The sequence below is a fragment of the Salvelinus namaycush genome, chromosome 37 (genome assembly GCF_016432855.1).
Source record: "Salvelinus namaycush isolate Seneca chromosome 37, SaNama_1.0, whole genome shotgun sequence".
NCBI classification, from domain to species: Eukaryota; Metazoa; Chordata; class Actinopteri; order Salmoniformes; family Salmonidae; genus Salvelinus; species Salvelinus namaycush.
The window spans coordinates 15,748,952-15,803,133 of NC_052343.1; the positions used below are offsets into that span (position 1 = coordinate 15,748,952).

Sequence of the window (54,182 nt, forward strand, 5' to 3'; positions counted from 1 at the left end):
TTAGCAGATGCTTTTATCCAAAGCAACTTCGTCATTCGTGCATACATTTTACGTATGTGTGGTCCCGGGAATCGAACCCACTACCATGGCGTTACAAGCGCCATACTCTACAGACTGAGCTACAATGGTAATGAAGGGCCAAGCTTAAGTTAATAGCTGAGAAAATCTTCAGGGGATGTAGTATTTAATTATGTATTTAGTTTCCTTAAAGGAAAAAGGTTTCCTTAACTATCTTTCGGTATATGTTTCATTAGTATTTTTTTTTACATTGTCAGCATTCCTTCAAAATACAGAAATACAGCAGGTAGGATGCATTTTGCATCACATGATGCTGCCTTTTCCATCATGTGATTCATAATGCATCATACCAGCTGTATTTCTGTATTGTGAAAGTTATACTGTATATCTTGAAAACCTTATTGCTGACATGCAACACCTTTTGATATCAACAATGGACTAATGAAAAAAATAACAAAAGATGGTTTTTGGGTGGAAATTTCAGGAGACAAGAATAGTGGGTAGGATTTAGAGTTTTTAGACCTGGTCCACACTCCAGTCCAGTTCGTGGCGGTAAAGCACATTAAAGTTAGTTGCCAACCGCCATATATAAACCGAAGAAGAAGAAGAGCCACATGTGATACCAACGTAGCCAATGAATGTAGGTAGTTAGCTACGTGTACATTTGTGTTTATATTCCTTGGACATGACAGCTAGCCATAGAAGCTAAGATCAGTGGGCAGGAAACAATTTTGTTGCATGAACCATCGACCTAGCTAACAAGGCAGGAGCCCACTAGATAGATTGATAGCTAGTTAGCAAAAACAGCTTGGGAATTGATCATAATAATAACAACGGCTAGCTATAGAGTTAGCTTGGTTGTCAATACTTCAGTGAACTGTAGTGGGATGTCAATTGCGCTACTAGTGCTCATTTGAACAAATGTCTAATGTGGTAATATTAGCTAGCTAGCTAACACGCATTGCCAATCTTATATTGCTATCAGAAATTTGATTTGTTATCGCTCGCAGGATTATTTTACACATTGTTTTGAAAATTAGGCTAGCTAACGTTGCTAGCTATCTGTCACCTACATTAAACTACGGTATCTATCAATAAGGAGAATAATTTGCAACCATGGAAAAAGTCACGAAAATACTGGTTCATCTGTCGAAGAATAATGTCGCACCGCAATGTGCCCGTTTTGCACAGGTCAGTTGTGCATGTGCTATATTTTAGCTTTGTTTTCACTTCAACAAGCCAAATGCCAGTGTCACGTGTAATTTTTGAAAACGAGTTGCGCGTGGGCGCTATGGCAGTGTTTGGTTTTACTGTAGTACCATTTTAAAGGGGTAGGTCACCCAAATTAAATGTAAGGTTAAAGAAAAAAATTATACTGTAGATATACACTACGTGACCAAAAGTATGTGGACAACTTCATGTCGAACATCTAATTCCAAAATTATGGGCATTAATATGGAGTTTGTCGCCCCCTTTGCTGCTATAACAGCCTCCATTCTAGGAAGGCTTTCCACTAGCTGTTGGAACATTGCTGCAGGGACTTGCTTCCATTCAGCCACGAGCATTAGTGAGGTCAGGCACTGATGTTGGGCGATAAGGCCTGGCTCGCAGTCGGCGTTCCAATTCATCCCAAAGGTGTTCGATGAGGTTTAAATCAGGGCTCTGCTGGCAAGTCAAGTTCTTCAACACCGATCTCAACAAACTATTTCTGTATGGACCTCCCTTTCTGCACAGGGCCATTGTCATGCTGAAACAGGAAAGGGCCTTCCCCAAACTGTTTCCACAGTTGAAAGCACAGAATTGCCTGGAATGTCATTGTACGCGGTAGCGGTAAGATTTCCATTCACTGGAACCAAGGGGCCTAGCCCCAACCATTTAAAAACAGCCCCAGACCATTATTCCTCCTCCACCAAACTTTACAGTTGGCACTATGCTTTGGGGCAGGTAGCGTTCATCTGGCATCCGCCAAACCCAGATTCGTCTGTCGAACTGCCAGATGGTGAAGCTTGATTCATCACTCCAGAGAATGTACTTCCATTGCTCCCGAGTCCAATGGCGGCAAGCTTTACACCACTCCAGCCGATGCTTGGTGATTTTAGGTGTATGTGCGGCTGCTCAGCCATGGAAGCCCACTTCATGAAGCTCCCGGCGAACAGTTATTCTGACATCTGGCAGTTTGGAACTCGGTAGTGTTGCAACGTAGGACAGACGATTTTTACGCACTCGGCGGTCCCGTTCTGTGAGCTTGTGTGGCCTACGACTTTGCGGCTGAGCCGTTGTTTTTCTTACTTCACAATAACAGCACTTATAGTTGCCTGGGGCAGCTCTAACAGGGCAGAAATTTGACGAACTGACTTGGAAAGATGGCATCCTATGATGGTGCTACGTTGAAAGTCACTGAACTCTTCAGTAAGGCCATTCTACTGACAATGTTTCTCTATGGAGATTGCATGACTGTGTGCTCTATTTTATACACCTGTCAGCAACAGGTTTGGCTGAAATAGTTGAATCCACTCATTTGAAGGGGTGTCCACATACCTTTGTATATATAGTGTATATTTCCTTAATTTATGGGCCAGAGATTGCCATCCATGATCAGGATTTATATATTGATAACAAAAAAAACAATGGCTGAATGGACCCATAGCAGGCCCAGTATTTTCCCTTCCAAAATACATTGAAATCAAGTAATTTAGCTAAATTGTTAGCCTTTATTCTTGTAGTTGCCAATACTTTAAAGGTTGTTATGAGGTGAATTGTGCAACAGTTAAAAAATAAAATAATTTACTACTTCATTTTCTGTTAGAGCATAACAGGTCATTTTACAGAGACTCTTGATGAGGTGGAGGTGAAGTGTTCTTTGGAGAACAATCGCTTTACACTGTGTGAGTGCGAGAAGGGGAGAGGAATTCCGCTGAAGGTAATGGCTCAATGAAACACATTCAATTTAATAAACTGATAGGTTTAATTGTTTCATCAGTTGTGGCCACGTTTCCATACCTCAGTTGTTTTGTGTATCCCATAGAAATTATTGTTGGTTGACTGAAAAAAGTATAATGAAAAATGTTTGGGTTTATTTGGTTGATATTTTTTTTTTCTCAGAGGGCAACCTTTTGCCCCTTCAAGTATCTGTCTGTCGCAGAGGCAGCTGCAATCCCATTGGATGTTCAGAGCCGCGGAGTGGACGTGGGGGTTGCTATTCTTCTGCAGTCAGCCAATCAGAAGGTGTTGTTAACTCGACGGGCGTCCAGTCTCCGCATTTTCCCCAATGTGTGGGTTCCACCAGGTATGGCATCATTCTGCGGAAGTAACCTTTCAAAATGAAATGGCATTCCATAGGAAGACACTTTGGGTAACCCAATTTACCTTTTTTTTCAGGTGGCCTTGTGGAACTGGATGAGAGGGTAACATTTCTAGTTGCAATAGCTATTAAACAGTGGAAGATAAATTAGATTAATCCTCATAAGTGTCTTTGCCTGTGGTTTCAACCCCCCTCATGGTCTCTGGGGTCAATTCCCTTTTAGCCCAATCAAGCTTGGTGTGTGTGTTTGCCTCATATCTCTCTTGTTTGTCAGCTCCTGGACGCGGGGCTGAGGGAGCTGAGGGAGGAGACAGGACTGAAGCTGGACCCTGGAGACGTCTCAGCTCAGCTGCTGGGGCTCTGGGAGGTGGGAAATCACTGCCACTACACATCACATTTCTAGGCCCAGGGAATAGTTTTTTAAATAATAATAATCATATGTAAATATATTAGAAAAACCTACTGGCCACAATTCCACAGACATTTGATCAATTCTGATTTGTCTGACAGTCCTGTTTGCTCATGTTGGCTCAAATGTTTGTTCTGTTTCTCTTCACAGTCAGTTTTCCCGCCCATGCTGAGCAGAGGGATGCCACAGAGGCACCATGTGGTCACCTACATGCTCTTAAACACCTCCCTCACACACCAGCAGCTCCAGGTGTCTGCCTGACTGTCCTGTCTGTCTGGTTTTATCATTAAAGGCACACAAAGCCAAATCAAAGAGAATGCCTCTGTCTCACTAAAGACTATCTTTATTCTAGGCCTCTCTGCGCCCCGAGCCCGCTGAGGTCAGTGGCTGTGTGTGGGTGGACGCCTCGCTGGTCAAGGCCATCGTGTCCGCCGTGGACGGAGAGGAGGGTTCTGTGACACCGCTGGAGGGCCTGGCTCCAACCATAAGGTACATCACATCCACAAAGTAATATACTCAAAACATAAACAGACATTAAAAAAAATATGATATACTGTACCATTGACAAGTATTTGGGGGAAAAAAGTTTTACTAGGCTAATTTCCTCTGACATTAATTATTTCATTGGTTTCCTCTTAACAATGTTGCCATTTTGTTTCTGTGGCGTTGGTTCTCCAGTGTATCGGAGGTCTCTCCGGAAGGTGTGCTCAGTGAGTCAGTTTTACCATTGTCTGTTTTGTGTAACCGGGCCCCGAATAGTGGAGAGGATGTGGAGCGGGTTAGCACTGGTACCAAATACGCCCTGGTACTCTGGCTTAAGAACCTCGAGGGACAGGGTACCCGGTGTTAACTGTCTTCACTAAACCTGGATGTCTAGCCCTGTGATGAAGTGACTTCCTGGAGGATGACATCACTTCAAGGAGTTTGCCTTAACCGGTGAAGGTCACCTAAAGTGAACTATCATCATTCAAAAAAATATTGTACGTATTAACCAATAATGAACTTTGGGTGAACTATCCCTTTAATATCAACAGCATTCACCTACAAGTCTTATATGGCTGTTTGAGGGCTTTGCATGAGCTATCAATTGTGTTGTGTGTAAGAACAGTTTTTATTGCAAGGGTGTTGTTAGTGATGAAATGTTATGAACAAAGTGGATTTATACTGCAGATGCTTTTATGATCATTATATTCCATTTGCGCCTTCAAGCCACAAGATGGCAATGCATAGCCTACACAGTGATTTCACATTTGGAAACAAGCGTGAAACAATCAGAATTCTGATTTAAGTTTACATAATTATCTTGACTTGTAAATAAGAATGTGTTCTTAACTGACTCGCCTGGTTAAATAAAAATGTATAAAAATATAGAATTTTTGTAGATGTAATTATTTTCCTCAACCAGCATATTTACTATTATTATTTTTTTAAATAGAAGAAGTTAGAAGAAGTTAGGAAGTTAGGTCTCAAGTTAGTTAGGTTATGTCTTCATTGCAAATATTGTGTTGTACTTTCAACTGAAGATAGTAAATATTGGATGTTTGCAGTGATTCAATAATTCACATTTTAAAGACTACATTTTTATATGCCATGAGTGGAAGGTGTGTGTCATATAACGAAACCTCTTTTCTCACCAACACCCAGATTAATATACTGTACATCATGGCAACCTCACCCATGGATTAGCTACTGGCAAATATCCTTACTTTGTTCTTTGGCTGCATTTAGACAGGCAGCCCAATTTTTATATTTTTTATATCTTTAGCAGAGCTGATCTGGTTGTTCAAAAGACCAATTAGTGGGAAAAAATAATCAAAATTGGGCTGTTTTTGTAAAGCAGCCTTTGTGTGTCAGCTGTTTATGTAGGATTTAACAGCTACTGTTACAGCGTTGCAGTCTCATGGTTGATCTGAAGCAATGCGTGACATTTGAACGCAAATTGGCCAATTTCAAAGAGAAATCCTGAATGTTAAATGGGGAGGGGTATGGGGGGGTAATAATGAAATGTAAAACAGTTTTAAAATTGTTTTCTACAGTAACTAATTAACTAAGTGACTACAATTTGTGCGTTGATTTAGGGACACAATTCACATCAACAAGTCAGAATCCACAGTAAAAAGATTGGAAGGGTTGGATTTCTCTAATTCATTATAAGTCATTACATTTTAATGTCACTAGGAATAACATTCAGGTGGAAAGAGTTGGAGAATAATCTTCATAAGATCCTGAACTATCCCATTTTCCCCGAACTGTCTTGGCTTTTACCATGCAGAGGTAATCGGACCTGCTGCTAGTATTAGGAGCACCACACCCTCTGTGCCGATATCAGTGGGCAAATATGTGGCAGGCCATTGAAGATATAATCAAGTCTTGATACCACATTTCCTTGCAAGCATATTGTCTGTATTGATGATGTCATGATACTACTGTATAGGTTATATTTTCTAGATTTGTCTTATCGTCATAGTGTGTCACTTGTCTGATTTGTTTTTAAGTTACATGAGAGTGACTCAGTGACTTATTCATTACCACTAAGGTATTTGTGTCTGCATACCTTCATATGTGGATTTTACCTTTTGCCATAGACAATTGACAGACAACTTTTGTCATATTGGCCCAAATGCAAAGACATTGACTTATCCTCTTGATGGTATTAAACTCAGCAAAAAAATAAACTTCCCTTTTTCAGGACCCTGTCTTTCAAAGATAATTTGTAAAAATCGGAAGGAATGAGCGTTACACCGAGGCCTGTACTCTGGAGCGGGATCGATTTGGAGGTGGAGGGTCTGTCATGGTCTGGGGCAGTGTGTCACAGCATCATCGGACTGAGCTTGTTGTCATTGCAGGCAATCTCAATGCTGTGCGTTACAGGAAAGACATCCTCCTCCCTCATGTGGTACCCTTCCTGCAGGTTCATCCTGACATCACCCTCCAGCACGACAGGAATGTCGGTGTTTTGCCATGGCCAGCGAAGAGCCCGGATCTCAATCCCATTGAGCATGTCTGGGACCTGTTGGATCGGAGGGTGAGGCTAGGGCCATTCCCCCCAGAAATGTCTGGGAACTTGCAGGTGCCTTGGTAGAAGAGTAGGGTAACATCTCACAGCAAGAACTGGAAAATCTGGTCAGTCCATGAGGATGAGATGCACTGCAGTACTTAATGCAGCTGGTGGCAACACCAGATACTGACTGTTACTTTTGATTTTGACCCCCCCCTTTGTTCAGGGACACATTATTCCATTTCTGTTAGTCACATGTCTGTGGAACTTGTTCAGTGTATGTCTCAGTTGTTGAATCTTGTTATGTTCATGCAAATATTTACACATGTTAAGTTTGCTGAAAATAAACGCAGTTGACAGTGAGAGGATGTTTCTTTTTTTGCTGAGTTTATTTGAATAGGTTGACTCTGTTGGCTAAAGGAGCCTTGCATGGGTGTATGGTTCTATTAGTATGTTCATCTACATGCTTGAATAATGTTTGGTTACACTGTTAGCAAATGACTTAAGATTGCATTCTGACTTCGCGCTTTTGGTTGATAGATTTTTAAGCCCAACCAAGCGATAAATCATATTGTCTCTGAAGTCATAATCCAACAATGACCTCAGTGTGTCAGAAACAATAAGAACTGATCTTATTTGTTTTGGTTGAAAGTTTCTCTCTGATTGATTATCTTCCTGCTGAACAGTATTAGTAACAGTAACCACTGTGATGTTTTCCTGGAAAAATACACAATGCAACTGTAGAAAGACATATCTAATACAGACTACAAAGGTATGGGATATAGAGAGGAATGGACATATACACCTCATGCATTTTGGATAAGAATGCGGTTTGTACTGCACACCTTGAAAAATGTAAGCTTTCAATTCTCAATGTCACTTGGTAGCTGGTTATCATGAATGTTATGTATCTGTTTCCAGGAAATCCATATGTCAAATATTTATGTTAAACCTAGCCCATTGGCCCAAATAGCAGAAAGAGGTGTTGCCTTTTTAATACACGCTGACTTGCATATAATGGACAAAGTTTGAGTAATTTGTAATTTAATACAGTACCTTATTCTTTATCACACCGCCACACCCAGCATAACTGTAACGCACGTTATCTAGATATTTATTTACTTGTTCCTTTCACACAAAGAATAAAAGAAAGAAAAGCCAGGGCAGGCTTAGATACAAACAGAGGCATGTCTGTTCTGCCCTAGCTTCAGTTCTCCTGATGAACAGAATCATCCAACTCTTTTACAAACCATGAATGCATCCAAATCACTTCTGCCCATAAAAATCTAACAAACTTGATTTATTATTTACAATATTTAATCTAAAAATGATTTAGATTTCTTTTTATGCAAAGTTTAAAGCGCCAATGCACGATCACTTCAAATGTTTACAGATAGTTGCATTTCACAGATTTGATTAATAATGGTGGATTTATTTAATCAGATTGTCAAATATACATAACATTGGTGTTTTACTCACTGGGTTGTGTTTGTGGAATAGTTAACTTTTTGGCATGCTAGCATCCTATCTCAAAACATGTCTTATCCAGCGGTAGGGAATTAGATTTGGATCTCTCAGCCCAAGTCAAAAGGTTTGATTTATAGTCTTTGAAAACAATGAACTTCTTGTTAACTGTACCTGATTGGGTATTGCACCCTTACTCATTCTTCTTACATGTTAATTGCAGGATACATATGTTGACCCCATTTACTGATCTAGGATCAGCTTTCTTTTTTACCAAGGTTTAGCTTGCCTTCAGTAAAGACTGAAAATACAACTCAAACTATTGCCACAATGAAGCCAAAATTGCCAGCCTGGCCTCAGAGCCATTCAAAACATACTTTACGTATTTCTGAGCACGTCAAGACATATGATACCTTTTAATGGTCGGGGAGGAGTAACATATACTAAATGGAGTGTCTCGGATTTACGTACAGAATAATAGAATGGAATGGTAACGACTACATGGAAACCAGGTGTTTGATGTGCTTGATACCATTACATCGACTCCATTCCAGCTATTATTATGAGCCATCCTCCCCTCAGCAGCCTCCACTGGTAAAAGCATTAGGAATAAAATAACATTAGGACATCTGCATTGCTTGCTGTTTGGAGTTTTAGGCTGGGTTTCTGTACAGCACTTTGTGACATCGGCTGAGGTAAAAAGGGCTTTATAAATAAATGTGATTTGATTTGAATAAATACAGGTTGAAATTACAATCAGTGAGCCAAAGCCACGGTCTTCATTCAGATACTTCAGAGATAATTGGACCATTTGTACAGAATTGTCATTGCTCCCATGCATATTACTTCATAAGGCCATTTCAGATGGTCTTCTTACCCAATTGACTGGAGCTTCTGGAGGAAAGAGAAGTAGGGAAGGGACAACAACAAAAAATATCGTAAAAACAGTAAATTACTTGAATTAAATATATACAGTATCTTCAACATTACATGATTGATGTGTTTTCTTAGAAAGTTAATTCAATGTGTTTAATGAATATGTAGGTTGCCACGTCTCTACACACCTATATCTACAATAATCAGTAGTCTACCTATTCAAACCTCTCATTGAACCCCATCCCCCTGATGTATGGAAGGAAAGAAAGCATTCAGGGGAGATTGTCTCCTGGAATTGAAAACATGAAACTACATTTCCCCTGTTGTCTACCTGACAGTACCACTGAAGTACATAAACATACAGAAAGTGTGTCACCTACCGTACCTGTGTGTCAGTACTCGTTCACCACATACATCCCTGTTTGATTTTTCGATGGGTCTCCCATTTCGTCCTGTATCAGAGAAAGTATCAGCTCATCAAAGGTGTATAACAGTCTGTGAAGATGATACTGCACACAATATCATTTATCAGGCAAAACTGAATTTTGCAGTCTGTTTTTGACCTGTTGTATAGAACTACAATGTTAGCTTATCTTGCAGACGTTCGTCTGTTTTAAAGCCTTAGTTAACTAAGCCTGAAAGACATCCACTCGGCTTAATTGCAACAATAAATCAAACCGGTGATTCATCAATTAAAAGGGCTTTGGGAGAAGGTTATGTAAAGAGAACAGAGTGGTTGTGGATTACAATGTGTCTGTCTGCTGCTCTGTTGCCATAGAGACAGGTGACAGAGGGGGCACTCTTCTCATTATATGATAGTCAGTCTCGGAGCAAATGTTGGCAGACTAGTATGGAACGACTATGCTCAATAAATTGATCAAGGAGAGTTGGAGGCTGTGAACAAATAGTAATCCAATGTCTTCCACTGTCCCCTTTCCAAAACAACATAACAAACATGTTCAAACCACTGCTAGCAGGAACACAGAATTTAAAAATATATCTACGTAAATGTAGCACAATTATATGAAGTGCATAAACACAAACACACAACAATATCCTTATACAGTAGATTGAATATAAGCAATATACAGTGTAATCTAACTCAAACTGTACATTTCCAAAACTAAAAAAATATCTATGACGCTACATATCAACACCAGAAAAAGCCTGAGTAGATTCCCTCCTCACTTCCCTTCCTCTCAGGTGTGTGTGTGCTTGAGGTGTGCACTGCAGTGTGACGAACATGCAAGTCTCATTAGTACAGTCAATGGTCTCTTTGTTTGGTGTTAAGGGAGAGATCTCTCTCTCTCTGACGTTGGTAGATCCCATGGCATTTGTATTTAGCATCCCTTTCATAGCTCAATCGAAAATATATATTTTTGATGTCCAGAATAAACACTGCATTTTTTCAGTCAAATCATGGTGTTGCCAGTCATTCAAAGTGACATTGATGAGTAACATGCCCCATACAGGAAGGTCCTTGGACGATAACTCTGGTATCATCCCTCATACGTACCCAAGGCAGAATTAAAGCTATAAACTCACAGCTCACAGATGATTGCTTTAAATTGGTTGTCTGGTCTACCAAGAACATCTGCTTATGTGGGGGTTTGATTTTGGAGATAAGCAACTTAGTGCATCAATGAATATAGGTGGCTTGGGGGGAGGAGTATGGCTTGGGACCCCTCTCTGGAAGCTGCAGGGGTAGTTCGGCTGAGAGGGTAGAGGGGAAGGCTAGTGTTTCCCACGCCTCAGGTTTCCCTGGTCAAAGCCGGAACGGCACAAAGAGACGTCTATCTAACACTGAGGCATAGCGGCCAGTCTTAGTAACCATAGCCAATCTGCTGAATGCAGAATCTGAGCCTGTGTGTGTGTGTCTATCTGGCCTCTCTGCTAAGACATAGGACTTACATTAGGCTTGCCGTTGGGCACGTTGAAGCGGCTGTGTGTGGAGTACATTTGGACGTCTGCCCCGTGGTTGATCTGGTTATATGGGCTGAAGCTTCCATATCTCTGCCTACAGCACAACCACACTAGCTGAAGGTCAAGAAAAGACAAGAATCATAGTAAAATGGCCTCCTTAGCATGACATACTGTAACTGTTAGAGCAGGGTTGTGGCTGTTTCTGAGAAAATGGAGGTCAACAATGCATTCAGAGAAACAGTGTGCATCTGTGTGTCTGTTTGTTTTTGTACTCACCAGAAGTATTAGGAGAATAAGGAGGATTAACAAGATCAGGGCAGCCAGTACCAATAGAGCGATCCCCCATCCTGGGACTTCCTCTCCGGCCCCAGCAACTACAGCTGCAGCATGCTCTGTGGTCTTATACCTGCTTGTTGCTCTCTCAGTAGGGGCAAAGGTTTTACGAAAGACAGTCGTGCTAATGGTCTGGGAAGGATTTTTAGGGGTAATAGGGTTAGCTGTGTTGCTAATTGTATTGTTATGGTCTCCAGGAATAGGGGTGGTTATGTTGCTAATTGTTATGTTATGGTCTCTAGGAGCAGGGGTGGTTATGTTGCTAATTGTAATGTTATGGTCTCCAGGAATACGGGTGGTTATGTTGCTAATTGTAGTGTTATGGTCTCCAGGACTAGGGGTGGTTATGTTGCTAATTGTAGTGTTATGGTCTCCAGGAATATGGGTGGTTATGTTGCTAATTGTAGTGTTGTGGTCTCCAGGAGAAGGGGTGGTTATGTTGCTAATTGTAGTGTTATGGTCTCCAGGAATATGGGTGGTTATGTTGCTAATTGTAGTGTTATGGTCTCCAGGAGCAGGGGTGGTTATGTTGCTAATTGTAATGTTATGGTCTCCAGGAATACGGGTGGTTATGTTGCTAATTGTAGTGTTATGGTCTCCAGGACTAGGGGTGGTTATGTTGCTAATTGTAGTGTTATGGTCTCCAGGAATATGGGTGGTTATGTTGCTAATTGTAGTGTTGTGGTCTCCAGGAGAAGGGGTGGTTATGTTGCTAATTGTAATGTTATGGTCTCCAGGAATACGGGTGGTTATGTTGCTAATTGTAGTGTTATGGTCTCCAGGAATATGGGTGGTTATGTTGCTAATTGTAGTGTTATGGTCTCCAGGACTAGGGGTGGTTATGTTGCTAATTGTAGTGTTGTGGTCTCCAGGAATATGGGTGGTTATGTTGCTAATTGTACTGTTATGGTCTTCAGGACTAGGGGTGGTTATGTTGCTAATTGTAGTGTTATGGTCTCCAGGAATATGGGTGGTTATGTTGCTAATTGTAGTGTTATGGTCTCCAGGAATACGGGTGGTTATGTTGCTAATTGTACTGTTATGGTCTCCAGGACTAGGGGTGGTTATGTTGCTAATTGTAGTGTTTTTGTCATGACTAGTGGTGGTGTTTGTGAGGGTACTAACTAAGGCAGCTGCGGTTGCTGTGGTACGTGCTACAAGAGGTAGTGTGGCTTTTATTGGAAGTTGACCTAAGGAATAAAGAACATATTTGTGATTCCTGCTTTATTTTACTTAATAACAGTTTCTTAAGCTATTTACAATACAGTTTTTTTAAACATACAAATGAATCAGGCTGCTACAAAGCAGAAGTAGAGAAGGTTGCCATCTTCTTTACCTTCAGTATAGGTGAGGTCCAGGTCAAGGGTTTTGGATTTATTTGATTGGATATGAGTGGAAAATAGACTTTTAACCAAAGTTGGAGTGATCATGAATGTAGTCCCAAACATTACTGTCGAGTTTGCAATGACGGATCCATTACTGCAAGAGTGAGACCAGTAGTCAAAAATAATTCTAACGTATAATTGTCAATGTCCTTAAGAATGCAATTTTTTTTCAATGGCAGAATTTTAAATTCAACATTAGAGCTCACCTGAAGATTATATCAAATACACCCATATATTTGTCAGACTCTGGCAAAGGGCTGTGGACGTCATCCACCTGAAAAAGAAAGGCACAGCAATCAGAGCAGCACTTTAATATTATCCTACAGGCCTACAAGGCATGTCTTCACACCTTTACTTGTTTGAATATTGAGTAACAGCTTGTAAGGGAGGTGTCTATAGTATCACTGTCTATGGTGTAGTGGAGTGGGTCAACTGGAGTGTGAGCTAGTAGTGATGGCTCATTTTGTTGTTGACTGTTAAAATAGTGCTCACTGCTAGGTGTTGGAGAGCTGATGATGTTGGTGACAAAGAAAATAGTGAATAGAACAGCCTTGGGAACATCTAACTCTGGCAATTTGACTGGTAAACTCATGGGTACACTCGCAATGGTTGCTTGGTATAAATGCAGTAAAGACGTCAATGGAACTTGACCAAAACAATGGAAATGCCATGGAGCATTTCCATTTTGTTGGCAAACATGAAGTATCTCCAGGACAAAGAGTTATTTTGTGGGTATAGACTGAGTGATGAGTTGAAGCTCTATGGACTGACTTGAGCAGTAAAAAAACACACTCTTACCATCTGCTCCACCTGTTTCCTCAGCTGTTTGTACTCCTTAGAGCTTTGATTATTGAGTGACTCAGTGTAAATCCGGTTGGTGATTCTGACGCATATGTAGTAGGCGGACAGCGTAGCTGGGGTGGTCTTGTCATTGCTGCTGGGTGTTGCCCTCCGTAAATGGGAAGCAGGCACAACATCATCAAAGAAAAGGAGTGCTGTAACGGTGAATGGAAAACAAGCCGAAATTCTGAAATTAGCAGAAATACTGTTACACAGCCATCTAATAAATTACTGCCATTACCCTTAGAGACTGACTGATTGAAGTGCAAATTACAGCCAATAAAGGATGCCTTGTACTGTGGAAATTATTATCTGTAAACAGACACTTTGAGTTGAAAGGGGGGGTCACCATCTGTGACCCCAATCACTGCAATAATGCATTATTTAGACTAATTTAATCCAAAACAAAACATTTGCAAATGTGTTTTCTCAGCGTGGGAAAGAAGTTGTTTTGTCTTATCCCAATATTTGATTGAGTGGGGTTGATTGTAAATCCATAATACTATTCTGCTACTGCATAACCCTGAAGACACTTTATACATTATGACAGATTATGACAAATTATGATAGATGTTTGGCTAAGATTTAAAAATATTCTCAATGTGGGTTTTAACTCCAGTATATTGATATCACTTGAGGCACCTGAGGAAGCAATTTAAAGTTTAAAAACAATAATAGGGCAAAATCTCTTCAAAAAGGCTCCTGAGCAGCCGGGGACAAGAGAATCATGAAAAAGTGGTATTCTGGTTGTGTGCTGATAAGGTTTTACTCTCCGTAAACCTCAAAGTATGATTTACTTAGATACAGGTAAGTGACAAAATAAAGGAAAAACCAACATAAAGTGTCTTAATAGGGTTTTGGGCCACCACGAGCCAGGACAGCTTCAATGCACCTTGGCATAGATTCTACTAGTGTCTGGAACTCTAATGGAGGGATGCGACACCATTCTCAGTTTACAATCATAGCCTGAATAAAAGCAGGCTTCAGGTAATGCATGAGATGCCATAATTTTTTCAGACCTGTTTAGCATATGTTTTCGGTCCTGTTGATTGTCACATTAACAATTAAACCCCAATCTGACTCCCACGTCTAAGAAGTGTAGGTTACAGTACAACAATGCTTCCCATGCAACAGTGGTTCCCAACCTTTTTGGGTTACTGTTTCACCAACAGAATTTTGCTCTGCCCGGAGTAGCCCTGAAGTACCCCCTCATGTGCATTTTACCAGTAGGCCTATGGTCTCATGAGTCTTCTCAAGTACCCTCTGTGGATAGGCCTAGTACCTCCAGGGGTCCTAGTACCCCTTGTTGGGAATCACTGCCCTACAACAGAAGTCTCTAAAGAAATGTAATGTGTAAATGTGTTATAGTCTACATATTTTAGTATAATCAATAAATGAAGATGCATGGAAGAGTAGATAGATAGATCGATAGATAGATAGACGTTTTCTGTCATACCTGAAACAGCCAAAGTAAGAATAATTCCAAATTTGATTGGTCTTTTCTCCATGATGTATCAAACTGGTAGACTAAAGTTTTTAAAATAAAAGCCAAATATACCCAGTGGACGTTGGGAATTAGCCGGTTGCTTACTTGATGAGAAACGATTTATGTCTGAAAGAAACGGTTATTTTATCATCCATATAAGTGTGCAGGTAGGACAGGTGTATGGCGCGGGGCGGACCCTAGAGTGCGCGCGCTGGAAGAGAACGCAAATATAGACATTCGTGGTGTTTGACGCCACCCCGCGGCCAGAAGGATTTGTTGTCAGACTAATCAGTTTCACCTTGATGCTGTAAACCTTTGAGAAAAGCAAGGCACAAAAAGGCACGAGGCAAAATCAAGAGCCTGACCCAGCCACTATTTAGTAAACTGAGGGAAACTACTCTCAAATTTATAAATGGAGCAATGGCAAGGACTGAAAGCCAATGAGGTCGACATGATGTGTGCAAAGACTAAAATAACAACAAAAACATAATCCACCCTTTGATTTATATTAACGATAGAATTCGTCTTGTGCTAAAAATTGTACTAAAATCATTTATATCTTTCCAGAATAAATGGGTGTGTATCATTCATAGAAATGGCTATTGAAAAAACGGCAATATATATATATATGTCCGTTTTGAAACTACAGTAACAGTGCAGTGACTGCAGTCGACTGTGGTATTTTGGACGCAGATATTGCAGAATACCTGCAGTGTACTGCAGTTACTGGAGTTATTTGCAGCATACTACCGTTATACTGCACTCTAACTGCAGTTATACTGTAGTCTGACTCCAATATTTTTTTGTAAGGAAGATTGTGCACATCATTCACAACTTCCCTTATCCGTATGTGGGACCTTGTCTTCTACTCGGAAACTGCGGTATGACTTTGCGGTATCTGAATTAAGGACATGCAGCGATTAGCCTACTTACTATTTTATTTTACCAGAAACACAAGCGAAATGCATTTGAAGCAACTACGCAAAGTAAACTAGCTAGTTAAGCTTTCCTACAAGTGCACGATTGTTACTTACCTGCAATAATGATACTTTTTCTCCCTGATAACAGTAATCAAAGACACATTGTGACACATCTCTCTTTCTCCCTATCCTCAATCCCACCCCATTCTACAAACTCTCTCTCTCTCTCTCTCTCGTTTGCGCGCAAACTCTCTCCTATAGACCGGACAGATATAAAGATCAAGGAACAATATGTGACGTAGTGGGAGACATGTAGGCTACAGTTTGGTGTACTGTAGATGTCAGGGTATCGCAAAATTGAGGACAGGGAGGTGAATTATAATACAAACACTGCCAAATGGATTAACCTTCTTTGTACTTCTTGGTACATTCACCACTCACGTTGTTCTGACACCCTATTTCACAACAACATTGATGTAAAAAGTGTAATGCAGCATTCAATCCTGAGGCTTTGAAAGTAAACCTGAATTGATAAACAGAAATATGGGGTAATATATCACATGTGTTTTCACTTGTGTGAAGGAATTTCCATTGATTTCGAAAAAAGATAAGTGTGTGTGTTTTTATGATACTCCAGACTGTAGAACAATGACATTGTTCATGCATCACTTTGAAGCACATTTTAAGCCATGTGATGACTTGGGTCAGTGCTGCTCTCTTCTGCAATGATGGAGGAGTGGTGTGAGTTGGTGACCTATTCCAGTACATAGATATTCCGCACTCTTTGGCAATCTCGGCAGTTTGGCACTTGATATGTGTGCTACAACTCCACCATTATTACTGAGTGACAACACCTCAGCCTAAAGATGTGTTCAAGTTGGATGCAGGTGACATTTCTCCTTGCACACTTGATTGTTGGTAAGATTATTGAAATGCACAACATCTACTATTTTTGTATATGACTGTACATTAAATATCAAGTTGCAGATGATTTAGTCCCTATAGTCAGACTTTTAACTATGTGTATGCTCTCCCACAGCAGGAGCAGTGGTATACCAGTACCCAGGGTCACTAACAGTGGCAGAGGGTACCAATGTGACATTTTACTGTGACATCAGTGAAATGGGAGGGGAATGCTCTTATATCGTATGGGTGCAAGTGGGACCTATGAGAAAGCTCATACTCTGGCCTCGAAAAACCTACAGTGTCCACACCAACACAGCCTGCCTTCTGAACATCATCAATGCCAACAGGACATGTGGGCATCTTCTACTGTGCCCTGCTTAACAGTGCCATGCTGAACATGGGCAATGGGAGTGTGCTGGAAGTCTCTGGTAAGATCAGATGCTTCTCCATGGTTTATATTAGCGTTCATATTTTCTAGTCCTGGGAGGTATACATTTGGTAGTTATGCCATGTCATGTAATGTCCTCTGTCTTTCAGACCCTATCACCTCTGACACTACTCTGGAGGTCCTGGTGCCCGTGGACTGGCAGGAGGCCTCCTTATCCTCAGTCCCACTCCTGTGCCTGGTGTCTGGACTGGATCTCAGTCAGGCCAGGGTGTACTGGGAGGTGGAGGGGAAGGTTCAGTCCTCAGAGCGTTTACCTGAGGTTCTGTCAGAGAAGCCAGCCAGTGTCAGAGTCCAGATCTCTGTACCTGGCCATACCTGCGCTGAAGGTGAAGAGATGACCTGTGTTATGGAGAGTACCAGTGGGGTGAAGATGAACAAGACAGTCAGCAGGATGGGTAAGAGAGATCGCCACAGGGCTCTGAGTTGCATTTGTTTAGAATGTCTCTCTGCACAAGTTTAAACGGATGTAGAACTCTTATGTGTCAAAACAAATTGTGCATTTTTAGGAATGGAGCGGTCCAGACAGGGAATGTTTCTGGCCATCTCTTTGGGCGGCATGTGTATCCTTCTTTCTATTGTGGTGATGATCATCACCTTGTATGTCTGCAGACTGAGACACGACCATCGTAAGTACTGTTTGTATTTGATTAGTTATTCATGATTGATAATTTTACTACATCTATAGCAGCAGTATATTATATAGGCTATCAATTGTATCTTTAACATATTGTATCATAATATTTCCAAAGGAAAGAAAAGATTTCAACCCTATAAGCACAACCAGGACGGAGCACAGGTAAAATAACTTTTTTATAAATGTTTGTGTATTATACTATTATAAGTATGATTTTTTTGAGATTATACTATTACTACGTTTTCTATTATTACTATTTGTAATGATGATGATGATAGTGTTTCCTTGTCATTCAGGGTCTGACTGAGGTGCAGTATGACAGTTTGAAGTTTGGAGCTGGTCGTGAGACCCTTCCTACAGCCGCAGCTAAAAAATAAGTAGGCTAAAGCTGCCCTTGTAAGACCTTACATGTGAATTGAATTTTCTACAAAAACATAAAAGAAGTGCTTATTCATTCAGGGTCATCGGTTTGTCAAAATGCTCCTGTGCTTTCTCGCGTATGTTTTCTGATCTACTTATTTGAGTCAATGATTTAAGGATTTTTGCTTTTAGAATAAGGAATTTATGCTGTCGGATTGTGTAGTCATTTTACAAGCTTTGTGATTAAAAACCATTCGTCTTGTTGAAATAATAGCCAAATGTAAATTACATTAAAGACAAATACAAGTTTCATTTATGGAGTGAACTAATTTCTCTAGTCATATGCTGATGAGATTTTTGTGATAATAGTCAGCTATACAAATGGGTCACAGGGAATCTTTTTCGTCTTCAACATAAATAGTACATCCTGTTTGTTTCACATAATGCTCAGCAAGTACAACAGCACAGCTCCATTTGATGGTAAGCATTTTTGTCCAAATGCTCTGCCTCCTAGTATTTCAAAATGTCTCACAAGTTCGGTGCGTTCTATAACTTAATTAAATGATGGAGCATCTTTCATCTCTGTGATGTTGCAACACAAACCCACAGATTTACATCATTTTAGCAGACGCTCTTACCCAAATATAAATGGTGTTTGACCTTAAGCTATTTGAAAGTGGTAATAATTAATGTATTATCTATACAGTATTCATATTCTGTGTTATTAGTTTATGGTTCCCATACACCATTGTAAGGAAGGAAGGAATGGTGATCTTTGGCTCCTGCCCCCTCCTGATAGGAATGAGGGTACTCCTTTTCTCCTGCTCGGTTTGATGATGTCATGGCTTGTGCATGTCTCTCTGGCATGGGCTCTTTGCGCAGCTGAGCTGTTTGTTGCAAAACAGACACAGGATTATTTCCATGTTTAAGAGCTCTGTCGGGTGGGTTAAAACATTGCTTTTAGGTGGATCATTCTTCCCTGTCTTCTCCTTCTATCAATGCTTACATTGTAGGTAGACCTGTTGGCGTTATTCTTTAGTGAGTGAAAGAAAGTAAAACAGAAGCATTTGAAATAGATTATACAGTAGTTTCATTCATATTTTATATTCTGCTTTATGGATAGATAGGTTGAGTTCAAAGTTATTGTTACACTACCACTCTTAAGAACCCATAGAGGTATGAATTATCCATTGCATGAGTTTCTTTCATTTTCCACGGATGTCAAAAGTACAAATTCTTCTTTAACTGCTAAAGTGAAAAATTCCAGCATTAATATTCCTCAAACACATATTAAAAAGCCATGTATTGGTTTAGAAGAAAAAACACACTATCCTTATTCAGAACATCTGCTAAATCTATTCTGACATATACACTGGAATCATTTTCCAGGTCAAAGTCCTGGAAGTCCTATTTGGAAAAGACAGTCTGGAGAGTTGACCACAGTTTGTTGGACCAATTTGACCACTGTTTATAGAATATTTACAACATTCGGATAAATATTGCACCACAAAAACATAGGGAAAGCACATACGTTGAATTCTATTTCTAATGGCAAATGTTGTTCAAAGTTCTATTGTAATAGACATAATATTGTTAATCATACATGATTTTGATATCAAAGGACTCTATCAATGGGCCGGGGTGGCTAGTTTCAAAAACGTCAAGACAGAACGTTCTTGAAGTACGGAGTCGAGACAAGAAATGTAAACGTTGTCATTGGCAACGAGAGGTATCACTTTCGAGTGAAAGGTCGTTCAATTATTTCAAGAAGGCTGCCCCCTCGCAGATTGCAACCTCTGAGCTGTACTGCTGGGAAGGCGATTGGGATTTGCCGTCTGTCGACACTGAGTGTTTAATTGTATTGGTAAAATATCAATTATGCTGTAATTCCAGCAATAACAACACTGCAAGATAGCACAGCTTGGCTGCCTTCATATTCAGTTGCAAGCTAATGTCAATGCTCATGACGTTGGCTTGGACATCACATATCTCACTGACATGGCTATCTATTAACGTTAACGTTAGTTGTCTAGCTATTTGTAATAAACATTTCACCGTAACTACCGGTAACGATTAGTATATTTGCATGATAGTTATCGTTATATGGGCCGTTACCATGTAATTGCATTGCAAGGTGAACATTGTTACATTAACATCTACGGCTGGCTATCTGGCTAACTTATACCCCTTTCAGACACTGTTAACCTTTCAGACAATTAAAAAATTGTCGCTATCGACCCGTTACTGTAGCGGCGTCCTTAGTAAGAAATGGTTATTAGCTAACAGCAGCATCTCAAAAGAATGTAGATAATTGAATGTATTTAGCTAACCTCAATCAATGCAAACAAGCAGGTGTAGTTAAACAGCTGTAAGTACAGTAACCCTTCCCTCTACCTGCCTTTGTGTGTGTCTCAGTGAAGGCTACTCAGAGGAGGAAGGGGAGAACCATCCTACTCAGTGAATTTCAGAAAAATACAAATAGTGAAACATTTAAAAAAGTTATCCTTTTTAGATGATAAAACTATACTAAATATATTCACGTCACCAAATAACTGATTAAAACAGTGTTTTGCAATTAAGTTCTACAGTAGCCTTAACAGTACCCTCTAGGGTAGCCCCATGGTGTAGCCGGAGGACACCTAGTTTCTGTCCTCCTCTGGGTACATGGACTTCAATTTAAGCCTTAGGCTCATGGTTCTCACCCACATTCATAGACTTACACAGTAATTATAATGACTTCCAGAGGACGTTCTCCAACCTATCAAATCTCTTGCAGCATGAACTGACATGTTGTCTATCCAATCAAAGGATCAGAGAATGAATCTAGTTTGTTTACCTTTCACTTACTTAGCTAGCTAGCTAATGCAGCTAATTTAGCATACTCAACAACCTGACTCAAACAGAGAGGAAAGCTATTTTTATGTTAGCTAGCTAGCTAAGGCTATCCTAGTCAAGGTAAGCTTTTGGTTTTATTAATTTATTGCCACCGAGCCCGTCGGTGTAACTGCTAAACTGCTTGCTGTTCACTGGACTGTGTGATTGTACACATGGATTGGATTGTGGGTTTACTAACGTGTTAGTTCTAGTAGCTATGTTGACTATGACGTTAACTGATATGGTGACAATGATGTAGGCTGTGTAGGGGTTAGCGTTAGCAATTATGGTATGACGGTTTGGCTTGTAGAGTTTTTTTTTGCCTGGTCACAGACCGATGTTGTGTTGTGCACTGAAGTCCACAAGTGAATGGAAAAGGAGAGAGGAGGAGACCGTGTAGATGCGAGAAGGATTTATTCAATGAGCAAAGTGATGATGCTGTATGGCGCTGCTATGAAAGTGAACCATGTCTGCGGGTGATCAGGGGTGTATTCATTCCACCGATTTCTGTTGCAAAACGTTTCTTAAACGGAACGAAACGGGGATGGACCTACCTGAATTTGTCAAATAGAAACTGTTTGGACTAATGATTAAACCCCAGATCAGCTAGATACAGCCAAGATTGTTCCAGGTGGTATTGAATGTGTCACTGTCTTTCACCTTGAGTACTCCAATTTGTCTCTCAGCCTGTACACCTACGTTATAAACGTTCATTTGTAGTCTAGGTTGTAGCAACGATGGGTATAGGGCACATCTTTGTATCATGTAGTAGCCTAAACCTATCAATGTTACATTGAGCTGTGTGAATGGAATAGTAATGACAGTCCTCTCTAATCCTAAACTGCACCGACCACTACTGGTGTGAGTGTTTTTGGTTTTACTATCCTTGTGGGGACCAGAAGTTGGGACATTTTGCCTGTCCCCACAAGGAAAAAGGCTATTTTAGTCTTAGGGGATAGGTTTAGGGTTATGGTTACAATTAGGGTTTGAGGTTAAGGGTAGGGTTAAGGGTTATGGAAAATAGGATTTTGAATGGGAATCAATTGTTTGTAATTATTAGGATCTGGACTTGAGAGTTTATAACCTGTAATCTAGGCTATCCCTAACTACCGGTGCCAAATGTTTGAACATATGATTGATTACCTGTCAATCATGAATTATGAACATTACAATCATAATTAGAAGTCGACCAATTATGATTTTTCAACGCCGATACCGATTATTGGAGGACCAAAAAAAGCCGATAGCGATTAATCGGCCGACGTTTATATAAATATTTGTAATAAATGATAATTACAACAATACTGAATGAACAATGAACACTTATTTTAACTTAATATAATACATAAATAAAATCAATTTAGTCTCAAATAAATAATGAAATGTTCAATTTGATTTAAATAATACAAAAACACAGTGTTGGAGAAGAAAGTAAAAGTGCAATATGTGCCATGTAAAAAAGCTAACGTTTAAGTTCCTTGCTCAGAACATGAGAACATATGAAAGCTGGTGGTTCCTTTTAACATGAGTCTTCAATATTCCCAGTTAAGAAGTTTTAGGTTGTAGTTATTATAGGAATTATAGGACTGTTTCTCTCTATACCATTTGTATTTCATATACCTTTGACTATTGGATGTTCTTATAGGCACTTTAGTATTGCCAGCCTAATCTCGGGAGTTGATAGGCTTGAAGTCATAAACAGCGCTGTGCTGCAAGCATTGCTAAGAGCTGCTGTTTGAATGAATGCTTACGAGCATGCTGCTGCCTACCACTGCTCAGTCAGACTGCTCTATCAAGTATCAAATCCTATACTTAATTATAACATAATAAACACACAGAAATACGAGCCTTTGGTCATTAATATGGTAAAATCCAGAAACTATAATTTCGAAAACAAAACGTTTATTCTTTCAGTGAAATACGGAACCGTTCCGTATTTATAAGTCTAAATATTACTATTACATTGCACAACCTTCAATGTTATGTCATAATTATGTAAAAATCTGGCAAATGAATTATGGTCTTTGTTAGTAATCAATGGCCTTTCAACAGTTTGCAATGAGCCAGCCGGCCGAAACTGCTGCATATACCCTGACTCTGCTTGCACTGAACGCAAGAGAAGTGACACAATTTCCCTAGTTAATATTGCCTGCTAACATGAATTTCTTTTAACTACATATGTAGGTTTAAAAAAATATACTTGTGTATTGATTTTATGAAAGGCATTGATGTTTATGGTTAGATACAATATTGCAACGATTGTGCTTTTTTCGCGAATGCGCTTTTGATAAGTCATCACCCATTTGGCGAAGTTGAAGTAGGCTGTGATTCGATGATAAATTAACAGGCACCGCATTGATTATCTGCAACGCAGAACAAGCTAGTTAACCTAGTAATATCATCAACCATGTGTAGTTAACTATTGATTATGTGAAGATTAATTGTTTTTTTATAAGATAAGTTTAATGCTAGCTAGCAATTTACCTTGGCTCCTTGCAGCCACAAGGCCCTTTTGATGCTGCACTCGTGTAACAGGTGGTCAGCCTGCCACGCAGTCTCCTCGTGGATTTCAATGTAATCGGCCATAATCGGCATCCAAAAGGCAGATTACCGATTATTATGAAAACTTGAAATCGGCACAAATTAATCGGCCAGACCTCTAATCATAATCCATAAATTCAACATAGGAATGCAGCATAGCTTAACACATGATTAACCACACAGACCATGCAGGTGTTCGGCTACCCTCCCAACGTTATAGCCCTGAAGTTGACAAATGAAGAGGAAGTAATGAAGGAATCTGTGCAGTGTGCAATCTTGGAAGACATCTGGTGCGAAGATAAGGCTATTCTTAAGGCTATTGTCTGGTGCCTTTTGTCTTACATGTACCACTCTATACACAGCTTTTATGGGATATGGCTTTATTAGCTAACTCCAAGTCTCTCGCTACACTGCATCAGAGGCAACTGTAACTGGCTTTAGCTCCCCCCTCAGTTTCTTACAGGAAATTCCAGGTATGCCCGTCATGGTACAGTTCTCATGGTACCCATGTATACAAAACCCAAAGATTGTGTTGTACGTATCTGACTGGAAGCAGTGTTTTTGATTTAGCTGAACATTCTTCCAATGTAAAACCTCTAATAATGTTCCATTTGGTTTGCTCTTAATACAAGGCCACCCAAAAAATCTATTGTATTACAGTAAACCACAACATTTCCATTGTGCATGTTCAGTTAAATGACTCATGTGTTCACAAGCCACATATGACAGCTTATAATACCTTGCAGGCTTGAGTAAACCAGCCTTGAGCATCATAAGCTACCTTTTCCTCCCTGGCAAATTTTCAGACATTAAACAATTTTTTAAAAACATGTATATTTTGGACCCACATCTTACTGGACGGAACAAGATGTTAAATGTGGGTCTGGAAAGTGACTTTCCTCCCCTGATACTTTTTTTGGTGGTTGGAAAATGCACATCTTGCTTGCTTTTAGTTTGTGTCTCAGTGTCGTCTCTAAAACCACAAATTGGCTATTGAACTGCAGCCATGTTAGTGACACATCATACTCTTGGACAAACTCTTGTTTGGAAATGAGCAATTTCATTCAGAGTTTTCCAGGATGCCCCCCGGGTTTTCACTGCAACTGGGTAGATTTGTGTCTGATGATGTGTCACATTCAGAGACCTCATTCTTTCCATTAGTGAACTGGCAAAATGTCACTGCATTTAGGCTAGAGGTCTGTACATTCCACCTATTAGGTAATTGCAAAAGTGAATTAGAGAACCCTCCAGATTAAAAAAAAAGAAATCTATATTTTTGAGTTACTTAAAAATTAAATCATTAGCATATCTACTTGATGGTTACTGCTGGATTAGCCTATGTTTATAGCATATGTTATTGCCAATGGCTAGTCTAATTATCATAGTAAGCATAGTTAATTGGAAAATCATGTAAGAGATTGATGTTTAGTTAGTAACAGACTGATGCTGAGACTCAGATTTTTTCACTTTAAAATGTAGGTCAAAGTTTAACAAACCATACAACTCTATACACAGGGACTACTTTTAACAATACAAAAACACATTAACTTGAAGAACAGTGCAGATGCAAAGTTTGGCATACATTTTAAAGTGAAAAATCTGAGTCACAGCATCACTCTTTTACTGTGGAATTGCCCTTAGCCTAACCCTAGTCTAGTGATACCCATCCACTGGTAGCCCTCTTATTTGTTAAACAAATTCAGTAGTAGCCTACCATGTCTTTCTACTACAGGCAAGTGGCATTCATACATACAGTGGGGAGAACAAGTATTTGATACACTGCCGATTTTGCAGGTTTTCTTACTTACAAACCATGTAGAGGTCTGTAATTTTTATCATAGGTACACTTCAACTGTGAGAGACGACTGTGAGAGACAAACTGAGAGACAGATATCCAGAAAATCACATTGTATGATTTTTAAGTAATTCATTTGCATTTTATTGCATGACATAAGTATTTGATACATCAGAAAAGCAGAACTTAATATTTGGTACAGAAACCTTTGTTTGCAATTACAGAGATCATACGTTTCCTGTAGTTCTTGACCAGGTTTGCACACACTGCAGCAGGGATTTTGGCCCACTCCTCCATACAGACCTTCTCCAGATCCTTCAGGTTTCGGGGCTGTCGCTGGGCAATACGGACTTTCAGCTCCCTCCAAAGATTTTCTATTGAGTTCAGGTCTGGAGACTGGCTAGGCCACTCCAGGACCTTGAGATGCTTCTTACGGAGCCACTCCTTAGTTGCCCTGGCTGTGTGTTTCTGGTCATTGTCATGCTGGAAGACCCAGCCACGACCCATCTTCAATGCTCTTACTGAGGGAAGGAGGTTGTTGGCCAAGATCTTGCGATACATGGCCCCATCCATCCTCCCCTCAATACGGTGCAGTCGTCCTGTCCCCTTTGCAGAAAAGCATCCCCAAAGAGTGATGTTTCCACCTCCATGCTTCACGGTTGGGATGGTGTTCTTGGGGTTGTACTCATCCTTCTTCTTCCTCCAAACATGGCGAGTGGAGTTTAGACCAAAAAGCTCTATTTTTGTCTCATCAGACCACATGACCTTCTCCCATTCCTCCTCTGGATCATCCAGATGGTCATTGGCAAACTTCAGACGGGCCTGGACATGCGCTGGCTTGAGCAGGGGGACCTTGCGTGCGCTGCAGGATTTTAATCCATGACGGCGTAGTGTGTTAATAATGGTTTTCTTTGAGACTGTGGTCCCAGCTCTCTTCAGGTCATTGACCAGGACCTGCCGTGTAGTTCTGGGCTGATCCCTCACCTTCCTCATGATCATTGATGCCCCACGAGGTGAGATCTTGCAAGGAGCCCCAGACCGAGGGTGATTGACCGTCATCTTGAACTTCTTCCATTTTCTAATAATTGCGCCAATAGTTGTTGCCTTCTCACCAAGCTGCTTGCCTATTGTCCTGTAGCCCATCCCAGCCTTGTGCAGGTCTACAATTTTATCCCTGATGTCCTTACACAGCTCTCTGGTCTTGGCCATTGTGGAGAGGTTGGAGTCTGTTTGATTGAGTGTGTGGACAGGTGTCTTTTATACAGGTAACGAGTTCAAACAGGTGCAGTTAATACAGGTAATGAGTGGAGAACAGGAGGGCTTCTTAAAGAAAAACTAACAGGTCTGTGAGAGCCGGAATTCTTACTGGTTGGTAGGTGATCAAATACTTATGTCATGCAATAAAATGCAAATTAATTACTTAAAAATCATACAATGTGATTTTCGGGATTTTTGTTTTAGATTACGTCTCTCACAGTTGAAGTGTACCTATGATAAAAATTACAGACCTCTACATGCTTTGTAAGTAGGAAAACCTGCAAAATCTGCAGTGTATCAAATACTTGTTCTCCCCACTGTATCTAGAAGAGGAGTGTCTCTCTTTACCTCAGATGAGAAGTGTGTTGCTCTGTTTTATCAAGCAATGATGTAAAAAATGATTGGCAGTGCAGTGTAGGCTAGCACTCAATTACGAACACCTGTTTGCAGTCTCTCATGCAGAGGAGAGGACGGTGGGGTCTGAATACTTATGTAAATAAGGTCATTCTGTTTTTTTATTTTAAATACATTTGCGAACATTTCAAAAAAACTTTTTTTCACTTTGTCATTATGGGGTATTGTGTGTAGACTGTTGAGGAAATGTTTCTATTTAATCCACTTTAGAATAAGGCTGTAACGTAACAAAATGTGGAAAAGTGAAGGGGTCTGAATACTTTCCCGAATGCACTGTATAGTATATACACTGAGTGTACAAAACATTAAAAACACCTTCCTAATATTGAGTTTCAGCCCTTTCTCCCTCAGAACAGTCTCAATTCGTCGGGGCATGGACTACAAGGTGTCGAAAGCGTTCCACAGGGATGCTGGCACATGTTGACTCCAATGCTTCCCACAGTTGTCAAGTTGGCTGGATGTCCTTTGGGTTGGGGACCATTCTCGATACACATTGGAAACTGTTGTGTGAAAAACCCAGCAGTGTTGCAGTTCATGACACTCAAACCGGTGTGCCTGGCACCTACTACCATACCCCGTTCAAAGGCACTTCAATATTTTGTCTTGCCCATTCACCCTCTGAATGGCACACATACACAATCCATGTCTCAAGGCTTAAACATCATTATTTCACTGATCTCCTCCCCTTCACTGATTTTAAATTGGATTTAACAGGTGATCATAGCTTTCACCTGGATTCACCTGGTCAGTTTGTCATGGAAAGAGCAGGTGTTCCTTATGTTTTATATGTGTGTGTGTTATGGTATGCAGTATGCACACTTATTCATTCTAGCTAGGCCTACACCTAGGCTACATATCTGTATAGGCTTACCAATATATTATTTATGTCTTTTAGACCTGTAGGGTAGGTATGAATAAATTAATGTTTTATTTTCAGTCTAGCTAGTCTTCGGTTTACGACCAAAGATAAAAAGTTGAGGAGGAATTTCCTAATAAAGTCGTAGCCATGATGTCAGCTTTTGATGTGTTTAATGACATTTTTTCCAACTGGTTGGGTAACTTTGGCCAACAGCGGACAGCTTCTCTCCATTTCTCCCTCTTAACTTTGACTGGCTATTCCATTATTGAAGATCTAGTTCTGCCTTCTTGAATGAGTTTTTCTTTCAATCTGAAGTGAGATCTGTCCTTCACAGTGGAGCACCAGGCCCAATGTTGATACTATTGCTGTACATTGTACACTCTAAGTAAGCTATGGTTGTGTACTGTACTTGACTTCTTACAAATGTCTGTTTGTGATTGTGACATGATCAGTTTGTCATTGTTGTGGGCAGACCCTAAATTACATGATTATATGTCTTCTGAGGTAAAATGTATTGAATGACTGTATCTAAATTATTTTAGGTGTGTTATCGGTTTTGATGATTGTAGGATACATTAAAGCAATAAGGCCATTCTCAATGCCCTGGGGCCAGCTGAAAGTGGGGCCCCAGGGCATTTGTAAGTACTTGCGGACACTGTGGAAGGAATTACCTCTTCTTTTCCATGAAATGACGTCCCGTCACGCCTGTCTGCAAGCATAGTCAGGTCGATCTGTTCAACTCTGCCAAACCACATTTATAGGAATGTAATTTTATGTATAGCTATCTATCAGCCATACACAATCATAAATGTTGCTGTGCATTTGCCTTGTCAATCTATAGTGCAATGTGTCTTTAGGCTACTTTGTATCAAGTCTACTGCAATACAACAATTGCTTTGAGATCCATTGAAAGGCATATTAATGCAGTCGATTACGGTTTGCTTATTTCATTCTGGAATATGACTTTCCTTGTGATTGCAGGACACAGTAAGCAGAAATGCAGGACCATACGTTCCATGAATGGTGACCTGGGCCCAGATTGACACAACCTTCTTAAGAAGACATTTCTTCTTAACTGCCATTTTTTCCACCACTCTAGATTTATGAAGAAAGTCAAGCAAGGTTGCTATTCCTAAAAAATCTTATTGGAAATGTTCTTGCTCTATTTCTTATGTTTCTTCCTTAAGCAAAAAGTTAGGAAGAAATTAGATTCTTGAAAATAAAGTTATTGGATTTTTTCTTAATTCCAACATAGCTAAACCCTTGTCCTAAACTCTGGGCAGTGAGAGAATAAGTTCATGAAAGCAATTGAACAATTGTTGTTCAATTGTTTAATTCAATTGTTTAATTCACTAACAAACTTCATCTGAAAGTTTCTGTATTGATTATTTTAAACCCAAAAACATGTTTTAGAACAGTAATCTCAGTACGAATTATGCTAACATGATTGCCATTGCTGGCTAGATAGCTATCTAAATTAGTTGCCTAGCAACAAACATTTTAAGAAGATTCAGAAGATATTTGAGAAGTTTGTAAGAAAATCATTAAATCTTAAGATATTGTTGAGGAATTGCACTTACAATCTATTTTATGAACTTGTTTTTTTCTTAAAAGCTTAAGTTTTTGTGTAAGAAGTGTTTTGTGAAACTTGGCACTGGTCTTAGTTTGAGAATGTAGGCTATGTTTAGACATCTAATCCGTTTCTATTAGACCTATTGAAGTTTCTCCTTCACAAGCCTTTTTACTCTGGTATTTTACTGCGTTCCTTCTACTTTTTCAATCTCCTTACAGGTTATTTATCTCTTCAGGAACCGTTTGTTACATCACAACTGGCACAGCTACCCGCCACTCCCCTTCCCTTGCCTAATCACACTGCATGCTCCAGGACTCTTTCAGGCAGGGCAGGCTCCACATCCTTTCTTCCATAATCTCCATCCGAACAGTCTAAAGCAAGAAATGCCCATCCCATTGATAAAAATAATCTGCAATCTACAGTTGAAGTCGGAAGTTTACATACTGTCACGACTTCCACCGAAGTTGTTCCCTCTCCTTGTTCGGGCGGTGTTCGGCGGTCGACATCACCGGCTTTCTAGCCGCCACCGATCCATGTTTCATTTTTCCTTTTGTTTTGTCTGTTTACACACCTGGTTCCCATCTCATAATTATGTTCCTTATTTAACCCTCTGGTTTCCCTTTCTGTTTTGTGCTTGATTGTCTTTCGTGTGTTCCGGTGTGTTGTATTTTGAGTCCTGTTTTGTCCTTGTTTGGAACGGGATTTTGTTACGTTTTGGATTGAGTAAATCAGTGATTGTTACTCTTACCTGTGTCCTGCGCCTGATTCCTTCGCTATCTTTTAGATAGACTCTGACAGAATCACGCACCATCATACATGGAGTCAGCAGGTGCAGCCAGCCCTCCGCTTCAAATGGAGGAGCGCGTTCAGCAGCACGGGACCATGCTGCAGAGTCTGGGTACAGCCATGGATCGCGTGCTGCAAACCATGGACCGATGGGAGAGAGGGGGTTTTCCCGTAAACCCTGTGTCGTCTCCTCAGGTTCCACCACTACCTACCGTGATGTCCACCTCTCCGTCATCAGGATCCGGTGGGATTCAGCTCTCGCTCCCGAGGGCGTATGATGGGACAGCTGCCGGGTGTCAGGGGTTCCTACTCCAGCTGGAGCTCTACCTGGCATCTGTCCGGCCAGCCCCTTCGGGACGCGAGAGAGTGAGCGCCCTCATCTCCTGTCTGACCGGTAAAGCCCTGGAATGGGCCAACGCTATCTGGGGCAGGGAAGGTCAGATGTTGGATGATTATGAGGGGTTCGCCCGCCGTTTCCAGGCGCTATTCGATCATCCCCCGGAGGGGAGATCGGCGGGGGAACGCCTATTTCATCTACGTCAGGGGATGAGGAGCGCTCAAGATTTTGCGCTGGACTTTAGAACTCTGGCGGCCGGCGCGGGATGGAATGAGCGGGCCCTGATCGATCACTACAGGTGTAGCTTACGAGAGGACGTTCGTCGGGAGCTAGCCTGCAGGGACACCACCCTTACACTGGACCAGCTGGTGGACCTATCGATCCGGTTGGATAACCTGTTGGCCTCCCGCGGACGTCCTGATCGGGGTCCGTCAGTTCCATCCCCCAGCGCTCCTGATCCAACGCCTATGGAGTTGGGAGGCGCTGCAACGAGGGGGACCGGAGGGGGGACCATTCCCTGCACCAACTGTGGCCGCAGAGGGCACACTGCTGGTCGGTGCTGGGGGGGTTCCCCAGGAGGTAGAGGTAGCAGGCAGAGTGCTGGTGGGTCATCCCAGGTGAGTAGGCACACCACTCACCCAGAGCTCCCTGTTGCACACATGTGGTTGTCAATAGAATTTCCCGAGTTTTCCCCACGTTCCCAGCATAAGGCGCTAGTAGCATAAGGCGCTAGCAGGCGCAGCTGGGAACTTTATCGACCGTTCCTTTGCTATGAGATTAGGGATCCCTATTGTGTCTGTTGATGTTCCCTTCCCTATACATGCCTTAGACAGTCGTCCTTTGGGGTCGGGGCTAATTAGGGAGGTCACAGCTCCGCTCACTATGATAACGCAGGAGAGTCATAGGGAGCGAATTAGTCTCTTCCTAATCGACTCTCCTGCGTTCCCTGTTGTGTTGGGGATTCCCTGGTTGGCTTCGCATGATCCCACTATTTCGTGGCAACAGAGGGCTCTCAAGGAATGGTCCCGTCAGTGCTCAGGGAGGTGTGTAGGTGTTTCCTTAGGTGCCACTACGGTGGAAAGTCCAAACCAGGTCTCCACCATGCACATTCCCCCCCGAATATGCCGATTTGGCACTCGCCTTCTGTAAAAAGAAGGCGACTCAATTACCACCCCATCGATAGATCTCTTGGTAGAAGCTGCACTTCCCAGGAGTAGCGTGTATCCTCTGTCACAGGAGGAGACGGCGGCTATGGAGACGTATGTCACCGAATCTCTGGGACAGGGATACATTCGGCCTTCCATCTCACCTGTCTCCTCGAGTTTCTTTTTTGTGAAGAAGAAGGATGGAGGTTTGCACCGTGTATTGATTATCGAAGTTTAAATAAGATCACGGTAAAATACAGTTACCCGCTACCGCTCATAGCCAGTATGACCGAGTCATTACACGGGGCGCGCTTCTTCACAAAATTGGACCTCAGGAGCGCTTACAACCTGGTGCATATCCGGGCGGGAGATGAGTGGAAGACAGCATTTAGCACCACTTCTGGGCATTATGAGTACCTCGTCATGCCGTACGGGTTACTGAATGCTCCATCAGTCTTCCAATCCTTTGTAGATGAGATTTTCAGGGACCTGCACGGGCAGGGTGTAGTGGTGTATATAGATGACATTCTAATATACTCCGCTACACGCGCCGAGCATGTGTCCCTGGTACGCAGGGTGCTTGGTCGACTGTTGGAACATGACCTGTACGTCAAGGCTGAGAAATGTCTGTTCTTCCAACAGTCCGTCTCCTTCCTAGGGTACCGCTTTTCCACGTCAGGGGTAGAGATGGAGAATGACCGCATTTCAGCCGTGCGTAATTGGCCGACTCCAACCACGGTAAAGGAGGTGCAGCGGTTTTTAGAGTTTGCCAACTACTACCGGAGGTTTATCCGGGGTTTTGGTCAGGTAGCGGCTCCCATTACCTCACTGCTGAAGGAGGGACCGGTGCGACTACAGTGGTCAACTGGGGCGGACAGGGCTTTTGGTCACCTGAAGGCTCTGTTTACCTCGGCTCCCGTGCTGGCTCATCCTGATCCCTCCTTAGCGTTCATAGTTGAGGTGGACGCGTCCGAGGCAGGGATAGGGGCTGTGCTGTCTCAGCGCTTGGGTACGCCACTAAAGCTCCGCCCCTGTGCATTCTTTTCGAAGAAGCTCAGCCCGGCGGAGCGAAACTATGATGTGGGGGACCGGGAGTTGTTGGCTGTTGTCAAGGCTCTGAAAGCATGGAGACATTGGCTTGAGGGGACCAGACACCCTTTTCTCATTTGGACTGACCACCGCAATCTGGAGTACATTCGAGCAGCGAGGAGACTGAACCCTCGCCAGGCAAGGTGGGCCATGTTTTTCACCCGCTTTTCTTTCACCCTCTCCTACAGACCAGGTTCCCAGAAAGTTAAGACAGACGCACTGTCCCGGATATATGACACAGAGGAGTGGTCCGCAGATCCCGCTCGCATTATTCCAGCTTCTTGCCTGGTGGCACCAGTGGTGTGGGAGGTGGACGCGGACATCAAACGGGCGTCACGTTCAGAGCCCACTCCTACCCAGTGTCCGGTTGGGCGTAAGTATGTTCCGTTCGATGTCCGCGATTGTTTGATCTGCTGGGCCGACACTTCACCCTCCTCTGGTCATCCTGGCATCGGTCGGACAGTGCGCTGTCTTGCTGGGAAGTACTGATGGCCCATGTTAGCCAAGGACGTGAGAGTTTATGTGTCCTCCTATTCGGTGTGCGCACAGTGCAAGGCACCTAGACACCTGCCCAGAGGGAAATTACAACCCCTTCCCGTTCCACAACGACCTTGGTCACACCTCTCGGTGGATTTCCTGACGGATCTTCCACCCTCGCAGGGTAACACCACGATCCTAGTCGTTGTGGATCGGTTTTCTAAGTCCTGCCGTCTCCTTCCTTTGCCCGGTCTCCCTACGGCTCTACAGACTGCGGAGGCCCTGTTCACCCACGTATTCCGGCACTACAGGGTGCCTGAGGATATAGTTTCTGATCGGGGTCCCCAATTCACGTCTAAAGTCTGGAGGGCGTTTATGGAGCACCTGGGGGTCTCGGTCAGCCTTACCTCAGGTTTTCACCCTGAGAGCAACGGGCAGGTGGAAAGAGTCAACCAGGAGGTGGGTAGGTTTCTGCGGTCCTATTGCCAGGACCGGCCGGGGGAGTGGGCGGTGTTTCTCCCCTGGGCAGAGATGGCTCAAAACTCCTTCCGCCACTCCTCCACTAACCTGTCACCTTTTCAGTGTGTGCTAGGATACCAGCCGGTCCTGGCACCATGGCATCAGAGCCAGATCGAGGCTCCTGCGGGGGATGAATGGTTTCGGCACTCGGAGGAGACATGGGACGCTGCCCATGTGCGTCTGCAAAGGGCCATCAGGCGGCAGAAGATGAGTGCCGACCGCCACCGCAGTGAGGCAGTGAGGTCTGGCTCTCAACCCGAAACCTGCCCCTTCACCTGCCCTGCCGGAAGCTGGGTCCGCGGTTTGTGGGGCCATTCAAAGTCCTGAGGAGACTGAACGAGGTTTGCTATAGGTTACAGCTCCCCCCTGATTACGGAGGTTCCTCCGCCCCCTCATGGACTCAAGGCGTCGGGCGAGAGGCCTTCAGTACCTCGTGGAGTGGGAGGGGTACGGCCCGGAGGAGAGATGCTGGGCACCGGTGGGGGACATCCTGGACCCATCGTTACTCCAGGAATTTCACCGACTCCATCCGGATCGCCCTGCGTCTCGTCCCCCGGGTCGTCCCCGAGGCCGGTGTCGGTGTCAAGGGGGGGGGGGGGGGGGGGGTACTGTCACGACTTCCACCGAAGTTGTTCCCTCTCCTTGTTCGGGCGGTGTTCGGCGGTCGACGTCACCGGCTTTCTAGCCGCCACCGATCCATGTTTCATTTTTCCTTTTGTTTTGTCTGTTTACACACCTGGTTCCCATCTCATAATTATGTTCCTTATTTAACCCTCTGGTTTCCCTTTCTGTTTTGTGAGTGATTGTCTTTCGTGTGTTCCGGTGTGTTGTATTTTGAGTCCTGTTTTGTCCTTGTTTGGAACGGGATTTTGTTACATTTTGGATTGAGTAAATCAGTGATTGTTACTCTTACCTGTGTCCTGCGCCTGACTCCTTCGCTATCTTTTAGATAGACTCTGACACATACACCTTAGCCAAATACATTTAAACTCAGTTTTTCACAATCCCTGACATTAAATTCTAGTAAAAATTCCCTGTCTTGGATCAGTTAGGATCACCACTTTATTTTAAGAATGTGAAATGTCAGAATAATAGTAGAGAGAATGATTTATTTCAGCTTTTATTTATTTCATCACATTCCCAGTGGGTCAGAAGTTTACATACACTCAATTAGTATTTGGTAGCATTGCCTTTAAATTGTTTAACTTGGGTCAAATGTTTCGGGTAGCTTCCGACAATAAGTTGGGTGAATTTTGGCCCATTCCTCCTGACAGAGCTGGTGTAACTGAGTCAGGCTTGTAGGCCTCCTTGCTTGCACACATTTTTTCAGTTCTGCCCACACATTTTCTATAGGATTGAGGTCAGAGCTTTGTGATTGCCACTTCAATACCTTGACTTTGTTGTCCTTAAGCCATTTTGCCACAACTTTGGAAGTATGCTTGGGGTCATTGTCCAATTGGAAGACCCATTTGCGACCAAGCTTTAACTTGTTGTTGTGAAATTATTAGGTTATATTACTTGTTAGATATTACTGCATGGTCGGAACTAGAAGCACAAGCATTTCGCTACACTCGCATTAACATCTCCTAACCATGTGTATGTGACAAATAAATTGGATTTGATTTGAAATTATGTCAATTAGCCTATCAGAAGCTTCTAAAGCCATGACATCATTTTCTGGATTTTTCCAAACTGTTTAAAGGCACAGTCAACTTAGTGTATGTAAACTTCTGACCCACTGGAATTGTGATACAGTGAAATAATCTGTCTGTTATTAACAATTGTTGGGAAAATTACTTGTGTCATGCACAAAGTAGATGTCCTAACCGACTTGCCAAAACTATAGTTTGTTAAAAAGACATTTGTGGAATGGTTGAAAAACGAGTTTTAATGACTCCAACCTAAGTGTATGTAAACTTCCGACTTCAACTGTACATTGTTACATCTACCGATGTTTATATCCGTCCACACGGATTAGGGACAGGTTTTTACAAATAATTAATTATTTTATTTTATTATATATAATTAATTGCAACTGCGCAAAGTTTTTTTCCTATCCTTTTCAGAAGGCTCAATGTCTCATTCCTAGTGTCAACCTTTAATTTCATCCTTTTTTTGTTCCGGGTGTTTTGTCTTTGGGGTTCCTGAGTGACGCAGCGGTCTAAGGCACTGCATCTGTGGTATAGGCATCACTACAGACCCTGGTTTTTATTCCAGGCTGTATCACAACCGGCTGAGATTGGGAGTCCCATAGGGCGGCGCACAGTTGGCCCAGCGTCGTCGGGTTAGGGTTTGGCCGGGGTAGGCCAGACTTTGCTGTGGTGCTAAAGGTTATCGAGTATAGCCTGGTGTCTGTGGTGTCTAGAGTTAAGCAGCCTATCCCACATTCATGTTGTTTAGATGCTTGCTGTTTGTTTTTACACACTGTCTATTGGGTCCTAAGGGTCTGCCTTAATTGAGGCGTTCATGCCTCCCTACCCCTCCCTTTATGTTAGTGGAATTATTTTGGGCCCAGCTCGGATGCTTCCTGGGGTATTTGGCCTGTTTAAAAATATATATATAATTATACAAGGCTGTGGAAACTAAGGTATGTCTGGCTCAACATGTTTTAGCTCAGCGTTAATCTGTTAATCGTCTCCCTTTACTTCAGGCTTATGCAAAGTTTGCAAACTTCACAAGATCGGCAACCCCTGGAGAAGTCCCAGGGGTAAGAAGTAAGATGTCTTGTCTTTCGTTTTTAGATCCTTTAATTTTTTGTTGTCTCAACTCGAGAAACATGGCTGCATTAATTCACTTCAGAAATAGGCATATTCTCCTATAATCAAAGGGAACACAGGGAGACTTATAAATGGAATGGAAGGAAAATGTGCTCTCTATAAAATGGGCAGAAAATAGCTCCTTCTTTTCACTTTGTTCTTGTTTGTTATTCCTTTCTCTTTTACTACATTATTTCTCCATCTGTATAGTATGTTTTTCTTGATTCTTACTTTCCAGACTTAATGTCTTCCCTCTCTTCACCAATGGCTCTCCTCTGCCTTTTCTCTCTATTCTTCATCTCTACATTTTCTCTCTATCCCACTCTCCTATTCTCTCTCCATCGGTCTGTAATGGTCACATTAACAGTGGCTGTTAATGAGTGGTGTTGTGAGGTGCCTGTCTTTCATTTTTCCCCTTTGGTAGGCTCCCTGCCTGCCCTGAAGACCAGCGAGAATGGGAGCCTCTCTCGGCCCAGTGACATCATCATCCACCTCAGGAAACAGGTGACCGAGAGACCGCCTGCTCATGTACAGCACAGTCCTCTGCTTTGTCTGAAAGAGCTGCTCCATGCTCTGTTCCACACTTTCTTAAAGTGAATTATGGCCCCTGAATTCAAAACTACTGATCGATTCTCATAACAACATTTCCTATGACCCGATTTCCCATTGAGAAAAGCAATGTCTCCTATGATCTTTCCTCCCATCCCTCAAGCTCAATTAAATGCACACTTTAGCTAATGCCCAGATGGAACCCATTAGCCAAGATAATTCACTGCCCCATGACTGTGGTAGGTGGGTTGTGAGCTACTGCAGTAGGGATGTTAGAAACCACAATGCAAAGCAGATTGATAAGTGCTGTGGTGGTGTCAATGTGAGCGAACAGGGAAAGCCTGGTGAGATCATCCCAAAGGATTAGACAGTAAAGGGGTAAGGATGGTGGGGTTTCCAGACAAACCTCCCAAAGTCAGTCAAAAACTGCTTATTTTACCCTCCAGAGCGAGGGAGGGAGCGAGGGAGGGAGAGAACCTCTCTTAGATTTCCAATCATGTTGAGTTCTTCTTGATCCCAGCATGCACCATTTCAGACTGACTGCCCTGCAGTCATGAGGTTAGATGGAAAACACTTGACCCAGAACACCTAGACTGCCAGGAATCCCATAAAGGCCTTCATTTAGAGGTAGCTTTTCAGTTTTTTGAAGGTGTTTCTGGAGAACACAGAAAGTGCTAATGGTGTAATCGGCCTAAGGCGGCTCATGGTATTGTTCCAGAAGGGCTTTAAAAACTATTTTGAATACCTGACGACAGCGAGACTGGTTTAAAATGTTGTGGTCCATGAATCCTGTCGTGATGTTCGTGAAAGGTGATGAATCTCCTGAAGTGTGTTGTGATATGATCCTATCTTTCAGAAATACAATGCCGACTTCGACCTGTCTGCCAAAGAGGGAGCAGACGCTCTGGCCTTCGTCTCACTCCTGGAGGAAAAACTGATGCCAGCTCTGGTGAGGATCACTGTTACTCAAAGAGAACAAGACAGATAGGGAGGGGGCTGAAGGGAATGAGAAAGAGCGTGTGTATGTGGGGAGAATGAGTGAGGAGGTTGTAGAAGACATTTCTGCAAGAATGAGATGACGTGGAAGATGTCACTAGTTGTGCACTAGTGACTGGGTTGTGCCACATCACTCCGATTATGGCAAAAAGTTATTAGAATTTGCTTAATTTATTTTATTTTGTCACATAACTCTCTGTCTCGCTAGAAAGATTGTAGGTAATTATACCTGGTGCTTCATTGTGTCCTATAAAAAGTACCTCAAACGTTGTTTCCTGTGCCAGCAGAACCGTGTCAACATGGAACAACATGTGGCTTCCTGCAGCACTTTGAAGTGAGATAAACAGCCACTGTGCTCTCAATGCCAAAATGTCTATCTCAACTGCTGTATTTTGTGTCTGTTTGAAATAATTTGAATATCCTAAGGATTCTAATTCATAGTAACTACTATGTCATTACCTCTAGCTTGTGGAAGCCCGTTTGCATCTCTTTCACACTTTTGTGCTTCTCTCTCTTTCTGGTCTAGGTCTATACTCAGTGGATTGACCCTAAGAACTATGTGGATGTGACTCGGCGGTGGCACGCGAAGCACGCCCCATTCCCCCTGAACTTCTTCCTGCCCGGCAGCATTCAGCGCCAGCAGCTGGAGAGGCTGAGGCTGGTCAGGGGAGATGAAGAGTTGACAGCAGGGGAGGAATTGGAGAAGGAGGTGAGTGGAGGGGGAGATGGAAGATGTAGGGTAGGTACACCCAAGGCAACTGTTGTTTTAATAGTCTTTCTAATCTTTCCAAATTACATTTTATTATGGTGCCCTTTGCAACCAGTCTAGTATGGGGGGGCATACTGTATTGGTACCATTTCATTTATATTGTTTATACAGAATTCTTAATGTAAAAAATAACATTGGGATGATTAAAAAAAAATTGTATGAAGGAAAAACCTTATCTACATATATTATTGAGGACGCATCACTCTGCAAAAATCTCACCTGACACCAAAATATGCGGTTGGCACTCATGCAGTCATGCATCGAGGAAAGAATCCATGCTGAAACGCCTGTGCACAGTAAAAAGCAATAAACAATTTTCTAAATTAAAAAATAGGTTCAAGACTATTTCCTGAGTGCCAACCACATGTTTTGGTTTTGAGTTCTTGTCCAGTTTGGTCTTGTACAACACGCATTTAAATATACCACTGCCGTTAGCAAGTTAGACTACTACTTTTCATTAAAAACACCTAAAAATGGCCATAACATTCCAGGTGTGTGAATTGGGATAGGCTATCAACAAACAAAAAAGAATGATGTGTGAATAGGGCCATTTGGGGGTGTTACGCTGTGATTAAACCATGTGCTGAGAGAGGTGTGAACATTGGACTTGCCTCCATAGCTGAGCTGACGCATGCTTCAGACATCATTGCTCCCTGTGATGATGTAATGGTTTATAGGGTTGCCATGGGAACTTGACTTGTTTCCCAAAGCGCTGGTCCAGGGCAAAGCCTTACCTAAATACACGGCTCTGGTCCAGGGTACCTTTTTTTCAGTCTTGTAATGGCTAAAGAATTGAAATGGTTAAAGACCTCCCCCTAAAAAAAAAACCACCATTCTGCAATAACTGTAATTTTTATTCAGACATTTGGAACAACACAAATAAATAATCATAACATTTAAAACTATATGAATATATATATACAAAAATAAGACTCATACATATCAAAAAGAAGTAACAAAGACAAATAGAAACAAATTGTAGTATTTAAATACAAATAAAAAAGAGAATTTAATTATTACACTATTACCCTATTGCTAACAAAAAACACACAAATAAAACTAAATTGCACAAATCCTATATCATACAAATAGAATTATACACTTATGAAGAAGAGAAGCTGATTATTACACTAATGCACTTCAAACAAGAAACACACAAACTAAATTGCACAACTAAATGCATTACTAATTGCATCAGTACTGTACAAAGTTAGAGGTGCATTATTTGATAGACTGCCCCGCTCCCCCTACCTCGGGCTTCCAGTGGGGAAACCTGAGGTTAACCTACCCCCGTCCCCTCCCCATCTCGTACTTCTGTGTGTGAGACCTTCCCAGGCAGTAAGTAGCCTGCCTAGCTCACAAACTAGAATCAGGGCGCCCACTCCGACAAGGTTAATTGACCCACAGTGCCACACGGTGACATGATATCATTTACGTGAATTGCAAATGAGCGATTAGAAAACCAATTGCGCAAATGTCACCATTCGGAATTTTTTATTGTTTAAATTTATTTTATTTTTTTCCGGGTGCCCCATGCCACCCCAGGCAAGATGCCGCCCTGGGCGGCTGCCCATGTCGCCTATGCCTCAATCCGTCACTGGTTCTTATGCACGATGCAACATGGAGTGCCTGGACACAGCCCTTAGCTGTGGTATATTGGCCATGTATCACAAACCCCCGAGGTGCCTTATTGCTATTATAAACTGGTTACCAACGTAATTAGAGCAGTAAAAATACATGTTTTGTCATACCCATGGTATACGGTCTGAAATACAGCAGCTGTCAGCCAATCAGCATTCAGGACTTGAACCACCCAGTTTATAATAAGGAATATATCATGATTCAAAATTATTTGGGAATTTGGCCTGATGTCTGTTTGTCAACACCTTTCTCTCTCCAGCTGTACCGCAATGCTATGGAGTATATGAACCTTCTCTCGCAGAGGCTGGGCTCAAACAAGTTCTTCTTCGGAGACTCGTAAGTCCACACAGAGAAGTTCTACCTCAATACATTAAACTGGGAATTCAGCACCTCAACTTAATTCACTTGCATGGCATCCCTATGCATCTCTAACTACATGACACTGTTCCCTCCAGACCTTCATCTCTGGACGCTTTTGTATTTGGCTACTTGGTGCCCATCCTGAAGATGAAACTGCCCAATGGAAGACTCCAGCAGCACCTCAAGTCACTGGACAACTGAGCCACTTCTGCTCCAACATCCTGGCGCTCTACTTCCCCAGTGAGGGATGAGGTGTAGGACCACATAACATACTGTACATGCAGTATGATATTGTCTTCAATGATATCTATTATATAACTTGCTATTGTTGTTTAACTTTTGAATTATGTCTCACACTTTTTCTTGTTTATCTTTTGTGCAGAAGGTTTTAGTCGCAAGATGTCCTCCCAGCCTGAAGGGGGTGACGCTGATAACGAGCCTGGTAAGAGGCGCAAGCAGCTGCTGCTGTCAGTCCTGGTGGCCCTGGGCGCCATGTTGAACTACACCCTCCTCACCTGCATTGTGGCTATTCAACACGTCCAGCAGGAGGCACTAGACCACCGTTCCCCAGGTCTCAGGTCACTCTCCTCCAACGAGGAGGAGGATGAGGAGGGCTGAGGATGGGGAGGAGGAGACGGCTGCAATTCAAAACTGATCTCCTGTGTCTATTCCTAATTCTTCGTTGACGCTCCCTCAGCAGTCTGGAATGACTGGAAAGGTGTTAACCAATATGGCAGAAACTCCAGTTAGCCTTCTAGACTAGGTGGAAGGTTTACTCTACTGCTGATGCCTCACCATCCTTCAGATCCTGGAGTCAATACGAAGAAGGGGCAAGGGGGTGGTGTTTGATTGGGCCAAAGCAGTAGAGTATGATGAAGAGGAGGAGGAACACTGTGGAAATATGCATTAAGATGCTTCAAAACTCACCAAGAGTGCTTCGATGTTTTACTTGGAAAATGTTTGGATGTTTTCTCTGCTTTATTTTGACTCTGTCATTGCACGATAATCATAGATCCAAATCATGACATTGCTTTGCTTTTCTCAATTTCCTTTTGCTTTATCTTATCCAAATGATAATACTTTTATGTGTAAGTTGTATTATTGGGGGAACAAATCCCAGGTAGCATTCATGAAAATGTAATTGTTACTGGATTCTTAGTAGCATTAGCACATTCTTTCTGAACACTTGCCAAAATAACCACCATCTAAGTCTCTAGATGTTTCAAATAATAATAATTTCAACAGAGGAAATGAAGGGGTGACTTCTTGGTTTATGTCCTTTTCATATTATTGCTTGTCAGGCTGAGAACTCTTTTATACTTTTTCACCTACCATGGTATTGAGGGCCTGAAGTTTGGGGCATTTTAAATGTTTCAGGGCCGCTTCAAAATCTTTTGGAAATTGCCCTCCCAGTGAAATTTGCGATCAAACAACATGTGCATAATGTGTGCTATAGTGAAGACTGCTGGCCCTATTCCTGCATTGCAGCAAGTCAAAGCATCATTCAATAAAAGAAACAGGGAAGTTCAATAAATCACTTTAATGTTCCAATACATCTGCTCGCTGTGTAAAGGCTTCCCCTGCTTTAGAATGATAGGCTACTGTTGATCTCCAGCCATACAGGGTTACATTATTGTCTAATTCAGAGTTGCAAGAAGCTCTTTGACTTTGTATTTTTCAATTTCTTAAAGGTAGCCTGTTGGAGAGAAATCATTTATGGTATGTAAATGTGTAATGCAATTGTTAACAGAGTTAACCTTATTCAATCTTGGTTTGATGGCAGAACTAATGTTACACACAGGTTGCCATACACCTTAACCCTAAACATTTCTTGCCTAAACTTAATCCAAGCCCCTGAACCTGCCTAACCTTAACCAATTAGGATTACTTGCCTAAACTTAACCAAACACATTTGTTTCTGCCCTCGAGGCGAAGCTGCCCTCAGGACCAGATACAATAAATATATGTCAAAATGAGGATGTGGGGTGTAAAGATGAGGATGGACCCATATTGAGGGGACACTCAAATTACACTGAACAAAAATATAAATGCAACAATTTCTAAGATTTTACTGAGTTACAGTTCATATAAGGAACTCAGTATGTTGAAATAAATTCAGTAGGCCCTAATCAATGGATTTCACATGACTGGGAATACAGATATGCATCTGTTGGTCACAGATACCTTAAAAAAAAGATAGGAGCGTGGATCAAAAAACCAGTCAGTATCTGGTGTGACCACCATTTGCCTCATGCAGCGCAACACATCTCCTTCGCATAGAGTTGATCAGGCTGTTGATTGTGGCCTTTGGAACATTGTCCCACTCCTCTTTAATGGCTGTGCGAAGTTGCTAGATATTGGCGGGAACTGGAACACTCTTGTCATACACGTTGATCCAGAGCATCCCAAACGTGCTCAATGGGTGACATGTCTGGTGAGTATGCAGGTCATGGAAGAAATGGGACATTTTCAGCTTCCAGGAATGGTGTACAGATCCTTGCAACATGTATTGCCATCGATAAAATGCAAGTGTGTTTGTTGTCTGTAGTTTATGCCTGCCCATGACATAACCCCACCGCCACCATGGGGCACTGTTCACAATGTTGACATCAGTAAACCGCTCACCCACACGACACCATACACGCTGTCTGCTATCTGCCCGCTACAGTTGAAACCGGGATTCATCCTTGAAGAGCACACTTCTCCAGCAAGCTAGTGGCCATCGAATGTGAGCATTTGCCAGCTGAAGTCAGTTTTGACGCCAAACGGCAGTCAGGTCACCCTGGTGAGGATGACAAACATGCAGATAGATGAGCTTCCCTTAGATGGTTTCTGCCAAATTCTCTAAAATGACTTTGGCTTATGGTAGAGAAATTAACATTAAATTCTCTGGCAAAAATTCTGGTGGACATTCCTGCAGTCAGCATGCCAATTGCATGCTCCTTCAAAACTTGAGACATTTGTGGAATTGTGACGTGACAAAACTGCACATTTTAGAGTGGCCTTTTATTGCCCCCAGCACAAGGTGCACATGTGTCATGATCATGCTGTTAAATCAGCCTCTTGATATGCCACACCTGTCAGGCAGATGGATTATCTTGACAAAGGAGAAATGCTCACTAGCAGGGATGTAAATACATTTGTGCACAAAATACGCATTTTCTCTGTATGAAACATTTCTGGGATCTGGTTGGTGTTCGAATCTCATCACGGACAATATTAGCATTTTAGCAACTTTTCAACTACTTACGACTTTTTAGCTACTTTGCAACTACTTAGCATATTTGTTAACCCTTCCCCTAACCAACATCTGCTGTTGACCCCAGCGGCAAGGAGTCCCGCATTGGCTCATGTTGACGCAGGGTTTTTGTTTTGTTTAGCGGGCGTGGCGTGGCATGCGCGTCTCTTTCCGCATCGGTATATTTGAGATCCACCCGTTTCTTCCCCGTTACGCGTTTTGGAACAATCACAGAGCTACACCCCGATTAAAATAAACTCCCTCTGCTTTCAATGAAATCTCTAGGGGCTGAGTTTAATGACCTTGAAAAATGATCTGGGAAAGAATTATTGTTTTAAGAGCAGGGAAAAAACGCAACACTGCATGTGCGCAATCTGCAACAATGAACAGAGGTCAGAAATTCGGCTGGATTTAGTTTGGTAAATAGTGCTATAACGGTGAGTCATAACATATTCAACTCGACCAGGATAAGACTCAATACATTCACTCATATTTTCCTCTCAGGAAAACCCATATGAAAAACCAGACACTGGAATCCAAAACCATACACAGTACAGGCTTGTTGGAAAGGTGTCAATCCAGAAATGTGGCAACAATGAGTGGGTCTATATTTTGCATAGGCCTATCCAGCTGTCATCATGGTCCAATAAAGAAAATGTATGAGAAATATATTTTCTCCATCACATGCTGTTAAACCCAAGTTGCCCCGGCAACTCATGAGTAATCAAACAAAAACATTTCACAAGCTGAGGGATAGGAAAAGAAGGAGGAGGGCTGGAGACTTGAGGAGAGAAGTTTTATGCATGTAGAAGATGTACTCATGTAGCCTTTTCATGAGAAAGCGAAATGGCCATTTTACAAAGATTCAAAATATTTGTTGAATGTAGTCATTTCTGTAGCCTTCTGTTAACACTGGTGTTAAAAAAAGATATGTGTGCTTTGTACACATGCAGTAATACACTTGGTAATGACATGCTCTCGAGTGCACATTTATACTGGGAAAAAATAGAAATGCAACAATTTCAAAGATTTGACAGAGTTACAGTTCATATAAAGAAACAAGTCAATTTAAATAAATTCATTAGGCCCTAATCTATGGATTTCACATGACTGGGAATACAGATATGCATCTGTTGGTCACAGATACCTTAAAAAACAGGTAGGAGTGTGGATCAGAAAACCAGTCAATATCTGGCGTGACCACCATTTGCCTCATGCATCACGACACATCTCCTTCACATTGATCAGGCTGTTGATTGTGGCCTGTGGAATGTTATCCCAGTTGCTGGATATTGGCGGGAACTTGAACACGCTGTCATACACGTCAATCCAGAGCATCCCAAACATGCTCAGTGGGTGACATTTCTGGTGAGTAGGCAGGCCATGAAAGAACTGGGACATTTTCAGCTTACAGGAATTGTGTACACATCCTTGTGACATGGGGCAGTGCATTATCATGCTAAAACGTGAAGTAATGGCGGAGGATGAATTGTACGACAATGGGCCTCGGGCTCTCATCACAGTGTCTATGTGCATTCATATTGCCATCGATAAAATGCAATTGTGTTCTTTGTCCGTAGCTTATGCCTGCTTATACCATAACCCCACCAACATCATGGGGCACTCTGTTCACAACGTCAGCAAACCGCTCGCCAACACAAAGCCATACACGTGGTCTGCGGTTGTGAGGCCAGTTGGACGTACTGCCAAATTCTCTAAAATTACATTGGAGGTGGCTTATGGTAGAGAAATTAACATTCAGTTATCTGGCAACAGCTCTGGTGGACATTCCTGTAGTCATCATTCCAATTGCACGATCCCTCAAAATTTGAGACATTTGTGGCGATGTGTTGTGAGACAAAACGGCACCTTTTATTGTCCCCAGCACAAGGTACACCTGTGTACTGATCCTGTTGTTTAATCAGCTTCTTGATATGCCACACCTGTCAAGTGAATGGATTATCTTGGCAAAGGAGAAATGCTCACTAACAGGGATGTAAGCAAATGTGCTCAAAACATTTGAGAGAAATACACTTTCTTGTGTGCATGGTACATTCATGGGATCTTTTATTTCAGCTCATGAAACATGGGACCAACACTTGACATGTTATGTTTATATTTTTGTTCAGTTTAGTTACAAAGGTTTTGTGCTACTTTCAATAACAACATGAATTTATTTAACTGTTATTTCAATTATTAACCATGTTTGCATCCACAGTTTTTATGCAAGTAAAGTTATACTATAAAAAAATCATAACAGCTGTGATGGAAACGGGAAGTTTCAGTATAATTTTATAAATGCCAACAGATAATTTCTTCATTAGACATGGTGGGATTTTTTTGTGTCTGTAAAATTAATAATGCGAGAAATTGTGGTGGAAACACATTTTTGGGCAAATATTGATTTAATAACAATTATTTTGAAGTAAACTTGGAGTCACGCTTTGATATGGTGTGTGGTCCTCCCACTAAGGACTTGCGAAACCATGCAGTTTATTAGGTAGGCTACAGATGAAATAAGTTATGATGAACTTCACAGGGTGATGAAAGTGTGTGGTGATCTTGATACTCCTTTTCAAGAAATGTCAAGGGTCTTATTCTGGTGACATGATGATCAAAGCTTGACTGCCGTTAGAGAAATAAAAATATTCTCGCTGTTATCCATAATAATCTCATGTATTTGTATTTGTATTTATTATGGATCCCCTTGGCAGCAGCTACTCTTCCTGGGGTCCAGCAAAATTAAAGCAGTTATACAATTTTAAAAACATGACAATACATTCGCAGATTTCACAACACACTGTATGCCCTCAGGCCCCTACTCCGCCACTACCACATAACTACAATACAAAATCTATGTGTACGTGTGTGTCTAGTGCGTATGTTATTGTGTGTGTATATGCATGTGTCTCTGCCTATGTTTGTGTTGCTTCACAGTCCCCCTTGTTCCATAAGGTGTATTTTATTTATTTTTTTGTATCACATTTTACTGATGGATCAGTTACTTGATGTGGAATAGAGTTCCATGTAGTCATGGCTCAATGTAGTACTGTGCACCTCCCAAAGTCTGTTCTGGACTTGGGGACTGTGAAGAGACCTCATGTGGCATGTCTTGTGGGGTATGCATGGATGTCCAAGCTGTGCGCCAGTTGTTGAAACATATCAATACCTCTCACAAATACAAGTAGTGATGAAGTCAATCTTTCCTCCACATTCAGCCAGGATAGATTGACATGCATATGATTAATGTTAGCTCTCTGTATACATCCTAGGGCCAGCCGTGCTGCCCTGTTCTGAGCCAATTGCAATTTTCCTAAGTCCTTTTTTGTGGCACCTGACCACTCAACTGAACAGTAGTTCAGGTATGACAAAACTAGGGCCTGTAGGACCTGCCTTGTTGATAGTGCTGTTAAGAAGGCAGAGCAGTGCTTTATTATGGACAGACTTCTCCCCATCTTAGCTATTGTTGTATCAATATGTTTTGACCATGACAGTTTACAATCCGGTGTTACTCCAAGCAGTTTAGTCACCTCAACTTGCTGAATTTCCACACTATTTATTACAAGATTTAGTTGAGGTTTAGGGTTTAGTGAATGATTTGTCCCAAATACAGTGCTTTTAGTTTAAGAAATATTTAGGACTAACTTATTCCTTGCCACCCAGTCTGAAGCTAACTGCAGCTCTTTTGTTAAGTGTTGCAGTCATTTCAGTTGCTGTAGTAGCTGACGTGTATAGTGTTGAGTCATCCATATACATAAACACACTGGCTTTTCTCAAAGCCACTGGCATGTCGTTAGTAAAGATTGAAAAAAGTAAGGGGCCTAGACAGCTGCCCTGGGGAAATCCTGATTCTACCTGGATTATGTTGGAGAGGCTTCCATTAAAGAACACCCTATGTGTTCTGTTAGACAGGTAACTCTTTATCCACAATATAACAAGGTGTGTAAAGCAGTAACACATACGTTTTTCCAGTAGCAGACTATGATCGATAATCCCAAAAGCCGCACTGAAGTCTAACAAAACAGCCCCCACAATCTTTTCATCATCAATTTCTCTCAGCCAATCATCAGTCATTTGTGCAAGTGCTGTGCTTGTTGAATGTCCTTCCCTATAAGCGTGCTGAAAGTCTGTTGTCAATTTGTTTACTGTAAAATAACATTGTATCTCGTCAAACATGATTTTTCCCAAAAGTTTCCAAAGGGTTGGTAACAGGTTGATTGGTTGGCTATTTGAGCCAGTAAAGGGGGCTTTACTATTATTAGATAGCAGAATGCCTTTTGCTTCCCTCCAGGCCTGGGGGCACACACTTTCTAGTAGGATTAATTTGAAAATATGGCAAATAGGAGTGGCAATATCATCCTCTATTATCCTCAGTAATTTTCCATCCAAGTTGTCAGACCCCGGTGGTTTGTCATTGTTGATAAACAAAAATAATTTAATCACCTCTTCCACAATTTCTTTAAGGAATTCAAAATTACAATGCTTGTCTTTCATCATTTGGTCAGATATACTTGGATGTGTAGTGTCAGCGTTTGTTGCTGGCATGTCATGCCAAAGTTTGCTAATCATGCCAATGAAAAAATCATTAAAGTAGTTGGCAATATCAGTACATTTTCTGATGAATGAGCCATCGGATTCAATGAATGATGGAGCTGAGTTTGCCTTTTTTCCCAAAAAATGTAATTTAAGGTGCTCCAAAGCTTTTTACTATCATTCTTTGTCATTTATCTTTGTTTCATAGTGTAGTTTCTTCTTTTTATTCAGTTTAGTCACATGATTTCTCAATTTGCAATACGTTTGCCAATCGGTTGTGCAGCCAGACTTATTTGCCATTCCATTTGCCTCATCCCTCTCAACCATACAATTCCTCATCAATCCATGGGGATTTAACCGCTTTTACAGTAATTTTCTTAATTGTTGCATGCTTATTAGTAACTGGAATAAGACATTTCATAAATGTGTCAAGTGCAGCATCTGTTTGCTCCTCGATATACCCCACAGACCAACAGATATTCTTTACATCAACAACATAGGAATCACTGCAACACTTCTTGTATGACCCAGCCTTTTTGTTTTTACTTTGATTTTCCTGGATATGGCTACTATATTGTGATCTGTAACGGTTTTCTTCCTGGGATGAAGGAGAGGACCAAAACGCAGCGTGGCTAGTGTTCAACATGATTTAATAAAGAATATAATAGAACACTACAAACAACAAAACAAGAAATGTGAAAACCGAAACAGTCCTATCTGGTGCAGAACACAAAGACAGAAGACAACCACCCACAATCCCCAACACAAAACAAGCCACCTATATATGATTCTCAATCAGGGACAACGATTGACAGCTGCCTCTGATTGAGAACCATATTAGGCTGAACACAGAAACAGACAAACTAGACACACAACATAGAATTCCCACCCAGCTCACGTCCTGACCAACACTAAACAAGCAAAACACATAAGAACTATGGTCAGGACGTGACAGTAGCCCCCTCCTGAGGTGCGGACTCCGAACGCACCCCTAAAACTCACGGGGAGGGTCTGGGTGGGCATCTGAGAGGTAGCTCAGGACAGAGAGGTAGCTCAGGACAGAGAGGTAGCTCAGGACAGAGAGGTAGCTCCGGACTGAAGGGCAGCTCCGGACTGAAGGGCAGCTCTGGACTGAAGGGCAGCTCCGGACTAATGGCAGCTCCGGGCTGAGGGGCAGCTCATGACTGGAGGGCAGCTCATGACTGGAGGGCAGCTCATGACTGGCGGGCGGCTCATGACTGGCGGGCGGCTCATGACTGGCGGGCGGCTCTGGCAGCTCCTGACTGGAGGGCAGCTCATGACTGGAGGGCGGCTCATGACTGGAGGGCGGCTCATGACTGGAGGGCGGCTCATGACTGGAGGGCGGCTCATGACTGGAGGGCGGCTCATGACTGGAGGGCGGCTCATGACTGGAGGGCGGCTCATGACTGGAGGGCGGCTCATGACTGGAGGGCGGCTCTGGCAGCTCCTGACTGGCTGGCGGCTCTGGCAGCTCCTGACTGGCTGGCGGCTCTGGCGGCTCCTGACTGACTGGCGGCTCTAGCGGCTCGGGACAGACGGGCGGCTCTAGCGGCTCGGGACAGACGGATGGCTCTAATGGCTCGGGACAGACGGATGGCTCAGATGGCGCTGGGCAGACGGATGGCTCAGATGGCGCTGGGCAGACGGATGGCTCAGATGGCGCTGGGCAGACGGATGGCTCAGATGGCGCTGGGCAGACGGATGGCTCAGATGGCGCTGGGCAGGCAGGCAGCTCAGACGGCGCTGGGCAGACGAGCATTGCAGGCGGCGTTGGGCAGGCAGGCAGTACAGACGGTGCTGGGCAGACGAGCAGTGCAGGCGGCGTTGGGCAGACGGCCGACTCTGACCTGCTGAGGCGCACAGTAGGCCTGGTGCGTGGTGCCGGAATTGGTGGTACCGGACTGGAGACACGCTCCTCAAGGCTAGTGCGGGGAGCAGGAACAGGGCACACTGAACTCTCAAAGCGCACTATAGGCCTGGTGCGTGGTACCGGCACTGGTGGTACCGGGCTGAGGGCACGCACCTCAGGGCGAGTGCGGGGAGAAGGAACAGTGCGTACAGGGCTCTGGAGACGCACAGGAGGCTTGGTGCGTGGTGCTGGAACTGGAGGTACTGGGCTGGAGACACGCACCACAGGGAGAGTGCGTGGAGGAGGAACAGGGCTCTGGAGACGCACTGGAAGCCTGGTGCGTGGTGTAGGCACTGGTGGTACTGGGCTGGGGCGGGAAGGTGGCGCCGGATATACCGGACCGTGCAGGCGTACTGGCTCCCTTGAGCACCGAGCCTGCCCAACCTTACCTGGTTGAATGCTCTCCGTAGCCCGTCCAGTGCGGGGAGGTGGAATAACCCGCACTGGGCTGTGTTGGCGAACCGGGGACACCATTCGTAAGGCTGGTGCCATGTACACCGGCCCGAGGAGACGTACTGGAGGCCAGATATGTTGAGCCGGCTTCATGGCTCTTGGCTCAATGCTCAATCTAGCCCGCCCAGTGCGGGGAGGTGGAATAACCCGCACCGGGCTATGCACACGTACAGGAGACACCGTGCGCTCTTCCGCATAACACGGTGTCTGCCCGTACTCCCGCTCTCCACGGTAAGGATGGGAAGTGGGCGCAGGTTTCCTACCTGCCTTCGCCACACTACCCTTTAGCCCCCCCCCAATAAATTTTTGGGTGAGCCTCTCGGGCTTCCAGCCGCTCTGCCTTGCTAGCGCCTCATAATGCCGCCTCTCCGCTTTCGCTGCCTCCAGCTCCGCTTTGGGGCGGCGACACTCCTCTGGCTCTGCCCAGGGTCCTTTACCGTCTAGGATTTCCTCCCATGTCCATTCCTCCTGGTACCGCTGCTGCTGTCGCTGCTGCCCGTTTCCACGCTGCTTGGTCCGGGTTAGGTGGGTGGTTCTGTAACGGTTTTCTTCCTGGGATGAAGGAGAGGACCAAAACGCAGCGCGGCTAGTGTTCAACATGATTTAATAAAGAATATAATAGAACACTACAAACAACAAAACAAGAAATGTGAAAACCGAAACAGTCCTATCTGGTGCAGAACACAAAGACAGAAGACAACCACCCACAATCCCCAACACAAAACAAGCCACCTATATATGATTCTCAATCAGGGACAACGATTGACAGCTGCCTCTGATTGAGAACCATATTAGGCTGAACACAGAAACAGACAAACTAGACACACAACATAGAATTCCCACCCAGCTCACGTCCTGACCAACACTAAACAAGCAAAACACATAAGAACTATGGTCAGGACGTGACATGATCACTACATCCAATGGATCTGGATACTGCTTTCAAGCACATTTCTGCAGCGTTACTAAAGATATGATCAATAGATGTTGATGATTTAATTCCTCTGCTGATTGTAACTACCCTGGTAGGTTGACTGATAACCTGAACCAGGTTGGTTCAGGTTGGTATGTTATTTTGAGCACTTTTCTGGGATGCTTACTATTTTTCATTGCTTTACTGGGAAGCTAAGGAGAGAAGTAGATATGTTCATATTATTTATGTTGGTGCAGGGTGAGCTGCACACAGTGGACTTCCTACTAGGGCACACCGCCTCAGTGCTAACATTATAAATCTGGTTCATAGGCACATGACAACTGCATACAATAGCTGTAGGATCAGCAGAGGCATTCAGGGCAGTTAGAGGGACATCAATTAGGCTACTTACATTGTGTCTACCGACGCCCCCGGGATAATGTAGATTTGCTGAAGCATTATGACAACTCAGCGTCACAATGGTAGGGATAAGATGAATTGGGCTTGGGTCATTGATAAGTCATTGTCTCAACACAGCCTTATAATGCTGTGAAAGCACCCAGGAACTCAAATGATTTGTATGGATCCCATCCTCCTTATAAAACGTGTTTTGTTTCCAAAAGGTATCGGAATTGTCAACAAAAGTTACACCCATTGAGCTGCAATAATAACATAGCCAGTTGTGAAGAGAGAGAGTCCTGCTAAAGCGTTCAATGCCACGATTCAGAGAGGACACAGGGTCAGATATGATGGGTCTTTTATTAGTGTCTAGCAGAGAGTCAATCAGCTATTTCAAATCCAGTTTCAACTGTTCAGAGCTGCCCTTCATAATGTCATTAAACCCCACATAGACTACGATAGAATCGATTTCCATGTCCTGACGTAGTACATTCGGGAGCAGCTTAGTAATGTAAATTTCTCGAGCTTCGGGATAGAACGTTACAGACAGGCCTGTATCTGCAAGCTGTTGGCTAAATCGCTGTTGGAAGACCAGAGTAGGCTATACACATTTGCTGTTTAATGCAAAGGTTTTTGTGACAGACTATTGGTAGAGTTGAAAATGTGATGGAAACACATTGAACTTTAGATTTGGCCTACAAATGAATATAAAACCTCTATGGAAAGATGAGACTCTCATGAACAGGATGGTGTTCTCGGTTTTGCCCTACAACCCCTTGTTTCATAGTATCCCATACAAATGTATGGAGGTAGTTTTGTGCCAAAAAGTTTAAGGAGTGTCCAAAAAAACAAACATATTTCATGAGCTTTCTTCTATCTCCTAGATATAGGACAGACACTTCAAAACCTTATTCTGTCACGTTCCTGACCTGTTTTCTGTTATTTTTGTATGTGTTTAGTTGGTCAGGGCGTGAATTGGGGTGGGCATTCTATGTTTTCTGTTTCTATGTTTAGGTCAGGTGTAATTAGCCTTATATGGTTCTCAATCAGGGACAGGTGTTTGAAGTTTCCTCTGATTGAGAACCATATAAAGGTAGGCTGTTCACATTGTTTGTTTGTGGGTGATTGTCTTCTGTGTCTGTGTATGTTGCACCACACGGGACTGTTTCGGTTTGTTCGTTTGATGTAGTCTGTTCCTGTTCGTGAGTTCTTCGGTTATTTATGTAAGTTCCATGTTCAGGTCTGTCTACTTCGTTTTGTTATTTTGTAGTTTGTTGAAGTGTTTTCGGTTTTCGTTTCTACTTTAATAAACTTCATTATGTCCAATTATCACGCTGCGCTTTGGTCCAATCCCTACTCCTCCTCTTCGTCTGAAGAGGAGGAGGACAGTCGTTACATATTCCTTATTATTTATTTATTGACTATCTATTTGCCATTTATGAATGTGTTATTCAATGCTTTTCCATGGCCTATAGTATTTTTATTTTATCAACAACCCAAAAATATTTATTATTTTGATAGGCCACCTAAAGGGTCCTAAAATGTCAAATCAAATAGCTAAATGATCTATGGTATGACCATCTTAAAACAATTCCAGATGTTAGCTTAGTAGAACTTAGCCTACAATCATGGAAACACATGTGAACCATTTTATGACATCTTGTTTGTTTTTCTGTTT

General features: G+C 42.5%; 1 protein-coding gene and 1 pseudogene across 1 annotated transcript; both read left to right on the forward strand.

The window, feature by feature from the left end:
- Positions 1-668: 668 nt before the first annotated feature.
- On the forward strand, positions 669-5,089 carry LOC120031389 (nucleoside diphosphate-linked moiety X motif 17-like). The gene is made up of 8 exons (XM_038977115.1): positions 669-1,209; positions 2,825-2,938; positions 3,121-3,304; positions 3,397-3,422; positions 3,594-3,686; positions 3,879-3,977; positions 4,081-4,217; positions 4,407-5,089. The coding sequence occupies exons 1-8, from the start codon at positions 1,135-1,137 to the stop codon at positions 4,576-4,578; spliced, it is 900 nt and encodes a 299-aa protein (XP_038833043.1). The 5' UTR covers positions 669-1,134; the 3' UTR covers positions 4,579-5,089.
- Positions 5,090-17,196: 12,107 nt separating this feature from the next.
- On the forward strand, positions 17,197-41,656 carry LOC120031651 (annotated as a pseudogene).
- Positions 41,657-54,182: the final 12,526 nt, after the last annotated feature.

Excerpts from the sequence above, each read along its gene's own strand:
- LOC120031389 (XM_038977115.1), top strand. The coding sequence starts at position 1,135 with ATGGAAAAAGTCACGAAAATACTGGTTCATCTGTCGAAGAATAATGTC. Across the intron at positions 2,939-3,120 it reads GGAGAGGAATTCCGCTGAAG|AGGGCAACCTTTTGCCCCTT; the intron begins GTAATGGCTCAA and ends TTTTTTTCTCAG. Across the intron at positions 4,218-4,406 it reads GGCCTGGCTCCAACCATAAG|TGTATCGGAGGTCTCTCCGG; the intron begins GTACATCACATC and ends TTGGTTCTCCAG.